Below are 71,807 nucleotides of genomic sequence, written 5' to 3'. Positions count from 1 at the left end.
TCAGCTTCCAGCAGTTATTGTTGCATCCATTAAAAAAAAGTGTAGGCAAAAGTCTTTTAAAAGTGCAGAAACTAATTTCTTCTTCAGATTCAAACAGCAATTTTAGAACTACATGACCCATTTTTTGTGCTTTCTATTACATCTCCCTATTTTTTCCCTCACACACAAGATTTTAAAAGCTAAAGTCTTAGCCCCAGAGGAGCATCCCACATAGCACAAGCACATGAAAACAAGAGATGGGTGATGCTCGGTGTTTTGTAGCTTCCTAAATGGGCCTAGAAACATTTACAGCCTTAGCTAATCACATTACATTTGCTTAATTAATGCGAAGAGCCTATGCTCTCAAGCTGACAGGCTTTGATAGATGAATACAGCTGCTTTCAGCAGCATGTGTGACTGCTTAATGGGAAGAGGGTGGGGGGCAGCAGGGGGGGCAAAGCGATGCAATAACTGCTCTGTGTGCAAACTATTGGTGCTTACTCTGCGCCTGAGATGGAGAGGTAGCTCCAGTCCCCGTTTGGGTTAGCTGTACCTGAGACCCCCATCCCTGCCTGAGGAGGCAGCCCATGCCCTGGCACAGCCCAGACCCATCAGCATGTCCTGGGTCACCAGTCCTGAGGCTGCTCCCACCCAATTTGCTGTTTCAGGCAGCTTGGGACAACCTTACTGTGAGAAAGAGATGTCTGTAAATGACAGCTGGAGGGTGGGGAGAACATCAGTGACTGCCTAAGCAGAGAAAGAGAAATCCTGCTCTAGGTGGCACAGGAAATCACCTGCCTTTTCCAGAACTTCTCCTGTATTAAATCAGAAAACCAGCCTTGTCTCCTGAATTATCTACCCCGTTCCTGTCCAAGTGACTCCTCGTGTGCTTGCGTTGCAGTACACGAGCCTGAAACACATGATTTTAAGCAGCTGCCAGGCCAACTGCTCAGATGATAATTGAGCCAGTTGTACACACTTTTGTACATCATACCCCATTGCATCCAACTCTTACTCACCCTGTTGCCAACTGCTTCTTGTCTATTTTCTCCAGGAAACAGACTTTATCAGTGTAATTTGCAGAAAACCCTCCCAGTCCCAGCTGGAAAGTAACATTCTCTCCCACCTCCCTTCCACCACTTTCTTCAGGGCTCTAAGTTGCTCAGCAGGGCCAATTAGGAATTCAAACCAGGTAGAAAGTGAATATAGAGTAGTGATAAGAGTCAGTGGCATGATTGATGATGCTTATACATATGCTTCTGGCTTGAAAAGCAGTGTCTGGGTTGATTCCAGGAGTTGGGTCTAATTTCAAAAGGATTTTCTGACAGAAAAAAAAAAGGGTTAGCAGCACATGCTACAGAAAGCAACTTCCACAGATTATTCCATTCCTAAAATATCAACCAATTACTAAGAGCAAAGCATGAGAGAACTAACAAGAGCTTTTACTCATACTGATCCTCCTGCACATTTACAGAAATAGGGCTGAGACTGTTTTTTTCCTGTGGGTTTCCCAGCATTCAGAGTTGAAGTGGTCTAAGGTTTTAAATTTACTTTGTTACATATGTTAGGAATAAAGGCTTAAAATTTTGAAAACCTGAATAGCTATTAATCACAGTAAAAAAGCAAACACCGAATTTCCCACTGGATTTAAATGAATCTGTGCAATTTTTGGAGACAACAAGAGATTTTTGTACATCAGCCTCTGATTTTTACTGACATTTGCTTGCAGTGCCTGTGGGTCTGTGTTTGTGCACAGCTTTGACATAGTTAAACCAAAAAACCCTCATTCCCTGCCTGTCCTTCCTCATCAGTCAATGGCTCTTCAGTAGTGTCCTGGCACATCCCCTTCTGCCAGCCATGGCAGGAAGGGAACAGAAATCCTATGGAAAGATGTTGACCCAGATTTACCCTGGAAGCTGCCAAGCCCAGCAGCAACAGAAAATGAATGCTAGGTGAACGTCGGGGAAGTGTGGGGACCTGCCAGCTCCTCAGTGGCACAGGCAGTGAGCTAGTGGGTATCTGGGAACGTGCCAGGCAGGCTGCTGGGCATCCGGACATCCTGGGAAAGGCAGAGGGACACTGTGTTCCATGAGCAGCAAGCCCAGCGCATTGGGATGCATCAGCCTCCTTCTGTATGTGCAGAGGCTATTGAGAGCAATCTAGTTTGGGGTGCTTTGAGACGTGCTTCTGGACCCAAAGGAGTGGCTAGGGTTGTACAGGCTGTGGAGCACTGGGAGAGCCCCAGAGGGCCAGTGCACAGGCATTGGAAAAGTGGTTCAAGATGGACAAGGGAGCTGGAGGTCTCCACTGCTACCTGGTGCTGTGGTGTGTATTTGCACAGCCCAAGCTGAGGCATTTTGGATTACGGTCTCCAGAGCCCCTGCACATTCCCTGGAGAATGAATGGTAGACTTTCCTGCAGCATGATCTGCAGCAGAGCCTGCGTTACAAGGGAGAGGAGCTCATCTCACCCAGCAACTGCAGAGGGAGCCGTGGTAGTTTAGACTCTTCCCTTGCACCCCTAAGCCAAACACAGAGTTAAATGCTGTGACCAGCATTTCTGTCCAAGAGGGAAAAGCCATAGTGTTGATGTGTTTAAGCAGATATCTGGATGGGACAGGACATCCTTTGTCCTAGATATAAGACCTGTAACCCTCACTAGACTGTATCCTTGTGCTCCAACAAGGACCACTTCCCTCTGGGTCACACCAGGCAGGACTGCTGTCCCTGACCTTGTTCTAGCTCTTGCCAGAAGGGTAAAACGTGGTTTTCATATAGTGAGGTGTCTGAATCATCCTGGGATCTGACTGGCACTTATTACCCTCATTCTGTGTGTGCTGCAACTGGTCCATGGCTCAGATGTGGGAGTTTCATCCTGCTGAGAAATGTTAACCACAGTAAGACATCCCACCTCCCTAAAGGTGTTTGCTCCTTTGGTGACCTCTACTTTGCTTTTTAAATGGGACTATCCTTAGCATCAGTAGACCTCTTCAAGTAGGTTTAGAGTTTTCAGGGTGCTGCCTGTTCTTTTATTTTGTAGTCACTGAGCCACAGTCAGATGGATAATCATCAATGCTTCATTTAAGGCATTGTTGCATGTGGCAATTCATTAAAAAGCCCCAGGGAACAAGAATGAGGTTTTTATTTTAAAAGCTCTAATCTCTGGGACATGCACAATGTTCTCTCCCAACCCAGATTTGTCACAGTCGCTGCTATGAAGTGCCATTCTCTGCTGTAAGCCATCTTCAATGTATTGTCATTATAATTCACTACAGATTTTTTTTCTTCAAGTGACACTCAAGGAGGATTGGAGGATGACAGCACATGGCAGAGTAAATATAGTCAGGGAAACATAGGAAGAGCTGACTTTTCCCAGAGAGGCTGTGGCTGTCAGGCAGGAGTTTCTTTTTGTGTCTGAAATGGGATTAAGCCAAAAGGCTCATGGGTTTACTGCCGTTCGTGCTCTGGTTCTTTGTAAAAACAAGTAAAACTCTGTCTATTTTCAATACACTAGATTAAGATCTGAGCTCACATTTTGCAGGGTTTGGGCATCAGAGCAAGTCCCTGGCAGGGCCTGGTGTGCACAAATGGATTTGAGAGGCTGGGGAGAGCTGCCCTGGGCTTTCTGGTGTGGTTATCAATGACTACTTTGGCCCTTTCCAGGCTGCTGCATTGTATGAAGAGGAGGAGTCTCCAAATATGGTTTTGGGGTTTAAACAATCTCCCTCTGCCTCTTACATTTCAGGCAAGAAGCATTAAATTCTTCTGTGTAATTACTGCCTGCCCTCCATGTGAAAGGCCCCTCTAACTCATCCAGCTGACTGAGACCCCTCCTGCCTTCAGAAGGAGCCCCTGCTCTGGTGCCACCTCACAGGCACAGCCCTGAGCAGAACTGCAGTTTAGATACAACATTCAGAAGGCTTCAGCAAGGAAGAAACATTACATGCCAGTAAGTCTTAAACAAATGGAGGATCTGGCAAAACTACAACAGAATACTCCAAAGTACTCCAGAAATGTGATGCAATGAAGAAAGGCTCTTATACTCACCATGATGGATAACATGGATAGAAGATGGAAAGGTAACAGCTGGAGGAGTAAAAGGAACAGCTAAGAGAAAGGCTGACCAGGAGAAGGAAAGTATGAAAGGAAAATTATCTGAGTGCTGATTTGTGGAGGCTCTTCTCTGCTTGAAAGTACCCTGCAGCAGCAATGCCAAGCAGTTTTTGTGTAATGCATGCATTGCACAAGTGCATGAGCACTCTGGATTATGTTATAATGGCCTTCCCTAAGTCTCTTAAGGGTAGCTGGGTGTATATTTAACTGTAAAGATTTTATGAGGATAGCAGGTCGGGTGGACTATAGCCCCTGTGCAAACCAAGCTTCTTGCTGTACTCAGCAGATACTACTTGTCCTGACATTGCTGTGGTCTTTGACATTAAATACATCTCTGTTCAGTTTTGGATGGCACAAATACAGAAAACTCTTGTTATAGGCTCCTCTGCATGTCACTGTCATATGTGTGTGGTCTGGTATTACTGGCCCAGTGAAGACAGGCTCCCTGAGTGAGCAGGGCACTGTGCAAAGCAAACAGAAAGGTGATTCTTGAAGCACAAGAAATAACAAGATTCAGAGTACAGGCAAATAATAATAGCAAAACCCTCTTCTGTTTAAGAAAACTTACACCCCTAAATAGACAAATGATAAATTTACCTGCATAAGTGTCTGCCTGGTTTTCAGGAAAATGTTGCCGGATGAAGACAAGAATAAATCTTGTAGCAGAATTGAATGTTTTATGGAGAGATCATTTCTTAATTGAAATTGTCCAGAAAGAAGAATGGCCATGAGTTAAGGTGTAATTGTGGGGCCACATACCTTTTGTATGAATAAAGAAGCTGGTCACAGCTTTTCTGTCAAAATGATTACTGACTTGAAAATTATTGGTGAAGTTGGCATTTTTTGTGGTGTGTGTCTCCTAATACATAAGCATTCTCCATTTCTGTTGCTAGAAGCCTAAACCAGTCTTAGACACTTATTTCCCTTATGATGTCTAACTGAATCATATCTGATTTATATTTTGTGCTGCTTGTTGAAAAGTCAGTATTTTTTCTGCATTTCTCTCCATTGCTCTTGCCTGCCCACTGCTTATGAAGGGAGAAGCTGAGAAATAAAGGAGCTACAGAATGGAGCCTCCCAGTACCTCTGAATGGACAATGTGCTTTAGCAGTGACTGAGGGCTCCTTTGAAACCAACAATAAAAGCATCTTTTCTGTCGAGGAGCACAAGGCTCACAGAGGCAAGAGACTTTAATGACACCATTATCTTTCAGGCAATTAGGACTCACTGGCACAATCCAGCACTGGTAGAGGCACTGTTTTGATTGGACTGCAATGGCTCAGTGAAATGTAGACTGCTGAGACTTAGCAACACCATAAATCGCTTTTAATCTCAAACCACCATGGATCAAAATGTACTAACTCAGGCATAATCAGAATTCACATGCATATTTTCTCTTTTAAAAACATATGCCTGGGAACAGAGGCCTCCCCTCCTCCTGTCAGCTCCCCACACACGGGAGCTGTGTGATGCTGATCCTCGCGCTCCGCTCGCCGCAGAGACGGGTCTGAGCCTGCCAGCTGTGGGCATGTTTGTTGTCCCTTGTGGATTATATTTTAATGACATACCCTAAGCCTCTTAAACTTGAACAAATGTGCATTTAACTGTCTGTGCATTTGTGCCAGTTTATAAGGTAGAGGGTCAGCCAGCTTATCCCCCAGCTTCTCTGTGACGGCACTGTCCAAGAATTTTAATGGAGCTTTCAAAAGCCTCCCGTTATGCAAGGTGCCTTAATGGAGGGTCCTCCTGCCTCTGAAAGTTCCCTCTTGTTGCTAGACACAATGAAAGGCAAGCCATAATCTCTGTGGAGAGTGCCCAGATTTTTTCCTGTCGCTGTGTGTAGCTGGGATGCAAAGCACAGCTTGCTCCGCTCCCCTGCCACAACCAGGGGGATTCATTTCATTAGTTTGGAAAGCTATTTTAGAGCAAAGGGAGGTTATGTAGGTCATCAATTCATCCCTGCTGCCTTGAAAAAAGAATTCATTATGAAATTTCACTTTAATTAATGCAATGCACCAGCTTGTAATAGTATTTCATCAGGACATCTGGTAAAAGCACATTAGCTACAGTTTAATGTTAAGACATAATTGAACAGAACTCCTCTTGGAGCTTGGCTTTTGCAATATGTTTTACTTCTGCTTCTCCTGCAAGCTGCCAAATAAAGGAATTGTGGGGCTCCCTCATCAGAGGGTGATGGATCCTGACCCAAAGCCTGTTTGACATAACAGAAAGGCTCCAGTTAACATTTGCAGGCTCTGAAATGTGTCCCTGAGGAACAGACCCAGTATCCATCCTGTATTTACATTCCAGATACTGCTGGTACCTCCACTGATCTATAATCCCAAATTATATAAAGTAACAGCCTTGGTGTTTTGTTCCAGTTCTTTTTGAAAGGCTGTGATCAAATGGGCTTTATAAACCATTTTCTATTGGCTTAACTTAGAACCTTTTCCTGTTCTAATTATATGTCTGCATAATTGTTTGTTTTAATACTTATTTGATTATCTGCTCAAATTAGTGTCAGTGCAGCAGCTTTCCAAATGCCGCATTAAATATTCACATCCAAATGGGATTTCTTTCTGCCCTTTGTTTTGCAGTGATCTGGGCTATAAATGTGAACTCTCAAAAGATTACAGTTATTTAGTAAGTACTAGGTCATGATTATTTAAATCTAACTAACAGGCTAAAGAGTACTTGGAAGATTATTATATTTTGAAAAAGTTTGTGAAGTGTTTGAAATCTGTTTGATTTGAGGCTGCTGTCTCCACTTCTCCTTTTCTTTTTATGGGTAAGTGTTTGAATAGCCAATAACAGTAATAAAAAACATCCGCCACCAGCACAAGTGCACACACTGTAGTTTCTCTGTTACACTCTCCCCCTTCAGCATTTTTTAACCATTGTCTGGGACAGTTTTACTCCCAGCCCTCACTGACAAGGGACACAAAGACTAAGATGTTAGGGAAGCTTTCTTTGTCTGCTGTTTAGTTGCTCTTTGGGTTATTTTCTGCACCAATAGGCAAGAGAGGGAGGCAGGACTGATCTGGAAAAGCTTAATGTGCCCTTACTAAAGATCCCAGTGCATTCCCAGTGGTGCTGAGCACTCCTGCTGCCAGCACCTGCACTGCACACCCATGAAGGGGTCCTGGGCTGCATCGACTTCCCTGCTCATGCCAGATGCCACCCATGTGTGTGTGTTTGCTGCTGAACATTTTTGCAAGGGGCAGGTGACTGACAGAGCCTGGGCTGGGACAAGGCCAGTCCACCTGGCAGGTAAGGTCATCTCTCATCACAGATGCTCTCCTGAGGTTTAGTCTATATATAAACCACTTAATTCTGATACCACCTGAAAACATAGACAAATTGTTCCTGCTCTCAGCTGGTCAATGCAGATAATTCATTTCTTGTAAAGCCAAATTGCCCCAAAGAGATGCTAAGATCCCCTTAATGATGGAGGCACACAGCAGACACAGGCCCAGGCCCACACAATCAAATTCAAGGCACTTACCTCTCTCCAGGGAGCAGGAGCAGCTCTGTCCCACCTTTTCAGAGCCTGTGGTAAAAGGCTGTTGCAGACAAGAGGCAGCTGGGCAGCAACAAAATGTTGTGCTGTGCCTAGACTGACTTTCCAGGGATTTTTCAGTGCTACAAGTCCCATACTAGTCACAGTAAGAGGAAATCCAACTTGGAGTATTGGTAGACCTGACTAAGCCTGCAGTTTGGTATTAGTTGGCAATAAAACATAAACAAATAGGCAGCAGCCTTGAGCATTGGTCAGGCTGGTGCTAACTCCTGTCTCAAGAAGCAGAGGTAGTTTTTTCCACACAGACATCAGTGCCATTATTTACATGGCCAGGTCTGGTGGCTCTCTGGTTTCTGGGAGGGACAGTCACTGGCATTAGGTAGTGCCATTTCTTTGTTGTTGTCTTAGGACAACATTACCACAGGACCTGTCATTTTAAAATTAAGCACTAGCCTCCAACCCTTGGAAACCTAAACCAGCAACTTATCTGTGGGCTCACACAGCTTCCACGTGGTGCTCACAGGTTTGATTTCCTCAGGCAGCCCATCCCTGATCCAGTCACTGGTATTGAGGGCTTCATGGGACAAGCAGGAGTCAAACTTTTGTTCTCTAAGAACAACAAAAGCAGTCATAAAAATAAGTCCAAAGGCATTTTACAAAGGGTATTTTTTTCCCTAAATAAAGTAGAACTTGTGACCTTTTCCATTCTTAGTTTATCTCTATGATGTGATAAGATGAATCCTAAATTAGGAAGGAAATAGATTGCTTAGGGGGAAAAATCATTTGAAAATACTGAGAAAATGCCACTTATGAAAGCAGCCTATATCTAGTACGTATTTACAGATTTTTATTTTCAAGAGCTGAAGCTCTTGAGATAGCTGGCCTTAGACCTCTTCTTTTTGCACTTAATATTTATCTTCAGCTAAGTTATGTTAATTATAGTTTCACAGCTTGAAGCAAACTGGTCACAAGTCCCAGCAGTATTTGAAGTTTGGGCATCTCACTAGTCCCTGTTCTTTGTCTACATTTCAGATGTCTCTGCTCTTGTTTCTTCAGCCTATGGAATGGGATCTGCTGCTTCTAAGAGTCCTGGCTGCAAGAGGTTGGATTGTTTCTTGAATGCTTTAAGATCCTGAAGTGAAAAATCATTAGTTCTCTACTTCTTTCATTAGTTCTACTTCTCTATTCTCTATTCTTTTATCATAGCAGGTGTCACGTGAATTTTCCCAGAACAATTTTTATGTGCTAAAGTAAAGCCAACAAAAACCTAGTTGAGTGCCACCTTTGCCTTTAAGTGTTTTATGCTGATGATGTGACTGCTTTGCTTTCCCTGTCTCCTGCAGAACCTCCTCTTCCCCACAAAGCACCTTCTGCCAAAGGCTGCCCAGGCACCCCCAGCACCACTCCTACCCTGCTGCCCAAAGGGTGCTGGGGGAGACAAAGAGACTTCACCAAGCCAAGCAAGGAAACCATGGGAACAAATCTTTGTGACCAGCTCTGTGGGAAACTCCATGCCAGAAACCAGCACAAGCTTTTCTGAAAGTTTGGAGACTGGGATGAGACGAGGCAAGGCAGGAAGCTCCCAGGGGAGGGTGAGTAGCACCCTGTCCCCAGCTCACATCATTGTGCTTTGTTCGACCTCAACAATTGTGTGAGCAAAGCCCAGAGCATCAGCCTTAACTTTGAATTTCCTGCTTGCTGTCGGCTCCGTCCCAGGGACTGTTGTTTGAAACACAGCTCTTATTATGGAGCTGGCAGAAAAGAGCTCCCTGCTTTGTGGGGACATGGGCTATTGAGCTGCAGAGAGGCATGCCCAGTATCTGCCTGGGTCTGGCCTGGCTGGGCCTGATCTGTGCAGTGAGAGGAGCTGCTGTCACAGCAGCCACATGATAACCACCTCTGTGTGTGGCAGCCCAAGGAGCAGCTCGTGACTCGTTCAGCTGGGCTGACTTCTCAGCAGAGATTGCCTTAATCACAAGCTGTACAATGTCTCTTGCCCAGATTTGCAGAGGATTTGGCTTTACGGAACAGGGTCCTGTTTCACAAAGCTCCTTCCTTCACCTCTTACTCCTGCTCTCTTATTGACCAAATCCAGGATGTTGCCTGAGCCCCTCTCTTGGGCTCCGGGATCTGACCACATGCCCAGTGCAAGCTCTCAGACAATGCTGTACATCTCCTGGTCTGCATGAGAGGGACCTGGGAGGAGGGATGGAAACCAGAGGAGCAGTAATGTTTGTGGCAAGTCAGACTGCTGTGTTTGGCTTGGCATGATGTTGCTGATCCCCCAGGATTTGGCAAAGGGATCCCCGAATTCAAAAGAATTAAAAAGCTGTCCCAGAACTGTCAGGATTATGGATTTTGGCTGTCTCTCCACACTCAGCACTGCTGAACATCCCCCTCCTGTCATTAGCAGTAACCCCTGCACTCAACCCACCTGGCAGGTCCCACTGCTGGGTGTGAGCCTTCCTTCCCTTTCCCTCCCTTTGGCACAGCAGGGACACAGTGCCTACATGTTCCTCCTGCCTCAGGAAGTCTTGACCTGCCTGATCTGCTGGCCATTCATGAGTGACTTCTTGGAGCTGGAGAGAAGCAGCAGTGATTTACCACAGTGGTGGGAAACCCCCTCAGACCAGAGCCTACCTCTGTGCTGTAACTCCTCCTGCCTCCCCATCATGGGATCCAGCACATGCAGGCATCTCTCTCCCTGGTCTCCTGCTGCAAGCAAGTCCTGTGTCATCCCAGAAACCATCTGTGAGATCATCTATGAAATATTTCTTTCCCTTGCATGCAAGAGAAAAGGAAGCAAAAGGCCTGCATAATATTGATGGAATCCCTGATAGCCAAATATTGAATTATTTACAGCCTAATTGTGCAACTGATACTCATGAGATTGCCTAGGCTGCAAAATGCAATTCATACATTTCACAAAATTGGTGACTTCTACTTCAGACTTTGTCTAGATGCATCATCACCTAAAACACAGGTGACATCACTTTGCAGGTGAAGAACTAGGGTGTCCACAGACTCCTGAAATATCCACTGACTCACAGCACCTTCTGGCTGCCCAAGGTACACATGTGGAGCCATTTGAGGTGCTCAGGTGAATCCTTGCCTGGCTGGTGGCTGCTGCTCCAGAAAGGCCCAGATTTCCCATAGGTCTTGTGTTACAGCTGAAACTCACAGGTAAATGCCCTGGATAGCCCAGGCACCTTCAGATGGCATTAAATACATAAATGCAGAACACTCAATTGAGCCTGTGTGACTGCTGGAGACCTCTCAGCACAGGAAGCAGTGACCAAGAACAGCAACACTTCCCATGCCACAGCATCCTTCCTCTCCTTTTCACTGTGACTGCTGTGCACTGTAATGCAGTCCTTAATAAATGCACTGAAGCTCCTCCTTCCTGCCCAGCCTGCAGCAGATAGAGAAGGCTGGCCACTGACCCCAGCTCACAGAAAGATTTCCAGACAGCCCTTCTGTCCATTCCAAGGTACACAGGTTGATGTGGCAGTTGTCACAGGCCTTGGCTATTTCCCTAATGCCAAACTTCTCTCAAGCCCTCTCTCCCTCATTAATAAATATCTGAACTCTGACATCTGGAGTAGACCATAAGTTGTGTCTCCTAAAGTATTTTCTGTGTTGCCCATTATATTTTACTCTTAGCAGAGCTTTGAGGGGAATCACCTTCTTCTCAAGCACTTCAGCAGCATTTAAGGAGCATCCCTTAAAATCACTGGAGCTGAACAAGCCTCTGGGCAGTCCATTTTGGCCTGAGGATGGAAACAAGCTAATACAAAAAAATCTGACCCAGCATTACAATGCTGTCCTCTCTGTGCCCAATAATGCTCATTTCCTCTCCAGACGAGACACACCATGTATGTCTAAATCCCTCAGCCTGTCCTAATTTGCAAATTCTAGTACAGCTGTAGGTTAAAAGAGCCAGCCAAAATTAATTATTGCAGATTAAGGAACCGAGCAACAAATGGCAATAGCCTCTTGTTAAACTGAAACATCTGATCCAAACCAAGCAATTTCAGCCCCTTCTTAAATACTTGCTTCTCTTGTTCACGATCTCCAGTGTTTTGCTGCTGAGCACCATCATCTGAACATTGTTGATTTATATGTACCCAGGCTATCACAGTGACAGCCCTGGCGTTGGCTGAGGCAGCCAAGACAGCAGGTTTGTAGGTGGCCACCACCTGCAGGCCTCCTCAGCTGTGGGGTGGTGGTGTTTGGTTTTGCTGTTATCAGGCTTTTGTGCCATTTAGAGTTGGCAGGCAGAGAGGGACAATTAAACTCTGCCCATGCCAAAGGAATATGTATTTATTTCAACCAGGTACTTCTCCTTTTCTTCCTTCCCGACCCCCTTTTGAGAGACATGAGGTCAACAGACAAACAGGTGACTTGCCTTGTACAATAAACGTCCTGCACCTCAGAAATTGGTAAGAAAACAAAGCCAGGGGCTGCTTTATAGGCAGGACCAGAGAGAGGAAACAGCAACATGATTTACCTGATGGCAGTGGTACAGATGCTATGGGATCCCAGGTCAGGGAGGTGATGACACCTTTGCAAAGCCAAAACTTAGGTGGCTTAATACTTTTGGTTTGTTGTTCTACAATTATTCAGTGTCTAAAATAGAAAAAGGAGGTTATTCAGCTATTAAATACCAATAAATCTGTAAGGTTTTACTTCTCTTTTTGTTTGAAACTGTGTGTTGAAAGCAAGGTCAGGTCTAACATCAGATGATGTTAGGTCACTTGGACCATCAGCTCTTTGGCAATGAGACCCACGTGTGCCCTTACAGGATCCTTCTCCAGACTGCCCCTGACCACAACAAAAATGTCCCTATCCACTGGATGCTCCATAGAAAAATATAAGCCACCCACAGCACAGTTGTTGTGTGACCAACTGGTGTCTCCCTACCAAGTCTGTACATGCTGTGCTCTCTATTTCCCAACAGCCCTGAATATGACAGGGTGGGTTAGGTGGCAGAAGGCTTTGTATACCTTGCTATTTTCAGCACCCTGGAATTGTCAGAGATGCAATCCCTGCTGGAAAACACTCCTTGCTACAAACAAGCTGATGAATGCACAAGAAAACAGCCATGCTTTCCCCACTGGCCACTACTCCATATTGTGTTGTTAATCTGCTCCTTTCCCCTCCTCCTCCTCTCCATTATTCTGCAATAGCTGTTGGTTGCTAAAGGAATTGAAGAAACAATTAAGAAGCTTTAGAAAAAGCAGATAATTTCTCACATGCAGTGCTGAGTACACAGCAGATGTGACTCAAGAGACACACATGCTGTTTTCAGGCAAGCATTCCCAAGGGTTTAGATAAAAATAATAAGGATGGGGTGTTTCAGCAGAAATCAAGTTATTTTTAAGTGGAAGGGCTCTAGGGGGCATTAAAAGAGTTCCCTGAAATTGCCATCATCTTCTTCTGTGTGGGATCCCATAGCATTAGTAGTGTATAATTAAAACTATTAAGCCAGCAGTCAGGCTAGACAGGGATTCTGGTGGGGAAGTGGTTACAGGGGTGATGGTGAAATGGGGTGGTTGCAAAGATCAGACAATTTCTGATTTATTGGAGGTTTTCAAAGCAGAGCAAATGAAATGCCTACAGGGAGATCTTCTTCCAGAAGGCAGAGGCAAGTCTCAAGGACCAGAATTTAAAGTGGATGGCTTCAGTTGCTGCAGTTCTGTTCAGCCAGCACTGGGAGAAATGCTGCCATGGTCGGGAGCCACATCTCAGCTGACACAGCACGTTGCTACTTCACTGAAGTGTATGGCCCACATCCAACCTAAGAGTCTGTGAGAGACACTTCTTTCCAATATCCCTCTGCTTAATCCATCCCCACCATCTGTCACCACACCAAAGGGGACAGAGGCAGCAGAGTCAGCATTACCCCAAGCAGCTTGCTGAGCCAGCCACAGGCCTTTGCCATCTTCTGGCTGTGATGAAGACTGGACAAATTAAGGACATGTTTCCATTATCCTCATTCACCAGAAAAATAATCAGCAGCCAACTCACTTCTAAAAAGTGGCCTGGCAAAGGGTGAAGAAATGAAATCTGGTGGCAAATAGACAAGTATGGACAACTAAGTTTGTGATGATCGTCATCTTGGATGGGTATCTTCAGTATCCAATACCAGGATTTTCTGTGCTCAGACACATAAATCTCACGCATTCATACTCTGCCAATATTTTAAATCATGCCCACAAAGCATATTTGAATAGGATTCAAGCTGATGAAAAGCAAGTTGCTACTTTTAAACAGATTTGGTGACCACGTGAATGGAGCCAATGGATTCAATCCAGCACATGACATACCATTAAAGACAAATTTGCTATTGCAGTTCTTACTGCCAGGAAAGGTGTGAAAGAACACGTGGCCCCTCCAGGATGTGCACAGCCATATTTCTGGTGCTACAGATGGCAGTCTGAATGCTCGCAGGGTTTTCGCCTTGTCTTTTCATAAGGCATATTTAGTCCTTGCTGTTTTCAGGGAGACATTTTAGATACAGTCAGCTTATGAAGAGACCCATCCCACTTGAATCATTTTAAAAACACCTCTTCCTTTCAAGTCACCAACTTGGCGAAGGAGGGAGAAGAAGAAACATTGAGCCAAACTCCATAAACATATTTTGTTTCCTGTGTGTGTGAGATGAGCCTGGGAAAAGGAAAACAATTAATCTACCCACGAGTGGCTTTGCAGGGAAAGGTTAAGGAATAATAGAGTGATTTAGATCACACCACTTTACATGCATTTATGAAGGAGAAATTCAACACCCAAATAACAAATTCAGTTTAGATTTTACTTCCTTTCTCCCTTCCCCTCCACCCCCCTCCCCCAAAAATGAAATACTCTTCCATTTGTAAATTACTTTAATTTAAATACTTTTAGATTAATAAAATGCCTTAAGTTTGACATGTCCAAAGTTACAAAACAGAAACAAAACCTCTTGACAAAGGGTAAGAAAAAAAATATATAATCCAAGCCCAAACCTCCTTTCCTAAACTGGAGTTTATGGTCTGTGAGCTGGCAACCCTCCAGAGTCTGACACAATGTCTGGAGCACCCAGAGCAGCTGGAATTAATTTTCTTCCTCCAAATCCATGCACTTTCATATGAAGCTGTGTTTTGGCACTGCTGCCCAAGAGAGAGTCCAGTGCAAAAAATCTAAGCCTGGCCGTTGTTTCTTTGCAACCCAACACTTGCTGAGCAAACAACAAAAAGGAAAAAGAGGACAAAAAAAAATTAAGAGAAAGAAAAACCCTTTCCCTTCCCCCACATACACAGACAACTGTACCAAACAGGGGGGCTATTCAATGCTGTTCAGAAAAAGGTCACAAAGAGAAATGTTTGCAGATAAAGCCAACACTTTTTTTTAACTTCTGCCTTGTTTTTTGTTTTGTTTTTATAAACATTATGGAGGCCCCTGGAAGGTGCTGGGGATGTTTGAGAGTTGAGGTCCTGCTGATCCCTTCTGCCTCCCATTGGCACAGCTCCCACGCTGGCCCTGATGTGCAGCCCCTCTCCAGGGTCCGGCCCCTCTGAGCGCCCGCTCCGGGTCTGAGCTGCCACAGGGAGCCCACGGGGCCCTGAGGGCATCAGCATCGGGCTGCAGCTCCTCACCCGGGCTGCTGGGGGGTCAGGAGGGGAGGAGGGAGGCATCCAAGGCACTCCCAGGGTGTCCTGTCACAAAATCACACACTGGAGTTTGTGGGAGCCCGTAGCTCTGTCCCCTCGCCATTTGGTCTTTTTCTTCTTCTTCTGGCTTTTCTCTGGGATCTGTTGCCTGTTTTGAGAGACAGAGAAGAAAGCAGGCAGGTGAGACAAAAGGCTGGGCTGGATCCAGAGCCCTGGGCAGCCTGTAGAGCAGCATCTTGGTGTGCATGTGCATATTTGCATACGTGTCTCCATATACCCTTCCAGCACTGCATGGCTTTTCATGCCACACTGCTGGGCCTGGACTGCATTCTTCAGGAAGGAGGAAAGAAGCCATTAAGGGTAATGGCAGGGATGCATGTCCTGCCAGGGCACTATGCCTCCAGCTGCCCATGGTGAACTGCTGCCTCCTCCCCTGCCATGGGGGCTGCTCTGGGAAACAGGGATGCTCCAAGAGATGTAATGTCATCCATTACACTGCTGACACTCCATAGGGAAGAGGATGAGAGAGATACAGAGAGCACAGAGAAATACACTCTTCTGCCTTTCAGCTGGCAGTGCCCTTAGCCAGCTGCACTGATGCAGACTTGGTGATGGAGGGGAGCTAAAAAATAATAAACCAAGAACTGCATTTGCTGCTGAAGGGGCTCTGGCTTCCTCTGATGTTGTGAAGAGCACTGGTACACAGAGAATGAGCTGACCCCAGACAGATGTCCCTGGCTGTCTGAAGTCACAGCCACCAGGAACACACAGCTGAGAGCTCTCCTGCAGCGTGCCCTGGAGCTGTGAGCAGCCCCTGAAGCATTCTGTTCAGGGCTTCTCCCTGTCCAGGAAGGTGAGGCACTGCCCAAATGCCTGTTTGCAGCTGCACCCAGCTGCAGCAGCTACTCTGCCAGCCCAGCAGTGCAAATCCAATGAAGGCTCTGTAGCTCAAACACCTGACAGGCAGCCTGTAGATGTAGATTTCAGTGCAAGATAAAACATACAGACACCAGCAGCTTCCATAGATTCAAACCTGAGAGTCTGAACAGTTCAAAAGCAGCCTCTTTGTCATGTAATATACCAGGCATTAAAGCAAGTAATCCAGACCAGGATGAGACATCACTGGGGCATAAATCACTATGACTTTAGCTGATGTTTCTCTTACAGCCTCAGCTTCCAAATTCTTGCAGCCACCTGAAAAACTCAGCCTTGACTAGTAAGACTTCTTCCCAGTGAATATGAAGGCTGGAGGTATGAAAACCATAAAACTTAAAAGCTCAAAACTACAAAGATGCAATTCAGAAAATTCTTTAAATCTGGATAAACACTAAGTGACCACAAGCTGTTCATACTCTTCTGGATCTGTTTTAGAGATCCAGAAACCACACCCTGGGCCTGCTCAAGGCTTCTGCTGTGACAGTTCCTGTGTGTGCACGGCTGCAGCATAAAAGGGGTATCAGGAAATTTAAAACATCTCTTGAGTGGACTCAATCACCCCACTCCTTTCTGGATTACTTCCAGACAACAGCTTCTTGCATGAAGCTAAATAAACTGGGAATCAGCCAAGAGCAAGGAGCACCAACAGTGCAACCCTGAACAAGCATCCTCAACCTGAGAGCTCACAGGGGCTCTGAGGAAGCCCTTCATTTGCAAAGCACACTGTCAATGACAGTTATCAGGGAGCTGAAATTTACATTTTATTTGAAAAAGCTTACTTGAAAACCAGAAAAACAATACTTGATGGGTGATGCTACCCATGACTGTGGACAGTTTGTAACGTCCAAAAACCAAGCAAAGCTGCTTTGTGGCCAATGTCCAGCCAGATCACACAGCATCTTCCTGCTCTCTGACTTAACCCGAGTTCCAGCTCTTGTGAACATTGCTGGTGCCCTTGACATCACAGGCTGGCAAGGACTGACATTAGCTACTCAGGAAACTGAGGTGTACCACTTATTTTTGAGGTTATGGAGTGCATTTTCAGGGCTTGAAATTAGTAATGCCTCATTACAATACTCCTTTCAGCCTGCTTGGAGCTGTGTTACGTGGAGAAAGCAAACAAAGCCTTTCCATCTTATTTTGGCTGTTTTCCTTTCCTGCAGAGCAGAGTAGATGGTGGTAAGAGCTTGCTGCAACACAAAAGTCATATCCAGCCAGCTAATACTGAGTTAGAGAACAGTTGGGAAAGAGCTTGGGACACTTCCAACTCAGTTCTCCAAAGACTTTCTGCCCTCTGCTTTTGAGACATGTGGGAAGAGTGGGCAGTACCATCTGGTTTTGATGGAGGCTGGCTTGAGGCTCTGCTAGGATATTCACAAGTACAGATATGCTGTGAATAAATGCCTTGTGGTTTAATTGCCGGGCGAGGCACTTTGACTGCGCGGCAGGGAGGATTTCAGCTCAGCGCCCTCCCAAAACATGAAAAATGAGGGCCCAGAAAATCTGGCAGACAACTAGTGCCAGAAAAACAAATCTTCTCAGAGAGAACTGAGGTTATCAGCGAGATGCTGGGATGTGTGTGCAGCTCTTTTCCTGCAGGGGAGCCGGGCTCTGAGAAGGCAGTCCCTCCCTGCTGGCAGCCGGAGCAGGGGTTCGCCCGGAGAGCACGTTTGCCAAAACGAGCAAAGGCAGCTCATGCCAGAACTGAGAACAAACCTCTGCAGTCTGAGGAAACCTGGGGCTTAGCCATTAGGTCATGCAGTTTCTCATACAAAATGGCTTAATTTTTTCCATTTAGTGAGCAGAAAATGTTAGAAGTCACCTACAGCATTAGAATTTTGTAGAATTTTTTGCTGGTCCTTTTTAACTTCTAGCAAGCCAAGACCCTGAGAGGACAAAACTATGAAAACCCAAATTACTGGTCCAGAGCTTTCAATGCCAGCCTTTTAGAGCTGATCATTATAGTAGGTTTTGCACTGTTCATTGAACAAAAAATTTTCATTTCAGCTATTTCTTACTGGGCATGGTACTGATGTCCTGCATGGGTAGCTAAGTGCTAGTAACAGACCTAAGCAGATACAGGACAAGGAAGTTAATAAACACCAGAAATATCCCACCCCCAAGAAAACCTGGCTCCTGACTCTCTGAGCCATGACTCCTGCATGTCCCATCCATGGGCAGTAAGGAAGGCAGGAGTTTGCAGCTTACCTTATTACCCTCACGAGATCATGGAAGGCCTTGTCCACATTCAGAGGTGGGTCCTTGGCACTGGTTTCTATATAAGGAATCTGGAGGAGAGAAGTGTATCATGAAAGAGATCAGTGATAATACCAGTTTCAAAATGAAAAGCCTGAAGGCTGGAGAAACGGGCTGCTAATACCACGGAAATACAGGTAAACAAAATGTTGCCATGACACTGCTATCAACACCCTCACGCTTGCAGCAAGGTCAGCAACTGCTTACAAAAGGTCTGGAATAAGCACCAGGCTAAACAGCTGCTATTGAGGTCTGGGTGTGGGGGAGAATAATCCCAGACTTCATGTTGTCAGATGTTCTCTCCCCCTGAGCTGTGCTCACAGACATGAAAATAGCCGAAGGTTGTTGAAAGACCAGCACTTGCCAAAAATTCTTGCTTGCCACATTTTATTGGACTACTGCATGAATATTTCATGACTACAATTCCCCTTCAGTGTAAAATGATCTTCCCCTTCAAAGTCTGACAGCCAGATGGGGCCTCCTAGAGTGCTTGTCCAGCACACTGGCAGATTTATAAAACTGCCTCTGATAAGGTATTTTCATGCATGGCCTTTTCCAAGGCATGTGTATACAGATGGATACAACATGCTGTGCTGCAGTTTAGGTGTCCTGGCTCTGACAGAAACCAGATTCCGTGGGGAGGGGGAGTGAACCTGCCCTGCCAAACTCCCATTGAGGATTGCTTAGAAACCACCACACACTTGTCCTTTAGGCACAGCAAGCTGCCAAGAGGTCTCAGGCTTGTTTGCCTTTAACATTTCCTTCAGTTCCACCTCCCAAGGGAGTTGCTGTCTCCCTCTGGGTGTTCAGGGCTGCTGGCATTTCGAGGTGATTAGTGGAGCAGCATGTGATCTGCACCCATCTAAGACCAATTTCTCAGGCTAAACTAACAGCATGAATAATGTAGAGCTGAGATGGTGGGCCAGATTTATATAGGCTTAACAACCCTGTTAACTTCATTATCTTTAACAAGCTCAGGCACCTGGATATACCTTCTAATGCCTGACTCTGCCTTTTCACTCCAGGGAAGTGAACTTTCTTCTCTCATCCTGAACACTTCTCAGCACTTTCAGACACCTTGTACAGAAGTCTCGGTGATGGCCACAGCTCTCCTAGAGCCTGGTGCACAGCAGAGGTTCTGGTTTCAGTGATGAATTGGCCCTACTGGAAGGAAACTGCAGAACTGCTACTTTGTAGTAGTCAAAACTATTTACAAATGTTTCATTGTAAGCTTTAATGCAGCTCCTAATGAGCACAGCTTTCGATTCTGAATGCCTGTAATAGGACTTTCAATAAGCCATTAAATAATCCTGCAAACTTACGTTATGTTTTGTTGCCATTTCTCTCCCCTGTTCTCTTGTAATTTTCCGTAAGTGCATTAGATCAACTTTGTTTGCCACCAAAATCATTGGAAAAGACTCCCTGGAAAAAATCAAAACCACCACCCAATTATTACCACACTACAACAAAAATTATGAGCATAAATTTCACTTTTTGATGCTGACATAACCTAACATATTCAGCTGCAGACATACCACATATGTGTAAAGAAATAAAAAGAAAACCCCCAGGCTGTGCTATACATATGCTCATATTGTAAAAATTTACTTGACAAGTTGCATGCATGCATACATTCCTTGTTATTTGTAGGGACTTCAGGAACTTATTGTCACAATTTCTGCAATGCCTGATGATAACTAAGCCTGAAGATCCAACTAGGTGAAGAAAGATCTAGAGAATTAGCCAGAAAATCAACTGAGACATAAAGACAGATCTTGGACAGGAGACTGGGACTCTTTTGTATTAGTTAAGGCATCTCAGTAACTGCATATCTTGGCAAGATACTGAGGGATGATGGAAGAATTGGAGTAATTTCATTCCTGGTCATCTACTGAGAGCAACTGTGGGGGAAGAAACATGGACTCTGGGAGCTGGTGCTTAGAGGGGCATCAAATGGTGGATCAAATGAGTGGGAGCAGAGATGCCCATCAGCTGTTACCCCAAGACAAACTGGGCTTGGCAGTGGTAGATGGAAGGAGGCTGGAAGGAACCAAAGAGATTTGTTAAGCTTCCAGTGCTATTACCTACCATCTCCTGTTTCTAATCCCAGAAAAAAATACCAGACCCATCTCTCTCTGTAATAATACTCAATATTTCCCTAACTACCAGGCATGTAAGTGCCTGCCTTCAGCTACCACCTGAGAAGAGATCCATTTATCCACAGCATGTCCTGTGCAAGGCTCTCCCCCTCTCCCCCAGCAGAAAGCTCCACTGTTCCAGTAATAAACAGAACCAAGGTTGGGAGCCATGGGAGGTGTTGGCAGCGCCACACTCTCTCCTCTGGGTTCATGAAGCAGAGCAATCAGTTGCTGCAGGGCCTCTTGGCCACTGCTGGGAGGGAGGAGGTCCCTTCTGACCACTGACACTTACTGCAATATTGCTGTCTTCTATTTAAGTCCTCCTAAATGATCCCAGTGTTCTCTGCTGTAACAGAGCTGATTTTACTGGGGTAAGGAGCAGCTGGCCATACTAATTTCTGTATAAAACACTTCCCTGGTAACTCTGGATTTTTAAACAGCGTTTCTGGGTCATTTTTCATCGAGATGATAAGAGCTCCATCTTCTCTCTGGCATGTTGCCCCATTGCTCTGGCTGGAAAAATACCGTACTGCACTCTGCATTTTAAATGAGTCTTAGAGTTATTCATTCTGATAATGTGACTGTGATTTAATGTTAATACCTGAGCATTGATATATCTTGATTCTGATCCTTCTGGAGCAAAATATTTGCTTGTCTGGATTATTTGATTGCTTTTTGGCTTGCAGCACATTGATTAGAAAGGGATTACTTTTGGATGGTATCTCATTTTCCTTGTTTACATCAGGCATAAAACTCTATGGGGACTTTGTTCCCTATTGTAAACTGCACAACTGCTAGTTGGACAAAGCTGCTACAGTTGAAAATTTTACTATAATGAAAGTTGCGGAAAGAAAATGGGAGGAAGGCTTTGAACAGCCCTGTTAACACAGCAGCCTGCAATTCTTTTGGATTTTAAGTTGCCAAAACCGCCTGCCAGACTGAAAACCAGGGCGATGCTCTGCTCCCAGCTCCCTGTGGGTTTAGCAGGAGGGTTTTTACTCACGTTGCTCCCACTGCTGTGATTTTCTGCCCCAGCTCAGGTTTGGGTGAAGCATTAATACGCTCCTCACGCTCGGAGTGGCGCTGAGCAGGGAGCACAAACAACCTCGCCAGCCCGTTTCACTTCCTGCCTCTCACACGCTGCTGCAGAACTGCACAGCGTGTATGGAGGGCAAAAGTTTCAGTCCAGAGCAAACAGTGAACACCACATCTTATTTTCACAAGTTAAATTAGATAAAATCAGCATCAGATTGGGGCAGGTTACAGGAAATTCTGTCCCGTCTCCTTCAGCTTTTAGAACAGATTTACTTTGCCCCAAGCTAAGCCAGCAGTGCTGAGGCTGCTGTGATTTGGGAGGCTGACTGAGGGACTGACATTCTTCTTCATTTCAATGAAATCAAAGGGTGGTTTCTCCTTTACTTTTCACTCTTGTGGGTTACACTTTGGATGCTTTACTGGAAGAGCTGTCAGCTGTGAACCTCACATGATAGGAGTCCACCCTTCCTGTGGGGAAGTTATTCAGAGCTGTGAAAGGAAGCCAGCAACGAGGCCCAAACCCTCTGGTGACTTTTCTTGATGACTTCCATAATTAAAAGTCATTATGAACGGAAGAACTAAGTGATTCAAAGCTGCAGACATATAAGGGCTCAATTCACACCCCACCCAGTGAGAATGGATCCATTGCCTCTTGAACCAGGATGGGAAGAGGGAGTTATCTTGTAGATAAAGCAGCAGCTTCCCCTCACTGTGCCAGGACACATTTATTTACCATGATTAAATTCCCAGTGGTACCTTCTCCCCTGCACATGCAAGGAGGAGAGAGGTGACCTCTCCCCAGGCACAGACAGATGTTTTATTCCGTGAAAATGCAGAGCACAGTGCATTAGCTACATTGCATCCCTGGTAAGAAATACAGTTCCTTCCAGCACAAACTTTTTCCCCTTCAAGACACTTGCTCACACCCCCAAATAATGCACACCTAATGAAGGTGTGTTTGGCATGAGCCAGGGACAGGAAGATGGCACCAGGACACACAAAATAATTAGGGCTGAAATGCTTGCTGACTCCCTGCTGGTGATCCCAAAGTGCCTGCACTGTGCACAGAGCAATATTCCTCCTCTTCAGAGCTGAGCTGGTTACCTTCAAAGATGTCTGATCTCTCTTTCTCACACTGCTCTGCCAGAAGTTTCTCCCTTCCAGACATTTTTTTCACTCCATTGTAACACCACTGACCCTTTCCACACTGAAAGTGCTTCACGCTTATCAGAAGTAAACCACTTCTTATTCACCACACTGAGGCCCACAAATGCCACCTAAGGATTTGTCTCAGGACATGCAGAAGGCAGAAGCTGGGGTCAGGTTGCAGCCATGCCCCAGGATGGTGGGGGCCCCTGTGGCACCCACCTGTCCTTGACTCTGAGGATCAGCTGGTGGAACCGGTCCACGTGCTCGAAGCTGGCCTTGTCTGTCACCGAGTAGACGATGAGGAAACCGTCTCCAGTCCTCATGTACTGCTCCCGCATTGCACTGAACTCCTCCTGGCCTGCAGTATCCAGAACTAGGACAGAACAGATAAAGGTTTTTAATTATTGTTGGGGACCTGTAGCTGCTGGCACCACTATGTGTCCTGTGGCCTTTCTGCCTCTGCTGGGCTTCCTCAAAGACTGCAAAGATGTGATGAAATCAAGTTGGATTGACAAGGGGGTTTCTGTCCCAGACCTCACTCATCCTTGTATGCCTAAGCTGAGAGGAGGGGAAGATGACTATGTGGATTTCATTTTCCTTTTCCAGTACCAAATACAGATCACTGAATTTGGAGAGTTGCTCCTCTGGCAAGATACAGCTCAAAGTATTTCACAGCCCTCCCAACTTTTCCCTTTCCCAGAAAAGAAAACCCAAGACTGGAAGGTTAGCTAAAAGCCAGTTTAAACGTCAGGGATAACCTACTAAATGCATGGTGAAGCAGAGCTGGGAGACAACCCAAAGTAAAGGCTACAAGCATTTTCCTTTTGTCAACACCTGGATATTGTTTCTAGACCATTTTGTCCTTTCAGAGTGAGCCTTGGAGAACTCCCCTTAAACATTTAGTCTCAAATGGTGTGCTGATACTAAAGAGGTAACTTAAACAGATGGAAAAGCTTTAAGTACCTTGCACATCCAATACAGTGATCATATTTCTGTGAATAAATCCATGCTCAAATCCCCTAAAACACCTCAGTTGTGACAGCCACTCAGATGCTGTTCCCCTCTAGATTAAACTTAATGGAATCATAACTCACTGGTTCTCCATGGATCTGTCTTGCAGGGCATCCCATCACTTGTGGAACAACTACCCCAGCCTTCTGGGTAAACACCACACACACACATCAGTGCTAGTTCCTGAGCCCCAGCTTTGTGCACAGCCAGGAGTTTGTCTGGCAGGAGGAGGGTACCAGAGGAGTTCATCAGTTTAGGCTACGCCAGTACCAACATGGGGTGCACTCAGAGTGCAGCAGCTGCTCAGAAGTACTAATCCTAATACATCATTGCACCCCAGAGGCAAACATGGGACCTTCATGCTGACTGGGAGCATTTTCACATCCCAGTCAACTGGGCTGGGTGGGAAGACTGTTTTGCCTCTGCTGTACAGCCATGGTGTAAACATCTGCTGCCCACAAGTGATGGGGAAAGCCCAGGGTAGCTATGGATGGAGACAGTGGCAGGAGCATACTGCTGACAGAGCAGCAGGGCTTGATACAGGCTTGTCTGGTCTGAACCACTCCACAGACCCAGCAAGGTGTTCCCTACAGGGGAAGTGCTGAGGCTGCCCCAGTTTCCAGATGGGACCATGATAAAGACCACTTTGCTGCATCAGCACAGGTGGACACGCTGCATGTCACAGCACACCTCAGGAGCCAGCCACACACCTCCACTGCATGTCTGGAGGAGAGACAGCTACACTGGAAGACCTGGAGACCTTCCTTGGTGCTGGCAGGCCCTTTAAAGCCTTCAGCCTCATTTGTTCTCCTGCCTTAACTGGTGTTGAAAGTCTGTTTTCATGAACTCTTAAGGTAAAAAGAGCTTCCAGGCTCTTGCAAAGACCCTGAGATTTAAGCTTATTTGCCAAGATTGTTGGAAAGTCACCTGAGTCTCTTCATAGCCTTTTATCCTGCTCCTCCCCTCTAAATCTAGGAAACAAGGGTCTCAGCTCAAAGGCATTTCAGCTATTCTTATGGACTGTACAAAAAAAAGGAAAAAAAAAAGGAAACAGAAAACCCAAAGAGATTGCATGTGCTGGTAAATTTCTATGCCCTGGGCAGAACTGGTACCATGGAATAAGGCCAGGGCTCTGGAACTGGGACAGAAGAGGAAATTAATCTCTCCTACCTGCCCAACCTGTACAGAGAGGCTGGGCTGCCCTCATCTGACTCCTGCAGCAGCTAGACACGGTGTCAGGGCAGGGCTGAGCACACAAACCCAACTTGTGGGAGAGTGGGAGAGCTCCCTGCTGAGAGCTGAGCCCTCCTGCCCTCCCTCCCCCTGAGACAGGGCAGGTGCCCCAGCACAAGCTGTGGGCAGGAAGGTGGAGATGGATGTGCTGTATCCTGCATGGTAATTTGCTTAGGGACTTCCCCTTGTTCTGGCACATTTGCCAACTTCTCATGAAACACATAAGAAGCATCCAGCTGTGCCTTTGCACCCATCAACTCATCCCCAGCTGCTGCCCCTCCAAAGCTCTGCACCCCTGGGAGAGGGGGCACCCCTGGTGGGGGCTGTGGGGATACCCCAGTGCACGGGGCTCTCCTACCTTGCCTGGATCTTGGCCATCATACTAAACACAGGCAGAGCTGCTGTGTCAGCAGCTGCTATTTAAAGGGAATTCACTTGCAGCATTGATAAAAAGGTGAGCAAGTCCAGGCAGCATTTAAAATGGCAATCTGAAAGTGTAAGTAAAAGACACATAGCAGTGAAGGTTAAGGTTATTAATACAAAGTTAAGCATTGTGTAGATGGCCAGAGAAAGACCTTGTCTCAACATTAAATGTGCTCTTCATCAAGGCAAACCCCCAGCCTTACACTTCTGTGCTTTGTGAATTGTAAACAACAGAGGAGAGGGATCTGGATCCTTTGTAGGCAGGGAAGGACCCCATCCAGAAAAGCATCAGCACCAAAAAAGGGCCAGATGTAAGTGGCTTTGCTTGTGGTATCTTGTGGCATAAAAGCTTCAAGATAACTCCTACCTATATAAATGGGAAGGAGCAAGGAGAAACTTGGGAAGGGGTAGCTCAGAAGTGATTTTCTTCCCAAAGGGATGAGAAGATTTGGCATATTAGCCAGCATTTACCTTCTTTTAAAATTGCTGTTTCTACAGACAGGAGACCAGAAGACAGAAAGAACCATGAGTAGAGAACTGTGAGCTGGTACACTTTGAACCACCAGTTGCCCCACTGGCAGCACATAAATGCCAGCATGGAAACAAGGACCAAAGCACAGTGGGTTTCTCCTACCTCATTCTTCCAAGGACTGAAATCAGACTCATAGGCTGCACATAGTCAGGGACTTCCAACAGAAAACTTTGTGAATTTCTCACAAATTTGACCAAAGAAGCAAGGAGGAGCAATTATGAAAGCATTTGGGTAAGCTGAAGGAGAGAGAAGCCAAGGATGATGTATGATGTAGGAACAGACATCCAAAGAGGGCAAAGCCATTTAGAGCTATCATGAGACCAGCTGGAGACTAAACTAAGAGCAATTAGGCTGTGAGAGCCCAGCAGGGAGGTCTCCTGCTCTGCAGGTAAGAGGTTGCTGAGTGAAGAGATGGCCTTTTCGACTTTCCAGGGGATGTGACCCCCAGCTGCTGTGATGAACTCCTTGCTAATTGAATCCTGCCCCTTTAGAGCTCTCCATACCATTTTTCTGTGAATCCTGATGGGTTATGCAAGAGTGCAGCTGCCTAGAGAGCACTTCTGAGCAGGCACGGGAGCCCAGGAATATACAGGAATTTGTGGTCCAAAATAGAAGCCCTTGGTGCTTCAAGGTGTACATGTGGCAATGTCGCTGCAACTGACAGTGCTCCAAGTGGCCATCCAGAGACAAAGGCACTTGGTGAACCTAAACCAAGGGTGGAGACACACTGTGAACTCTAAGCCAGCAATAGAATTGCTTTTTCTGGAGCCTAGGCTGGATTCAGTTCAAACACAGCATTCCCAGCCTTTGAGGAGCTCAGATTTGGTTGTGCAGGTGAGCTCTTCTCTTTCCATATCTAGGCAAAATGTCCCCCTACATCTTTACCTTGCCAGGCAGCTGGGTGTATAGGTCACCTCAAGGGAGTTTCTCCACTGTCCGTGGCATCTAGAGGGGATAAAGATGAACTGACAAGCATGTAAACACATTTTCTGTCCTTCAGCCTTTGGGTTTCACTGCCCTGCAGCTTGGTACATAAGCTCATGGGAAAATTTAGCTTGAATTGCCAAGTCAAACTAACAAGCCTCAGGCTGAGGAAAGCCACCTCCAGAGTCTCTGTCTTCCATCAGCAGCACCATGGGAGAGGACACTCCTATCAGCCACTGCCTTCAGCTGAGGAACTGGCATTCTGGGCACTGCACGGATGGGGTACTGGGGTCACAGCTCCTATTCTGTGTCCCCACACCCCAAGTCACCTTGAAAAGGTATGAGGTGTCCTTGCCATGTGCAAAGCAAGGCAGATGCTTCACTCTGTCACTCTGATGCTTCTGCTCCTTCTCAGACACAGCCGTGCTGCCCCTGGCATGACAGCTTTCCTCAGCAAAAAACACATGATAGGAAAACACTGGGGCTTTTATAAGCCCTTCTTCTGTGCCCTAGCTAAATACACAGATGTTATAACATGGAAAACCCAAGTACTTGAATTCTTGCCCTTCCTTTAAGCAAAAAGAAGACAGGCTTCCACATCAATAAACAGAAAAAAGATGCATGCCCTTAAAGGAGCCCTTTCTCTAACAAAGGGCAAGTATTCAAAGCCTTGTGTTTTCCATGTTGCAACATCAAAATTTTCCTGGCAGGAAAAAAATCCAACCCAAGACAAAACCCCCTCTTTCATTGTTGCAAAATCCCAGCAATTAAACGAGGGCAAATACTGGATACACAAATAAAATAATGGAAGTACAAATTTAACTTGAATTTTAATGCTCTCAGTGATGCTACTCTAAATTAACAAAAAAAGAGAAGAAAGCAAGCCACAAACCAACCCTGCTGCCTGCAAATCTGAAGTGACCTTTGATCTCCCTCTGGCCTCATGGCTGAGTTGATCTCAAGCTTCCCAGAAGAAAAGCAGGGACTTCCAACAGAAAACTTCCTGTGTGCCCAGGGATGACCAGCAGCAAAAACCCTCCACAAAAAGGGATGCAAGGGATAGACAGGTGGGAAGGGCAGACAGAGTGTGGGGGAAGGAATGGAGCCTGGTGTGAGTGCACAGGGTTGCACACCAGGCTGTGCAGGTCCAGCCCAGCACAAGGGCACCCCAGGACTGGGAGGAGGTCTTGGGAAGAGAACTGGAAGGGAAACTGAACCTCAGGAGCAGAGAGACAACTTCTAGGCTGTATGAGTTTTGTCAAAATCATACCAGGGAAAGGAAAGGGAAGAGAAGGGAGACCACAGCTTCCTTTCACCAACACAATTCCTTGTTTGGCTTGTGCCAATTGGCACAGCACTACTGACAGCTAAGAGTTCAGCCTAATTCCCAACAAGACCAAGCCATGTGCCTGTGGTCATGTCTTCATCTCCCTTTGCTTGCCACCTTTTTATCTCTGTGTGATGTATGAGCCATAAGGAATTCTGAACCATAGGGAACTTTTTGCCATATTAAGGTATTCCACTTTTGGCTTCATGCCCAGATTAATAATTCCAGACTGGCATTTGGCAGCCACACCAAAAGAAATCCTCTGCTACTTGCTAAATTAGCCTGCACACAGAAAGGAGTGTGCAAAATTAATCACAGCAATGCAACTGGAGCAAGAGCTAATCAAAGCAGATTAATCCTGGCCCCCACTTAATTCTGACCTCATGTCTCTACAGCACCTATGTGCATTTCACTGAACACAGCACTGTGCTGATTTCAGCACTACCAGCAGAGAATAAACCAAGATGACATATGCAGAGAAAATTGGAGGTTGGTCCTAAAGCCTCATTAGAGTGGCAGCAACCAAAAAATGGGCTAGCCACAAATTGCCTGTGCATCTTTGATTCAGGTTAAGTGCCCTCTTCCACTCTACAACACTTCCAAACACTGCATTGATGGTCTTCTAAAGCTGGCATAAGGTCAACAACAAAGTGGATTTGTGTAGTGTGGAACATGAACACAACAAACACAGGCCCCACAATCTTCTGGGAGGCAGGGAACTATCACAGACAACTCCTGGTGAGAAAAAAAAAGACATGCCCAAGCCAAAGAACAAACAGGTAAAGGAAGATTTTGAATGTAGCTTTTGCTCCAAGATTTAAAACAGAACCCTATTCCATTTCAGTCTACTTTCACAGAGAGATTTCAGCTAAAGAAAAAAATGCAAGTCAAATATTTCATCATGCAGGCAGTTAGTGTATAAATTGAATAAATGTGGGTGAAGGTCTTCATGGAGGGAAGCCAAATGCTTTATGCAAGCTGGCTAGCAGAAGGGTTTTTTTACAGCATAATGCTGATGCAGTTACAAAATGCTTGAGATGCTTTGTACAGAACTGCTCAGGCAACAGCCTGGAAAAGGGTGGGCTGTTTCCCTTTTTTTTAAAGTTGTTGGATGTCTATGTAAGTCTTTTTTTTTTTTTTAAATAATAACTGTTTCTGACAATTTCAAAATTTATAGAGCCCCTCATGCTATATCCTTATTTGGTTGTTCATGTTCCAAAACTAGTTCCTATTTTGGGGGTGGGCAGCTGCTTCTGCCCACCAAGCACTGCACGAAACCTCAGCTTGTAAAGGCTTTGGTCATGAAGAACAACTGGAAAGTCTAGGATTTATCATGATGCATCCTGACCCTACCTATCATGTTTGTCCCTAATTTTATCCCATAAGTAATTCATGCAGCCACAGCAGAGCAGCTGTCCCAGGATATGGTGACCTCGGAGAATGGCCCAGATCCAAAGCCTGTGACAGAGAGCTGAGGCAAATGACACAAGTGTTAGTCAGTCCTGGTGCCCTGTTTCTTTTGGGCAGATGGAGAAGGGTCACATCCTTTTTCAGGCAAGAATATTGTCTTTCTTCCAAAATTGTGATTGTTCAAAATCTCAAGTGGTAAGAAAGAGAAGCAGCTGCAGTTTCACTTCTCTGCCTGTGAAGCATCTGTGGGCACACAAGCCCTGGAAGTCAGGGATTCCCAAAATGCCACTCAAGGTCACAGCTGATTCTGTTCAGCCCAAGTACAGCCATCAAGCCCATCTGAGCAAAAGAAATGCTTTTTCATTAAAACAAAGGGTTAAGTTTCTGCTCCTTGGAAAACAGTTTCTTTCATCACTCCCACTCAGATCAGGTTCAGTTAGGTTTTTTGTTGAAGTTCTGTTTTTTTGTTTTGTATAAACAACAATTCCAAGTATTCAGTAAAAGATGCCTTTTCTACTTTTCAATAATTTGCAAAACCAAGGCTGTTTCAGCCAAACCAACAGGCACAGCAGCTGGTATATATATATATAATGTTAGAAAATGGGGCATACCAGTGAAGATAAAGGTCACACATTTTAGAGGACTGGATTCTGGACTCAAAATAATGAATTTAATTTACAGCAGGACTGGATTTTTCTTTTATACAGGACTGACATTTTAAAAATAAAGGTACATGTATACATTATGAGATGATAAATTAGGAGCAGATATCTCTAATGCAGATGACAAGAAGAGACATTTCAGCACCAATTTCACAAGTACTGCCTCATATCAACTGTTAACATATTCAAATGAACAAATGTTGGCAAGATTAACTTGTTTTGTTGTTTGCAGGTTTTGTTTTTTTAATACTGAATAAAAGTTGTTCTTTTAAGGACTTTTTGGCCATTTGTACTCACTAAATTATATGTGATAAATACTAAAGAGTGCAACCAAGATCTCAGGTTTCCAGACCAAGCTAACAGTCTTCACAGCAAACCCCACCAGCACCATATTCCACCACTCATGACAATCCCCCAGCTTTCTGTCCCCACACACCAGTGACACTTATGCAGAGACACCAAAGATCTTGAGTACCTTTGTGACAAGAGGGTGGAGGTAGAACTTGGCACAAGTGAGGCTAAATATAGTTCAGTTATGTTAGTGGCCACATACATGAACTTGGGTAATTAAGGCAGAAAATACTTGATTTTATGTACTACCTAGTTATTCTATAAAGGAAAACAAAACTTACAACATTTAAGAGCAAGACTCCCTTTGTAGCTGTGGTTAGTCTGCCTCATGCAGCATAAATGAAAAAGCTGCAGCTTTAGGTAATACAGGTCTTTCTCCTCCCCTGCTAATCAAGGTGGTGGATTTGGGGAGTTTTTTGGGCTCTTTTTTTTTCATTTTGCCTTTTTTTTTTTTTTTTCCTATGCGTTTCACTGTTTTTTTTTTTTTTTTAAAGAGGCAGTTTTCTTCAAAGAACTGAAAACTTGGTTACAACAGATCTTCAGGCTGTTACCCTACCCATATTGAAATGGGACAGGTAATTAAACATGAAAACATCAACCTGAATGACTGAGTTTAAGAGCTGTAAAAATTCTTCACTGTCAGGGGACAACAGTTTTGATTAAATATTCCTTCTGGTTATAACCACTCACTCAGTTACCCACTCACAGTTATTTCCCAGGGGATAAGTTCAGCCTCAATGAAGTATCATTAGCAATAGCCACCTGGCAGGGCTGTAATTCACTGGCTGCAGAAGCCTACTCCAAACGTCAATGAGGATCTGTAGGTTTTCACAGGCCTGCAAGAAACACTTCTGTGCAGAACTGGAACCAAAGCAACTGGAAGCAGAAGCTTTGCTGGAGACCAGCTGCAGACCATGCACTGCAGCTCCAGATTCTGCCAGCCCACAGCAGAGCAGGAGGGACAGAGACACAACATGCTGTGGGAGACTGAGGTCTATTTGCAATTGTGCTCAGCTAGAAGGGAAAGGGGATCATGAGAGTAGCTTGCTTACCATCAAGAATTGCCCACTGTCCATCTATTTCCGTGTGCTTCAGGTAGGAGTCTTCAATAGTTGGGTCGTAGTCTGGCACAAAAATCTTCTGGAAAAACTGAATAGTGAGAGCACTCTTGCCCACACCACCATCTCCAACAACCACCAGCTTGTACGTGGGCAGGTTTTCGCTGGGAACGGCGCTTGTAGCCATGCTGCCAGTGTGCTGCACCTGCTGGAGAGAGAGATCATCTCCAATCACTCAGCAGCAACAACAGGAGGGAAATATGCACTAGGCAGCTTTTACCTGCTGCCTAAGAAGTGAGAATGAAGGCAGCTCTGACATCCAAAATCCTTTTGGAAAGGAGCAGCAGCACCAACCCTTCCCAACAGCTCTACTGCAACTCACACCCAGCGCTTACAAGTGCAGACATCTCCCCCACTGTGCCTTGTTTGTCTGCAGGCATTGCTAATTGTCACCAAATGCACATGCAACACCTATGCCATTGAACACCTTTCCTACAGGGGCTGGGTCGTGCACAGAAATGACAAAAATCACCCTGGCTCAGTGCACTTATCAAGCTCCTAACAGTTTCCTGTTTCCAGTGACCAAATCCCATCGATAAGTCAGAGTTGTGCTATTTCTCACTGCTTAACCCAAGGTATAGCAACCATTAAACGGTGTGTTACGTCCTAGGGCCAGATCTGCAGGCAGAGCTGCTGGTGATGGATGAAACTGGAGGTAAAGGTCCAAGCCTGGCTCTGCCAGCAGACAAAAATGCACTTAGCTGCTTTCTTCTCTCTCACTTTCAAGTTTGAGAAATAAAACCAAGAAGGCAGCAGGCCAGGAATAACAGGTGGTTTTTGTTTTGCCTTTTTTTCAAACCCTCAACCCTGCTGTGGCAGGAAGGCTGGTGCCTGTGGCTGTGACACAGCCTAGAGAGCAGCTTCCCAGCAGCATGGTCACACTGCTTCCCTCACCTCAGAGCTACCTCCTGCAAGAAAAATGAAAAAAATTCCCTGGCTGAAACTGGGCAACAGCACAGGTTTGTGGAGAAGGGAGAAGAGGCAGCCGTTGCTGACTGGCCCATTTCAACACTCAGCAGCAGAAACTGCTCATTTAAGGAGAAGGCAAACAGGAGGTTCTGTGCATGTAAGTGCCCTCCACCCACCCTTGGGCAGCAGTGATACTGACTCAGATCTCAGAGGAAACAGGTGGCCGTCTCCCAGATCTGAATGACCGTTGCATTTTCTGGGAGGTCTTTCACACACTTAAATAAAAAAAAAAAAATGCATCATAATGATAAGGCTGAAGACAAGGCAGTTGATTTTACTGGTATTGGTTTTCTTGAAAATACTGTTCAGTGCAGCAGCAGCTGTGGTGACACTTTCTGCAGGCACCTGCTCCCAGACATTCTGGTTTTGCTGGTGCCCTTTGGGCTGCAGGCACTGGCTGGGGTCAGCACTGAGGCAGGACCAAGACTGTTCTGAGGGGACCTCCATAAACTGTTGGCTCCCAACCTGTATCCCCACCAACCGACACAAGCTTTTGGAGGCTATTCCAATAACCCCAGGGATTTCTTTTTCATTAAAAAGACAACTTTTTCATTCTCAGAAACCACCAAGCAAGTCTGATGTGCTCTGTGCCACAGAAGCTGACTGTATTCTTGTGAAAACACAAAAACATAATCCTCTAATCTAGTTTTCGATTTCTTTAGTCCCTTTCTCCATAATCATTACTTCAGTTTAACCCAAAATATTGAATCTTAAAAGCACTTTTGATCTGGTGATCAAAAGTGTTCTTTCTGTACACTGGAGACCCCATACCACCTCTAAAAAGAAAAGCCCATAAGGAGACAGAGGATGAGGTTTCTGAGTCTAAGAACAGCAAAGGCCTCTTGTTCAAATTAAGACCAGCCAACGTTTTCAGAGCAAGAACCATGATCAAGTTTGCTTGTTTCTAAACCACCTTTGGAGGAAATTATTGAGAAAAGCAAGCATTTCCACTGCAAGCAACATCTGCTGGATGGGGAGAAGACCAAACGAGCTGAGGTTTCAAACAGTCTCACTGCATTTCCTCACAACAACGCCAAGGAAGTTTCTTAGCCCTATTTTTGAGTAAGCCACTTTCTCATATTTATGAGACCACACATCAATACACAGCAGGCTGGGCTACTGAAAAACCAATGAATTTCAACTAAATGTCTTATTTTTGCTTGAAATACGAAGTTTTATTTTTGTGTAATCCTTCTGGGGTCAGATGATCCTCACAGGCTTTTTGAGACCTAGACCCTGGCTAAAGCTCTGCCTCTCCTTCCAACACAGTTAATGACAATTTTTTGCTTTGCCCATGGCCAAGATTTCACCCCATCCTTCTTTACACAGCAGAGCAGCTCCAGCCAGGCAGAATGAAAGACTGATTGTTACTGACATGGCAGGGGACAGTCTGTGGATGTGAAAAACATACTCCGCTTTTGGACGATTTTTGACCTCCTCAAAACCACAAGCTGCTGCTTGGCAACAAGCACTACATTTTTACTGACATTTTGTGCCAGCCCTTTAACCCGCTCCTAAGAAGCCTCAAGCTTATCTTGCATGAAATGCTCCCCAAAGTGCTAGGATAATGTTTAGCCCATTGTACAAACTGTGTCTCTGCCCAGCATGCTTATCGGCTGAATCAGGGCATTTGCTTCCCGTTGTTTCCAGAAGTTTGGTCATGCTGTGTGTCTGAACCACCAGACTGACTCTTACATAGCCTGGGGAAAACAGCAAGAACTGAACTGAAAAAAAAAACAACTGGGGAACAAAAAAGTCAAGAACTGTAGGCTGGCCTGTTGAGCACAATTCCTTTATTTTAGGTGATGCTAGAACAACAGATGAAAACTTCAGAGTGTCAAAAGGCAGCAAGTTTAGATGTTTCTGCAGGACTGTTTCTGCTGCTCATGGAAACACTCCTCTTTCTACTGAGATGGCAGGTCCCATGCTCCAGCCATGCACGCACATAAAGAAAACCTTCAGAAACTCAGGCACTTCTATCCCTCTGCCCCTCCATCTGCCCTGATAACCAAAGCACGAAGACAACTCATGCCTTGACAAGATTATGAACTTAACCAGCTCATGATTCAAACCTTTAAAACAACATATATCATTTCCTGGAAAAGACTAAACACTCCCAAAGGTGCACAGAGCTACAGGCAAGTGCAAAAGACTTGGGCTAATTTTTATGTGTTTTTGGCAAGAGTACTGACACAGTCCTCCTCAGATGGGAACAAGAATAAGCGTGTTTGCTGTAGATCTGACTGAGAAAAGTGAAGCACAAATGTTTTTATCTATTGTCTGAATACAAAGCAGCATGTGGTAATACACTAATAAGGTCTGATGATAATCATCTTACAATTTATATAGTTGTTTATTTTGAGGGAGCCAAGAGAGGGATCCATACCCTACGCTGGCAAATGCTGTCAGGGCTCTGGTTTAGTCACTGGAAGGAGGCTGATTTATACAGCCATTTATACAACCATCTTCACACACACTGGCAAGACTGGTGGCCCGACAGCGCAAGCCAGTAATGCTGAGACAGTCAGAAGTGTGGCTGCTTCTGGGGTAGGTGGATGGGAAGAAAAAAGAAACATTGGTCCAAGGGTGTCACTGAAACTGAGCCTCCTCAGCAAAAAGTATTTTCTTTTAGGAGGCAGAATAAACTGTATAAAACCCCATTTACCTGTCTGGACATGGAGGTGGAGTGGAAGGGCTGAGCTACCCCCTTGGAGCAGCCAAGTAACATAAAAACACCAAATTCATTTTAGTTTGTATGACTGGCCCACAAAATGGAGGTAGTGTATCTAATCCCCACTCTCATTACAGAACTTGCCCTGAATGCAAGTGGGTCCAAGCACAGCTTCTGAGCACAATTGTGGCCACATAAGACAATAATAAAAAATAAAATGGACTCCAGATAGTTGATCTTCAATGTGCTGGCACCCCTTTCCCTGGTTTCTGCTCTGCTGTCCTGAAGGCTGAGCTCCCAGGGTGAGGCCTTTACAGAAGGTCATCAAGCTCAGAACCAAGCCCTGGATTTGTAGGGCAGGTTAGTGCAATTAAAGACACCAGCTCCCTCACTGAGAAGGCCAGCATGACAGTGATTTACAGTCTCCATGGCAACATGCAACATAAATTGCTTAATTGTGTTATGAAACCTCCAAGAAAAGCTACAGCAGGGCCTGTGTGGGAACTACCAAGCTCCCTCCTCCTCTGCTACAGCTCTCCAAAGCAGACAACTTCAGGGAGCTGATGTCCACTTCAGCAACAGGCCATGATTTAGCACACATTAATGTATGGGCACGGATGCTGATGATTCCATCAGCCCATGGCCAAGGAAATTTTCCTATCATCAGCTTGTTTTGGTCCATGGCTCCTCACCAATGGCCTGACAGAGCTCTGCATACCTGAGGAGGCCAATCTCACCTGAGGAAGACTATCAGCCACCCAGGCTGCCAACTCCTCCTACGGTTGCAATTAAGAACTCTTCCTCTGCCCATAGCTCACTCGATTACACCCTTTTACCCAGCCACTTTGTAAGCATTAGCAGCTCCACACAGTGCCTGCAGGGCTGAAACTCTGCAAAATCTGAACACTTCCCTCTCTGTTCCTCCTGCAGACTGCTGGCTGCAGCCACACAACCACCACGACACACCCAGAGACGCCAGCCAGGTACCAAAATAGTTCAGCCTGATGTGTTGCAGGCAATCCCTTGGGCTGGGAACTACTAAGAATCCTTGAAAGACAGGACATGCCCTTTTAGGAGGCTGCTACTTCCCTTGAGTCATGCTGATCAGGACTGAATGAACTTCAGGAATTTCTCCCTCAAGTAGGCATGACCATGTCCCAAACCATCAAGAGCCCAAGGACTTGTAGGTGTATGAAAGAAACCTGCCAATTACTATTAAATAAACATGAGTAACTCCTAGCCAAGTTTTCTCCAGTCTGTCAGATTTCCTTCCCAGTCAATGCCTCTGAAAGGACACACTGAACAAAAGCTGGACTGTGTTCCAGTCTTCTGTGGGAAGTCAGCATGGAACAGATCTGTCATGTGGGAAGCCAGAGTTGGATGCCCTTTGTAGCTCTGGCATTAGGTTTTTCAAAACACAAATGAAATTTCAAGTCTGAGGTTTTCTAAGAAGGCAGATTCTAACAGGTGCTCCCAACTTCCATCAGCTTCCGGATCTGATGGAGCCCAGCACCTGGTAAGACCTGCACAGGAAATTACAGGCATTTCCTTTTGGAGTAGTGATCAAAGCAATATCAGATTGCTACTAAAAGGGAGGGGGAAAAAAAAAAAAAAAAAAAAAAAAAAAAAAAGCCTTGAACCAACTGTCGTTTAAAAATAAAATCCTTTACCAAGCAATGAAGAGCTGCAATTGGCTGGGCTTTGAATGTGGGGGGAGGTAACTGTGGGTCCTGGAAGTGGCCTCATCAATTCTCCTCCTGTGCAAAAAGATGCTGTACCCCAAGTGTTATGTTCCCTGAACTGCTCACTGGCTTCCTGTGCCAGCCAGACCTTTTCTCCCTTTCAACCCAAAATTGCATCACCTCCCCCAGCACACAGATGCTGCTCAGATTTACTGTAAGAGAAAGAAAATGCACCGGGGGAGTAATGAAGCACTTGAGATTCACACAAAAGGCAGCTAAAGACAGGAGCTGCCTGATGAATACTTGGTAGTTATTTCAGGAAACACAGAATTATAGCCTGAACAAATAATAATAATAAAAAGCCACATCACTGGAAGTGGCTTAGGTAGTAGGCAGCCCCCCACCTTCCCCCCCTGCGAATCCCTAAGTGATGTCAGGAGGAGTCCTTGCTGTAGAACTGAGCAGCAGCTTTCCCTGCCCAGCCTGGATTCAGGGACTCACTTGCTTTTACTGGGAAGCACGTGCTTGTCAGTGTCCCAATCTGTATGTAAAGTGCAGCACAGCATGAGTCAATCACACTGACAAATGTCATCCAAAACCAACTCTGCTTCCCTCTCCCAACTCCTCCTCCACCTCCCACAACAACTCCATTAATCTTCAGCCTGTTTCCCTCGGTGACGTAGTGCCCTTTTCAAAATACGTAAAAAGAGTTCTGTCACTGACAAACCAACAGTCAGGTGCAGATGCCAGATTTATTTTATTATTATTATTATTATTATTAAAAGCAATACTTCAGTCAGATTTGGATCATTGGTAGTTACAGCTCTGCCACTACCAGTTCTGTAGGAGAATCCAGTTATGTGACCAGAAAGCAGCTACACAAGATCCATTCTTTTTTCTCTAAGATCTCAAATAAAACTGTATTGTTTCCAGTTCAGGGGTGTCCACTGGAGGCTGATCCAAGCCTTTTGCCAAGGTATGAAATGAGAGCATCCTACTCAGTAACTGGGGCTTGGCTCAGCTACTCTTACCTCCATTACTTCTTGTGTGCTTAAATCCACCATCCCTTTCCTTACTCATTTATTTCCAAAACTCTCAGGAGACACCAGGGGATGACAGATTCCTGTATTACTATTGCAAATTCTTTGCTAGTGAGGCCAGGAAGGCCTCTCCTATGTTATCATGGAACCACTGAAGCTGACCTAAACATACTGTAGCAAAAAAGCAAATTGCCAAGATGTTCCCCTGCCCTGCCCAGGCAGAGATAACACAGCAAGAACAAATTTAGTGGAGGAAGCAGCTTCGAATTCCAATAGCTGCCCTTCCTGCTCACACAATCCCTGGAAATGGGCAGCTTCCCTCCTAAACATCCCAGCCTGCTGACACACCAATAGAAAAGACCCCAAATTCACTGCCCTGGATGGTTTGCTGCTCTTAATACTGCCCAGTGAGGTTTTTGAAGCAATAGCCCAGTGCTTTAGCAATGTCCTGTTTGCAGCCCAGATGTTCTGCTGCCTGCATGTGGCCCTGGACACTGGCAATGCAACCAGATGTGCATGGCACAGCCCTCCTGGCCTCAACCAGCATCACTTTGGGCAGGTGGAAGTGGTCCAGGCAACAAGTTCCTGTGCTGCATCATGGAGCTGTGAGGGGACCCTAAGCAGCACCAAGGACTGCCCAGCATGGACCTCCTCACTGCTCCACCCTGCCTTTCCCACATCAGTCCCAAAGCCCCTGCCAAAACAAGGAGTGCATCCACCCCTCAGCCCAGCTCCTTGAAGGGTCACTGCCCTGCAGCCTCATGGGCACCGTGCTGTCCACACATGGCTGCTCCAAGGCACAGACTTCATGGCACCTATGGATGCTTTGGAGATGATTAATGGATAGAAAGGCCACCTCATTCCAGTCACCCTTCTGCAAATCAATCAATGCATTTGGCTCCACATTTATCTTCCAGTCAGGCTCAATTCAGTATTTAATGCTTTTACATCTCGAGTGTTGCTACCGGATGTCTTTCAGGATGTAAATGGCTTTTTAAAGACTCCCTTTCCTCCTGGCAAACACACTTTGCATCTCTTAGACAGCTGCAAAGAGATGAAGGCTGTGAAGTTCCCTGGTAATAGCATTTCCACTAGGGGATGGGTGAATCCTACCTAGTCCAAGAGACAGATGAAGGAAGGTGAGGAGCAGGGATCTCCAGGCTTTTTACAAAATCTGTCCTTTGCCTACAAGTCTGTTCCAGAACTTGACTCATGTCTATGTCCTTCCTAGGCAAAAAGACTATTGTACATAACATATGGAAAAAAGACACACTGCCTGTTCACTTTGCATCACAAGGTTCCCAGAAATTATCTGTGAGCTGTGGGGCAGCACTGATATTTCTTCAATAGTTCTACACCCCAAGGCACAGGGCAGGCTTGAAAGGCTCTCTATAGATTTTCCCAGGGTCTTGGATCAAGGACAGTCCCCCTGGTTCCCCACAACACATTCAATACTCACAAGTACAGAATAACAGAGAGTATGCTGGTCTGTAATGCTGGAGATTTAGTAGAGCTTCACCAGCATGGACTTGAGAAGAGGAACAGCTGCCTCCCAAATTTACCCAAATAGGCACATGGCCTATTTTACTTAGAATCTAATGACGCTAAATCCCAGAACTGTGTGGAAGGCTATTCCAGGCATTTCCCAGGTCCATGTCATTACTCTGTCACTTGGAAGACTCCAAGATCTCATCACTGGGCCAGGACCCATAACAGTAATTTTTTCCAGGCTCGTTACAGTGTCTGCCAAGAGCATAAGCCTCTTATTTACGAACAGCCTGCTGGGGAGGTGACTCCATACTTGGCAAATCCAACTGCTTCTCTCAAAGAGGAGGGTGGGCAGAACTCAGGGCTGGGTACAGGGATGAGGAGTGGGATGAGGGGTGGATGCACAGGCCCCTCCTCTGCCTCACACACGGTGATGCAGGGTTTTGCAAAGCCACAGCATTCCACTGAACCTGCCTGAGGACAGGGTGCATGTACTGCCAGCATCCCAGCCATGTGCCAGGTCAGCCCTGCTGCCTCTTCTCAGCCCCTCTCTTTGGAAAACCCCTTGGCTGTCCCTGTTCAGCTCTTTCCCTGCTTTCTCCTGTGCCAGCCTGGACAAGCCATCCTGGTGGCAAACAGACACCTTGACACTCAAACCAGTGGGCAACTGGCCAAACCACCCCTGAGGAACAGAGTTCACCCTTGCATGACTCAAGTACACTCTCCTATCAAGGGCCTTCACCCTGCCAGCACTGGAGAGAAGCATCCCATGAGAATAGCCCTCAGAAGAGAGGTACCAGGGCCCCAGCTGGTGCTCTCAGTACCTGCACTTTGTTGTTGAATGCCCAAGTTACATCTCTGGTGTCGAGACTGGATGAATGCATAAAGCAGCAGCTGAAAATCAACACATCTTTGAAAGCACCCTGTAAGTCATCTGACCCAATTTTACACCCCCTGTGGCCACCCATCACCCCCCAGTTTCAGCAGAGATCTGCATCAGGATACCCTAATTCTGGTTCCTTCTACACTCAGCCTAAATTCTCTGCCTTGACTCTTAAGTCATTCAACTTGCAGCCATGTGGGAGGGTATACATGTACAGTCATTAACACTTCCATTATGCCCCGTGGTTTGGCAGGTGGTGCTGCATTATGGATTTAAACAGCACCAGCAAGTGAATCTACAACACTTCACTGGATTAGCATGTGATGGGAAATCATACCTCAAAAGTGTTCTGCATTCTCATGAAGCAGCTCTGATGAACAAGGCAACAGCAGGGCTCCAGCCACCACTACACTGTGCAATCACATCAGAAATTCACCCACAACTTCAGGGAAAGATAAACCCCCTCAAAACTCAATTACCATTGCATGGAGAGAAAAAAAAAAAAAAAGAAAAAAAAAAAAAAAAGAAAGAAGAAAGGAACAGCAGATTCTCTTGCCAGTTAAAGGAAAAAAGAGGCACACCCTCTTCTGCCACAAAGCATCTTTCACACGCACCAAACAATAACATCTGCTTTTGCCCTATAAGTTTTCACATGGGAGAAGCATACCACACTTGGTTATACTCATTGCAGCAGTCAGCTTTCAAGGTACTCAGTGCTCCACACCCAACATGATGCCTCCTTCTGTCTTATTATCAGGCTGACACTGACAGATTTGCAGAAATTGCACAGTCAGATTCCCTGAGGGGATGCTGTCCTAGAGGAATGAGAAGATGTGCTGGGCTACAGAGCAATACAGGCAGGCAGTGAACACACCTCTGAGTCTTTGCAACAGGGCCAGTAAGGACCTTGGATGGGACAAGAGGATAAAGCATCAGTTAAACACTGGTATCACCACACTGCCTGTCATTTTCTGGGGCTGGACCACACTCACCTTTCCCTCACTGTGAGTGGTACTACACTGCCACCGGACACTGCAGCTGTAGCTGAGTGGTACAGCGCTCCTAGCAGTGTACAGAACTTTGCTTTGCCTGAGCAGTGGGAAGGGTCACTTCACAGCTAAGGCCAAGCATGAACCAAATACAGCAAAGCAACCAGACAAAGTTTCTGCATCTAGGTAAGGTAAATCAAGAGCTACCTTGAAACAAGAATCCCTGGTCCTTCATTAACTCTTCCAAATCATTGCTTTGGTTCAGTTACTCTGCTCTCCTTCTCCTGCTTGAAACAGAAGAATCTGAGCAAGGAAACATGTTCAATCTCCTGAAGACCTTGGCTGAGAAATTCCAAAGAAATGTTTAGGTTCTGCCATAAGACCCATTTATAATTTCCATCCACCACACAGCTCTGAAGTACAGCTACCCTGCTGCAAAGTTGTAACCAAGTCAAGACACCAGGGTCTCTTCTCAAGCCAATAGGATGCAGCATTATGTTGCTCTAGCCTTAGGGTAGATCTCATATGCCATTCCTATGCATGTGCAGTGCCATTATTTTTAAACACCAAGCAAAGAGATTATGGATTAGCCTTAGTCTTGGCAATCCATGTAAATCTCTGATTTGCATCATATTTTACATACCAGACTCACAGAAACAGCAAAAAATTTGGATTTGGCCCTTCCTTCTTTGTACCGCAAGGGACACAGACCCTAACACAGAGTTATCCTCTTATACTTCAGCACCTTCAATGACAATTCAGACTTCGAATTTTAAATAAAACACAGCTATAGATATTGGTTTTTTTATATCGACCTAGTGAGTGATAATATAACATGAGGTGATTTAATCTTGACACAGGTTTGCATATAAAAATATCTCTATTAAAATCACAGATAGAGACAGCATGGATGGCAGCCACTTGAAAAAAATAAAATAAATAAAGCCCCAAAGCATTAAGGCCTTGTAAGGGACAAGATTACTTTCATCCTGCCACAGCATGTTTCAATTTAACCACTGCATCTCTCAGCACTTTTCGTTCATATTCTTTTACCACACAGAGACACAAGTTTGGTATACGCCCAGCCTTAGGAAGGGGAAATGGTATTTTGGGTCACCAGTTCCACCCACCCATCCACTAAACGAGGCTTTTGAAGTGCACCATCCTAAATAGGAGCCAGAATACATTAGCCTGGGGTCAGGAGGGCTTGGAGAGCCTGAGGCTGGGAGACATTTCAGGAGTTTTTTGGGTCCAAGTGGCTTTGTCAGCAAGTCCCTTGCCTCCTGCTGCCCACGAGGACACCCTGCCCAGGGCTGCTGGCATGTCTGCCCCAACCATGGACCCTAGCAGGCATTTCCTCACCCTTTTTGTCATTGCCTTGAAGGTGGCAGGCCTCCAATCACTGCCTAAGTTCAGCAGCTCTTCAGTGCTCTGGCTGAGACAGCTCCTCTTTGTCCCTTCTCACCTCCCAGCTATGCCAGTTCATCTTTGTGAGTCTTCCCAAGCCCACATGAACTGTGGCTCCTGTTACTTTGCTCTATTCTCTTTTACTCCAAATCAGAGAGAGAGAGCTGCTCCCAGAGTTTTGTGCAGTAGAAGGATTTATTCTTATGCTGCACAAAACCAAACAGATGCTTCAACACAGGATATGCCCGAAAACACAATTTTTCTGCTTTGCTTCGACAGCCTAGCATTTATTTCCATATTCTTGTGAGGCTGGTATGTAAACAACAGAGAGTAATTTGCTGTGCTCAGGAGACCTTAAAATAAGAGTCCTATTTCTCTGTCCTCCTGGATCCAGTAAGTCATCCTCCTGAGGTTCAAAGAGTTTCTGGAACTCATAATTCAAAAATCCATGGAATAAAATCAGGGTTGCTGGAGATCTTTACCAACAGAAAAGTAGGTTGAAACTGTTCTGTTATTTAATAATTCAAATCCCAGTTGCCTAATTAAACAGGCTTGCTACATTGCAAAAAGAATAAGGAATTACATATTCTCTTAGCTAACTTGGCCGATTAACATGAAAGCCTTTTCATGCTCCACAGGCGTTTGGTCCAAGGAAAACTTTTGAAAACAGACTTAATACTCCACAAGTAAATCTAATGTAACAAAACCCTTGCTGCTCACAGGACTAGAGTGATGCAGCAGCTTGTCAGCATCCTTGTGCTTCCTGGAGCTATTTTGCAGGATGCACAGAAGAAGCAATGTCCAGCAGAGCATCTCAACAGAGCATTCAGTACCTCTTTGGGCCTGCCCAGAGCTCAAGAAAAGCAAATGGTCTGCACAGTTCCTCATGCCTGACATAGTCCCTGTTTGCAGATTAGATCTGAAAGCATCCACAGCATGTGGAGGAAACAGAAGTCTCTCTCAAAGCACTCTGCCCTTGAGCTACAGAATATTTTCTTAGAGACGTACTGCTGCAAGTACTTATTCAAGTCCACCTTGTCCTCCAGCTGATCACAACCTCTGGATGCTCAAATTCCAAGCTATGATCCTTCCCCAGCTACCACCAAGGTCTCTTCAGGTGAAGTGCACAGAGTGGGCTCAGGCGATACCTGCCTTGTTGTCCAAGGGCAGCTGCGTCAGATGCAGGCAGGTACCTTAACAACGAGATCATGCACTATTCTGAGAGCTACAACAGCAGTGTTTGACCTTGCACTGCTGCACAAAAACAATTCACAACAGCTGAGGGTTTTTCCAGAGCACTGGGGCATGTCTCCTCCTGTTCCAAGGTTAGTTAGGGATTCTTGTCCCTATGAAACACCAGCAGCCACAAACCAGCCTCAGTCTGCAACTGCAGTCAGCAGCAAGCACTGCTGAGCCAAAGGGATTCCTTCACTGATCTCCCTGCTCCCAGTTCATCACCCTGCAGCACAAGCTCTGTGGATGCCCTTAGGTCTCTTTCTGGGATTGAGTGCTTGGGTATTGAATAACATCTTCCAAAGAGTCCTGATTTACAGACATGTGTTCCCCACCCAGCAAGTGCTGCACTTAGGCTGGTGACACCAATACTTCCATAGCAAGTATTACACAAGACATCAGCTACATATTTTCTGAAGATCACAATCTCTACTAAACTGCCAGCTGTCTATGCAGACCACTCAAGAGCTATCTGGGTATGCTAAGGACAGATGACAGACCCGATAATAGTGTCTCAATGTGACCAAGAGATTAAATTCCATCTGCATCCTGTTACTTTTGTCATTTCGTACCCCTTCAGAGTGAGCGTTTCAACAGCCAACTGGTAAAGAACTTGTATCACATGATCACAAGTTTACAGGAAAAGAATCCTTTAAATGCTTTCTTGAAGTCACCAGGTACCTGAAGACATGCTACAGTGGTGTTTTAGTTGTTCTTTAAGTGGGAAGGCCAGTTCAAGAAAAAAGTGGCTGTGATTCCCACTACACTGATGTCCATTAACATCCTTTTAATCTGAAATGGGTGGGTGTTTGTTCCAGCTATTGCCTATCATCTGTTGCTCACCATGAGGCTTAGTGCTTCCAGCAGTGCAAAGAGCAGATTCCTATTCAAAAGCCTTTCAACCCCTCTTATATTTGCAAGATGAACAAGTATTTGTTTCCATAAGCCAGAGCATCACTTGCACTGGAAAACAAAAGAGGTTGCAATAGTGCACCAGTCAAAACTATATCCAAGGAAGATTAAGCACATTCACTTTCATACTGATATGACCAATTCTTAAAAAAACCAAAAAAAATCATAAGAAAACAAAATTTAAAAGTCCAATAAAGCTGAAGATTTCTCTTTAATAATTATTTTTTGCTCACTTCGAAACCTTCTCCTTCCAATAAGTGGATTACACAGAGGATCTGCAGAGCCTCTTGCTGTTGCCAAATCTGCATTTTTTGGACACATGGCGCTGTCAGGGTTTGTTCACAGAGTCCCTCTCCATACTCCATTGCTGGCTCACCCACCACTGAAATCCTGCTCCCAGTCCTTCCCATAGCTGTGACAGGAGCTGAGGCATGCTGGCAAGCAGATGCCTGGAAAGCTGAACCCACTGGCGCTCTCAATCACATCGCAATTTCATTAAAGAACTTTTAAATAAAACAAACTCCAACATTTGCACTTCATAATTAAGTGGAAGCCAACTGAATTAGTGTCAAGGCATGCCATAAGTGAAAGCATCCGAACTCTGGCATCCCTGTGACCCTAGCCAGCTCTGAAAGGAAAGCTCCAGCAGCTTGTACCACAGCAGACCCTGACACTACACCTCCTTGGGAGTGCAGGAGAAGCTGAGACATGCCAGGCTCTGCCTGCTCCCACTCAGGGCACAGGTATCCATACCTATGGCGCTGCAGGCATGGCCTGGGAGGCACAGCAACATTCCTGCCCTGGCAGTGAGCCAGGAGTGACTTCCCAGTGGCAGAGTAATAACCACTGGGAGCAAGTCAAGCTCCTGCCCGAGCCCAGGGAAGCCGGCAGCACGGAGCGCTCCCGGGTTTCCCAAAAGGAATATTTCACTGTAACCCACACACAGTACATGACATGGGCCCCGAGCAAGGCGCTGCATGACTTACAGCTGACTTCAGCAGGCTTTAGTTTGATCCATAAATCCTCTAGACACTTCACAAGAATGTTGCTCAACTCCCACTGCCTTCAGCCTCACAAGAGGTAGACATAAATACTTAGCATTAGCATAGCTCCCCATGAGTCATTTTTTCTCCTTTTTAAATATAGCATCCTATAAATGTGGATACATTCTGAGCAATAAAACTCACATTGTTACTGTTCATCATGCAACCATAACAAGAAATTCCTCCTGCTAGCTTTGGACAACTTCCTCCACCAAACTCCAAGCACTGGTGACCCTCGCATGGCTGAGATGGAGCAGTGGAAGCTCTGCTCCATCAGGGAACCCAGGCAGCACAGGGACTCAGCACTGTGGCAGCAGATGTGGAGCTGGGCAGGAAGTTCCATCATCAACCCAGCCACTCATATCAACTTTATGAAGAGGAGCAGAGCTGCTCTGGACACAGGAAGAGCAGGGATTTGCCAGAGAGGAACACAGTTTCAGTAGCCGAGGAGCAGCTGTGCCAGCCTTGGGGAAGCCACTCACTGAAGAAGTGGTGGTGGAGGCATCTCTAGCTGGGGGATGCTCCCCACTCCTCACCTTCCCCAGACACACATCACCTCCCTCCGTCACCAGGCTTGAGCTTTCTTCCTTAGAAAACACAAACCCATGTTGTGTAGCCAAGCAAATGCCACAAGCTGCATCAGAAGCACCAAGGAAGAATCAGATGGGAAAAGCATGGACCAGAGCTTGTTGATTTTCATGAGAATCAAGACTGAGCACCCTCCAGTCTGTCCTGCTGCAGACTTTCTTGTGTGATCAATCCCTCATGCTGTATTTAGCTTTACTGAATACTTCAGTTCCCTAGCTGTACAAATGAGATGAATAGCAGGTCCCTATCTCACAGGTATACTACAAAATAAATAGATTTTGCATTACAAGTGTTACAGGAATGCTTTAAAACTTGCACAAGTATCAAGACTAATCCATCACTGCTCATAAAGAACCCTAGGACTGATAGCAAATTAAAATCTTACCTGCACAAACATCAGAGTACGCAAGACTGTTTTCTTAGTTTATCTGCTTCTGCTGATAACCATGTTTGCCCCAGTGCTCGAACTGCTCTAGTCACAAGCTGTTTGAGTTAAGTGCACCAAATCCTGGCTAGAGAAATACATGCTTTGCTCTGTCTACAACAACAGCTGAGACATCATTCATCCTCTCGTGTCCTAAAGGCATAGCTGAAAATGCATGCCCATATCCATCCTGCTGTCAGGTGACTGAAAAGTACACTTTTACCTCTTGGACCTCTCTAGTAAGATTACCCAGGAGAATTTATTTACCACAGTATTTTTCTAATTGTGTCTCCAACACTCTTATTTAATATCTGAAATAAGTGGAGTGGAAGAGCCACCACTCTCATCCTAGAAACTGTCATTTTAAAGACAAGATAAACAGAAGCCTTTGCTTAAAACTTCCAGGAGTATGTGTAGCTTAAAAAGCTAATTGCTTTTTAAAATAATGACTAAGACTCTGAGGAATCTAACTCCCAAAGTCACACAGGTAGTTTTGAATATGTTACCCTTTCAGAGTAATTATGCCATCAAAGTTCCAGTCAAGAGCTGATGAGCGTTACTAATATATGCTGATGAGAGAGCCTGAAAGACCTTCTTGGTTTATTTACACTTCAGTAAATCAGAAAGCACACCAAGATTTATTTTCACATACAAGAGTAACAGACCTGACCACAGGGATATTTAAGGAGGTTAACCCACAGCCCAGGGAGCAGGTTTACTGTAAACTGGCTGCAAGCTGATGCTGTTGTACTTGTTTTCACTGGAGATGATAGAAACTTGGAGCAGCTGTTTGGACTTCAGTGGACTAGCGCCAGTCACGACATAAAACAGTGGTCTGGCCCATTACCTGAATCATTACAAGTCACCATTCACATGCAAAATAGTCCCCAGGCAGTCCTCAGTGACATTTATCTCTAGACCAAGAACTAGGCAGATGCAGTCAAGAGCTGGGATGAAGAAAGAATAAACCATTTTTACCAGCTTGCATAAAGGTATATTTTTTGGTACAACATTCTTTGCAGAAGCAGACCTTCTCAAAGAGAAGGCAAGGCAAGCATTGTGTTATTTGGGAGAAGGTGAAAGAGTGCAGGAACTTTTTAACTTGATCTATAGTAGAAGAAAGTACAAGAAAGTACTTAAAGATTTTACTCTTGAGCCCATCAATGTCAAACAAATTTCAAGGTTACCAAAATTTAGCCAAAAATTAATATGTAAATTGTACAAGCACTGAACATTTCTGCTGGTCAGTTCTGGCCAGAAGAGAAGTAGCAGGAAGGGGAATCCCATCCAAGACTGTCTCAGATACTTAGATGCCTTCTGAAGTATCTCAGCTATATTTATGCTCCCAACACATCCACAAAGAAATAACTTCTACTTCCCCATTTTAGAAAGAAAACTGGACTTAGTGAAAGGCAGGTTCATTGGTCCTTGTAAGAGTTGCTGACCTTAGCCTACCTACCTTTGGCCAGGTCACAGAGAAAATACTTGGGGACAGTTTCCCATCCCTTCACCTAGCTCCAGGTGTTGGGCTGGTGTCTCAGATGGAACCTTTGTGCCTGTGCAGCACAAAGCACCACTCACTGGAAAAGCAGTGTCTGAGGCAGTAAAATTGCAGGAGAGGTCAGTAATAAGTACTATAAGTAGAGAAAATTACTCAAAAATATTGTTAGCCTCCCTCAACCCTGTCCCTACCCCTTCCCTCAATCGTTATTTCAGAAGACATATTTTTGTATAGTTATTTCATTATCTAATGGCAAACTGGCTGCCTGCTCTATCTCTATGAAGATTTCCATATATATTACTCCTCCACTGACATTTTCTCACACATACACATGCACAGATCAGCAATTGCTCCACTACATTCTCAAACAGAGAATAAAAGAGCCATAAATCTCAAAAAAACCAAGTATGCCAAAAAATTCAGCATCTGAAGTTACAGCTGCTCAGCTAGCTCAGAAAGAGCTAGTCTTGGCTTATTGCAGATATTTTTGAAGTGAACAGTGTTGCTCTAGATTTACTTTGGATACAGACACTCAGGATGTGACCCACTGGAGCACTGGAACTTTGTTTCCCCACAGAGAAAAATACAGCCAGTGACATTCAAGTAGAACAGGAAGGCTATTCTTCCCTCCCCACTAAGCATCTTCTCTCAAGCACCCCTGTAAGCAACAACAGGAGAAAGAAGCAACAGCTCCACCAAGGAGTGGGCTCATGTTCCTCCCATCTGCCAGTCCCACGCTCATTCTGTTTTCACTTGGACTAAATCCTCCCAAGCCTTCTGCTTTATACCTCTTAAATCTGGGTGCTTCATACAACAAAAATAATGTCATCCATCTTTGCAAGGTTACTTTCAAGGCACATTTCCATATCTTTTAACACCATTCTCTTCCTCCGCCCTACCTTGGAAGCTGGAAAATTAATTCCCTATTTTTTACATTGAATCTGTCCCCTGAATCCTGATTGACTTATTGATGACAGTCAAAGCTTATGCAAACACCTCCACCATGCAAAAACAGACCCCTCTTCATTCCTGTGGGTTCATGTTAATGTTCTCCACCTCCAGAGTCTGAAGTACTCCCTGCATTGAGAGCTGCCCATTTCTATGCTGAGGTGCAATCCCCCCTAACTCCCCCTGTGCACATAAGAGAGGTAAAGGGATGAGTGGTCATGGAGGAGTTACAATGCTGAGGCAAAAGCAGCTCCACAAAGTGTAGGGACACTGACTGAAGGCCCTGCATGGCTCCAAAGGCTGAGCAAGTCTGAAGCAAGGAGCCATCAGAAGTGACAGCTTAGCTGAAGCAGTGACAAACAAATAAACCAGGCAAAACCAAATTATTAAGAGTGGCCAAGCTGAAGTCTGGAGCCTAAAACTTTTACAGGGCATACTGATTCATCCTAATGAACTGACTCACCTGGAGCCAGTAGGGATGCCAGGCTTGGCAGCTGTGGGTAGAAGCTCTTGGCTTGAATCCAGCTACAAAAAGGACTTCACACCCAAGGAAGGAAGATAAAAATGAAAGGGCAGAATTGAATAAAGCTTAACAGTTTTCCTCAAGGAGTCTTCTAGAATTAAGAGAAGGGAGTGGAGCACCTGCTCAAATGTTGTCAGCCCAGAAACACCACTAGGAGCACATGGAGCAGCTAATGGGCCAGAGGGGACTTGGGTACAGGACACTGCAGTTAAAGAGGAGCCTAAGAAACCCCAGCACAATGACAACAATAATGAATCATCACACTCATTTTTCCTATATCCACCTGCCTTACATTGCCTTTGTCAATTACAACACCAGCTCGTGTGCAGGACTCCTCCTCCTCCCATTCCCCAAATGCCATTTTTCCACCAGATCCCAAAAAAAGAAGGGTGGTGAGAAGGAAGAAAGTCGTCTCTAATCACCTTCTGATACAATGTTATTCCTCCCTAGTGCTAGCCTCAGTCCCAGGTCAAGAAAAGAACACCCAATGCAACACATACCAAAAAGTTCTCCCCAAAGACGACAAGTTTAGTTTCTGCAATTCTTAGCATTCTCTGCAAAAAATTTGGAGCTTGTGAAAATACCCACCAAAAACTTCAATAAATAGAACTGCCTCTCAGATAATTTCTGAAAAGAGGTGCTGGGCCAGCTCTGACCCAGCTGCTCTGCTTCAGGAGAGATGTTGGAGGGGTGTTTGGCCCTCTGCAATCTGGGTATACACTCTTATCATATTGGATATCTCCTGGAATGGAGGAGCAAAATCAAAGAAAGACAAATTGATGCAGAACTACAATATTCTAATAATAATAAGCTATTCATACCTATTTTCTACATATGTTATTATTTTTAAGGAGATACTGTCAGCTTGGTATTTTCAGCTCAAATATCCAGAAAGAAATCTTAGCTCTCTTAGGCAGTCTGAAGCTCTACTACAGAGAGTTTTTCTTTAAAGCTGTTACTTCGTGCAATTTCCTTGCCACACCCCTTGTTCTTTCTCTTATCTTTCTCCTAGCCTTTCTTAAATTAACAGACCCTGTTTTTGCAAATCCATTTTAATAGATTCAGAGCAAGAGACAAGTACCTTTCATAAAGAAAAGTAACAGTTTTAGGTATTTGAAATTCATCTCTCTTATGCAAAAAGAGCCTGAGCTAACCAGGTAATTTCAGAGTGAAATCTCAGAAAGCACATCTATAGCTGATACAACTATAAAGTTGATTCACTTTTCTTAATATCAACTCTTGTATGAACAACAGTTTCCAGGTAAGACGTACATAAACATTTCCAGTCAATAGCATTCTTTTAAGCCTGCTGACAAAATCCGAACTTAGATGATTTAAGCTACCTGAGGACTTGGTGGCTTAGATTTTTGTATTTCCGTGGCATTACTGGAGATCAGTGCCAGCTGACAGTGCTGAAGGGCTGCAGTTCCCTGTGCTGGGAGAAAGCCTCATGCCGGGGTCAAGGCTCCCCTGTGAGCTTTGCTCTTCCAAGAAAAGCCCTGTCTGCACTTGGACCTGCTGGTGTGAAGTCCCAATTTGTTGCACGACAAGGAGAGTCACTGGAGCAGAGGAGTGCAGGATGCTTGAGAGTGATCCACTCGAGGTCTAACACTTAACTTGCTCCTCAGCTTGCAGCCAGCGTGGCTTTATCTTAGTTTCCCTCTGTCTAGGAAGCGGGGCTTTATACGTTGTTTCTAGGGCTCTTGAACCATTGATTAGAGTAAATAAACAAACAAAAAACCTACAAATTTTCTTTCTAATCCTCAGCAATCCCAACCACAAGTCTTAAAAATCCTTGTCCTATCTGTGGTTCAGTTTGTTTTCTTAAAGCAGAAAGTATAAAAACAAAGTAAAAGTAAAGTAAAACCAGGAAAAAAACCAAAACCAACCAAACCTAAACCCGTACCTCCTCCTTTCTCTGTAATTGAAGATAGCATCTCTGCCCTTCTAAAAGTTATGGAAGCTTATACAAACTACTCAGTGATCCAAGAGCAATTTTAATGTAAGGTAAGAATCCTCGGCATACACAGATCACATCCAAACACACCCGGGGTAGGAAAGTAAAATAATACCGTGACTCTGAATCTGTGGCGGGGGGAACAACCCCTGACACAAGCTTACTTACAAAGATCTTCCATTACACCACGTAACTCAGAGCGAGCCCTCTCCCCAGCGCTCGCCCCGGAGCGGGCACGGACCGCACGGCGCTCCGACCATAGCGCCATACATTCCCTTTCCCCGGCTCTCGGCGGGGCATGGACCCCGAGCCTCCCGCAGCCCGCCCGCCGCACGGAGCTCCCCCGTACCGCCCGTACCGTCCGTCCCTCGCCCGGCGTCCGGCGCTGCCGCCAGCGGCGGCTCCGCGGCGACGGTCGGCGACAGCGCTTTGCTCCCGACACCGAGCTGCGGCCAGGGAAAGCGGCGGTGCCCGGGGCGCGCTGCTCCCGACGGCGGGGCTCATGCCAGCGTGGGGCGCCGCATTTCAGCGGGAATCGCTGTGGGGAGAGGAAAGAGGCAGAGGGGGAAGCCCCGCCGCGGTTACCGCCGGGTGTCACGGCGGTCCCGCCCCTCCCGCGGGCTTGTCACGCGTGGAGCGCCGAAAGTGCGCGGCGCTGTCCCGCGGAGGACGGGCAGAACGCACCCGGGTTATTGTTAGTTTGGCCGTGGCCCCCCGCCCCGCTCACAGAACGGAGCGGCGCCGCTCCGAGCCCACTCCCCGCCCGCTCACCCGGGCTGTGGGGCCGCGCCCTCAGCGCCCGCCCTGAGGCGGCCCGGCAGCGCTCTGGCCCCGGCGGCCGCGGCAGCGCAGCCCGCGCCCGCCATCCCTTATATCGCCGCGGCGGCTGCTATAAATAGCCCGGCCCCGCCGCCGGGGGCCGGGCCGGGCGCCGCCGAGGGGGATTCGCGGCGGTGCGGGGACCCGCCGTCACCTGCGGCTCGGCGGCTCGGCCGCGATGGCCGCTCGGGCCGCGCGTGGGGGCCGCTGTCCGGCGGGCGCGGCGGCGGCGCGGCTCCCGGGGGCCCGGGCCCGCCGACCCCCGGCGCGGCAATGGGCCCGTCCGCCGCCGCCGCGCGTTAAGGTGGAGCGGAGCGGGGCGGCAGCGGCGGCGGCACCTTAAACCGCTCGGGCCGCTCTCCCCGCCCGGCGCCCCGGGCCCCACGGGGCTGTGGCTGACGGGGAGCGGACCGACCCTCCGGCCGCCGGGCTTGTGCAGCCGCCAGCGGAGGAGGAGGAGGGGGAGAGTAAAGAGCCGGTTCTGTCTGACGGACGGGGCAGCAGCCGGAGGGCACGGACTGCCACAAGCGCTGTTCACGCCGCATGAACGCGACACACACCGAGCCTTTGAGAACCAGCTACTGTGCGCACACAACTCCCCTTCTCCCCCTCCCCCACATATATATATATATATATATATATCTGTAGCTATATTCATACTTAATACGAGGAAGCTTCATCAACTTTAATCCCAATAAGAGAATTCGTGTTTAGTACACCAGAGCTCATCCTATATAGCACTCGGGGGACACATAGGCAGTGGTTACTTTTCTTACCTCGCATGTGTGCCCTTGGCTGGCACTGGAAGGCAGAACCAAAGCAGCTCGGACTTTGCCACCTCAGACCTTGCACCTGACACCAGAAAAAGCTCTGCTCCCGCACCTACACACTTAGTGACACATGCTGCCCTCACAGAGGATGCTAGGGAAGGATGTGTGACAATAATCCATAGCAGGAAGGATGTGTCCTACCACAGGAGCACCTTGGGCGCAACCCTGGGTGGTGCTGAGGTACAGACCAAGTGCCCACAGCATCTCAGAGGGTACATTTAGTCACCTGCAGATTTACTATGCTAGGTCAGGGCTTACCTCCCTGGTGGTGTGCCAAGCAGAGGTACAGGAACTCAAAATGGTTCTTAAACCCAAGTGAAAAATCCCAGCTCTCCTCCTGTGCTGAATTAGCATTCTGTTCACTCCAGTAGTCCCCAGAAAGATCTACCCAAGGAGTCTGGCACAGCGCTGTGGCATGCACAGAACAAGACAGCCTCTGTGCTATCTTTCCCACGTGTTAGAGGCAGAGAGAAGTGTACTGCCATTTTACAAACAAGATATGTGAGTATCTCAAAACCTGCATTGGTCCAGCAGCATGGAAGAGGTGAGCGGGAGCAGACCAGGAGAACCCCACAGGTTTCCAAACCAAACCGTGGGACAGATTTGTTTTGTTCACATGAATTGACAGCTGGGTTTGTAAGATTTGCATTCATCAAAAGGAGTCACATGTTTACACCTGAATTTGATGTGAAACAGCTTCTCTGTTGGTTACAGATTTTCCCTCTAGGACAAAACAGTCTCCTCATCTTCCCAGTGCAGTGATGGAGGTGACTGGCTACGAGGAATCTGGTTTTTGCTATCAGCACATCTTGCCACCAGGGAGGGCAGAACTGGCAAAGCTGCACACAGCAGGTCATTTATACACCCTCAGAGGTGTGGAAATGCTGTCACTAAATGCTGGGGACACAGCAGTCCTGGGACTGATAGGCCAAAGTCTTCAGGTTTAGATCTTTAAATCAGAGCATCCAGCTTTCTATTTGGGCATCTTAAACAAATCACCCTTCAGAGCTGCACACTTTTGCTTCTGTGGAAGTGGCTACATTTGCCAACCAAGCCCGATATTCAGACACCTAAACCTGAAAATCTCTGATGCATTTCAAAGTCAGTAACACTTGACAGGAAAAGCCTGTGGCCTGGCTCCTGTATGTCAGGTATCTGTATGTCAGGTTGTTGCTCAGCTCTCAGTAGCCTTCCTACCATAAGAAATACTAAAATTATGGATGGAGGAAAGCCAAAAAGGCCTCTTTCAATGCCATCCAGTATCTGGAGCAGCGTTAAATTTCTTGTGTGCGTATTAGTTAACAACATTGCTAAAGGGGAATTGCTGCTGTGGTTGAGCGCTTATACAATACAACTCCTTTTTAAGTGCATTTTTGTATCCTGCTGAGTCACCCCAAGGAGCCCTCAAACAAAGCATCATGTTCAGTTTGACAGCAGAGGCAGTGGCATCAAGAGCCTCCCCTTGACCAGCCCTCCCTGGGGGGATATGAGTGCAGGATGGGTGACACTTCAAACCTTGGAACGAAATAGAAAGCTAAAAGAAAAGAGTGCCTGAAAATTTCAGCCAACGTTTCCCCCATACAGATTTCAGCACATGACATTTCCAGTCTGTTTCAGCTTCAGTGACTAGATTAAAGTGACCATGCAACCTCTGAACTCCTCAAGTCAGATTATACTTCGGGCTAGCTCTCGCTAAATCAGAGGATGCATTATGTATGTAGCATAGTATTTCACTATTAGGTCTAGAAGAATGTGGCTGTTTATTATCCTATATTAAAGCTGAGTGGGTTAGTGCAGCATGATCCTCTTGGCTTGTTTTGTTGGCAGCTGCCTTTTGGGCTGCTGGGGACACTTCCCTTGCCCAGGCTCTGCAGCAGGAGGTTGCAAACACAAGGGTTTGCACAGCACCACAGCAAGACAGAGACTATTTGCACAAAATTAAAAAAAAAAAAAAATTAAAAAAAAAAAGGAAAAAAGTTTTCCTTTCAGGAACAGTGCAATGCGTAAGATTTTTGTCAGTACAAGTTCCTGCTGGTGCCATACAGCCAGGGATAAGAGGTCACTTCAGGGAAGTCAGGGGATGGAGATGGGGTTTGAGGGGATGCAGTGGCACTCCCAAGAACTAACCCAAGGTGCTGCTGGCATCACTGTCTGGAGGACAGGCAGGTTGTGCTGGAGCAGGGAGCTGTACCTGCCTGCACCTTGCGGAGATGAAAGCACCATCCTGCACCAGATTGGATCAGAGCAGAGCCCTGTGGGCTTGACCCTTGGTGTTGAGTTTGGAGAAGAGCACAGAGACCACAGCCTGAGCTCTGTCAGGATGAACAATATTGCTCTGCTTCTATGGACTAGGAACAATGAAGCCATAACAACTGAGATTGATTTCACCAGATTTCCCTGGTGCTTGGCACACACCATGGTGAAGCTGCTTATCAGTAGAGGACATCTAGTGATATTCCCATGCAACTACATAAACTACATCAACTGATAGAATTTCTCATGTGACTTCCTCAGAGTCAGCATGGCTGGAGATGGGACATGGAGTGGCTGTGACAGCTGCAGGAGTGCTGGGACAGGCTGAACATGAGCACCCTCTATAAATGAGTCACAAAGAAAAAACCTCCTGAGAGGCTTAGGGAATATACAGTGAGGGCACAGGTAGGAAGCTCAGGGGAGCTGGTGCAGGGGTGCTGCAGGGGTGCTGCATCTTTTAAGGAGACATTACAGGGGGGTGCAGAGCTTTTATTTCTACAGCAAAGACCATGTAAACTGGGATACAGAGATTAAAATCGGCCGTTTTCTTTCAGGAGTCTTTGCTCTTATCTCAATTTGCCTTTCATGTGACTCATCCTGAGCACATGCTGCAAACATCAGCCTCAAGATCAAGATTTTTTTTCTCTACTACAAGAAATCAGCCCTTTCTCCATGCCCTTTTACAGCCTGCTGCTCTTTGTTCTAGGAAGGATACAAAGGATACTTCCCTCCTCCAGGTTATTTATAACAGGGGATTCTCTAGAAATGTTTTTCCAGACATACTCCAGGCCTAGGATCAGGAATTTGGCTGTGAAACAAAGAGACTGCCAATTTGGTTTCTAAAAAAGCAAGGATTGGCAGAGCTTTATAAAAGAACACACTTCCCTAAGGAAATAGACTCATTTTATCTGACACTTCCTTTGAATGGAATAATTCCCATTAAGATCACCATTAATTTAGGAGTAAGGGCTTCACATCTTGTCCTTACTTCCGTGTCAGATGCACTCAGTTTACAAGTGTTGAGGAAAGGTGAGACTTTTATTACTCCTAATAAAACACAAGGAAAGTTTCTGCTGGCCAGATTAGGTCCTTGGAAATAGCTGTGCAAAGCTACAATACCTACTCAAAATGCAAAGGGTGATGTTGAAAGGCGTCAGTGACACGGGTGAAAGAACAGAGGAAAAGACTGCATTAGCACCTGCAACAACTGTTGATTTTGTGCCCTTCATGCATTTGTGTTATTTATCAATGGCCTATATTTAGCAATCATAAGACCAGAGTGTGGAGCAGCCCCAGGTCTTTGCTCTGCTCTCCAGAAGGCAGCTGGTGGCTAGCAGAGACTGGCACAGCTCTGAGAGATCCACAGTAGCTACTCATACAAGGCAGGAGTAATTTCTGCAGCACACTGAGTCATTGTAGGAAGGAGACTGAATCTTACCCAATTTCCGAAAGAAGAAGAGCTCTAAGCTCTCTTGTGATGAAACAAACGCTGGCAGAGCACATGTTGTTATGTGGCAGGCAGGGAGGCCACTTGAGACACATTCAGGAGGTCTTCATATGAGCAGCAGTGAAGGACACTTCAGAGGCTGAAAGCTGCTGGTGTTGAGCAGCGAAGGCATAGTGCAGCTGCTTCAGTACCAGAGAGCCACAAATTAATGTGAGATGTGAGTTTCAAGGCAGAGGAGATGAGGAAATCAATGACCCAGACAGAAGAAGAGATAGTGCCAGATGAAGCCCGATGACGACATTTGCAGGCAATTTGTTCACGGTGCTGGGTGAGCTGCTCGGGGAGAGATGGAACAGATTAGAGATGACTGCATATACTTTGCCCGAGAGCAAGACTGTGAGATTCACAGTAGCAAGGCCTTGGTGGCTGTGCTGCATCCATGCAGAAATATTAATAACTGCTTCTCTTAACTATCAGAGCATTAGCTCCAGCTGATTTTACTTTTGTGCATGTAGAAAAGCAATTACTTTTCCTCTTGGGGATTTCATCTGAGGGTTGTACAATGTTGGACAATTATGTGTTCACTCACAAATACAGTTTCGTGAAAAATGCAGGCTCTCATGGACACATGTCAATTATAACTCCAGCAAAATTTAGCTATGAAATGTTCTAAGGAATGTAGTAAATTCCATTTTACTGGGAGAAAAGTGACACGGGAGTCTTATGTTGCACTGGCAGTTCCAGGGCATTAACCTGCAGAAATCTGACCTTGAACAGGAAGAAAAACTAGCTAATATGTCTAATGAATAGATTTGATTGTTGCTCAGGTTTCTGGCTGGACATTCACCACACATCAGGAGCTCAGGAACAGAGTTAAGCTCAGGGGAAAGACAAATGGTCATGCAGACTGGCTGTGTGCCGCAAGGCATGAAGACAGGGCATGGCAAGTGGAAAGTGAGGTAACTTTCAGCAGTTTCCACTTTAATGGTCTCAGTTGCACACATAGAAGTGAGTTTACCTTCTGGGACTGCTTGAGCTTGGGGCAGGTCTGTTCATCACCACATCTGAAATGCAGCAGTGTGGTGTGCTCTGGAACACACTGTGTCCTGGCCCGTGACTCCAAGTACAAAGCAGGGAACACACATATAAGTGTTTGAGACATGTTGTACTCGGAGAGCTGAAACATCTGCAATTGGTCGTGGCTCTGTCCTGCTGCTCTCTAGAACCTCCCTACAAGTTATCTTTTATTCCTAAGCTCATTTCAGTCATCCAGTGATCTTATGCATCTTTTGGGCTGCTTCCCTATGGTTAAAACATAGGACAGAGGATCCCCCAAGAGAAGACACAAGACAGGCTTAGCAAGGAGACTGAGAAAGACAAGAAAGAAAGATTTCCCAGATCTCTGTCCTTGCACCTGGAGCTTATTTCTGCTTGTGCTGCAGGCAGACCATAACTGTATGCACAAGTGCTGTGTGTGGGTGACTCCCTGCCCACGTGCTCTGGAATTGCTCTCTCTAATCTGCCCTGCCAGTTACTGAGGGCAATACCTTAATAAAGCAGTTGAACTTGTAGTGGCTGTCAAACCTACACTGGGACAGGGAGCCTGCTCTTGTCCCTGCTCGCTTGTATACAGAGCAGAGTGCTGTAAACAGAGCTATAAATACTCCTGTGCCCACTGAATGCTCGAGGTCAGAGCAGATCAGCATAGCAATTCCTTCTGGCTTTGAAAATAAGCTATGAATCAATGCATTCATTGCAGGCTGAGTGTCCCTGGAATGAGGCTGATAGTGCTGCTCTAAAACATTGGCATTCTGGGCAAGAGCACAGCAGAGAAAAAAATACATGGTATTGAACCATGCAAAGGGCACTAAAATCTACCTTTGGCAAGAAGTAATTCATCAGGACATTTGGATGCCAAATCTGGAAATAGCTGGTGGCTCAAGGAAATATTTACAGCTCTCTGAACGACAGTGATTTTTATTTATAAATTATATGTTTGTAACCCTTTGAATGGCATTCAGGTTACATTTTGGATCTCCCTGCTGTATCTCAGCCTCCATGCTCTTCACATGAAACTCACTTTATCAGCTTGTAGTTGAGGGAGCAGGACAGGTGAGAAGATGGGAATTGACATGGAGGTGGAAAGCCAAACCTCAGCCCTAGGCACATCAGTTACCACCCTGCAAGCCCAGAGAACATACTCAGGAAGGCAGGACACATCCTGCTCAATATTGCCAAGAGCAAAACCTAATGCTCTTCAAAGTCCTTCAAGCTCAAACTCCTTACATTGGGAAAAGGTTTAAATCCAGAACCCAGCTTTAGATTAATCCAGCTTGAGCCAAGCATGTGAATGAAGGTCCAGCCTCACTACATCCTTTATGGGAAATCCCTGTAGTTACAGCTAGAAGTGATGCACCCTCTGAATCCACCTTGGATGTCTCCTGCAAGGGAGGCAGTTCTCTGATTTCTGAAAGACATTTTTATGTAGAAAGAACAACCACATTAAAAAATCTTCAGTAAATTCTTGATGCTACTGGCCCAAAGACTACAGTCACCGTGAGAGCTGGTGAAAGGTCTGGAGCACAAGTCCTATGAGAAGCATTTGAGGGAGCTGGGGGTGTTTAGCCTGGAGAAAAGGAGGCTTGGGGGTGACCTTATTGCCCTCTATAACTCCCTGAAGAGAGCTTGTAGCAAGGGGAGGGTCAGTCTGTTCTCCCAGGCAGCCAAGGACAGGATGGGAGAAAATGCCCTCAAGTTGTACCAAGGAAGGCTAAGATTGGATGTTAGAAAAAAATTATTCACTGTTAGGGTGGTCAGGCCTTGGTCAGGCTGCCCATGAAGTGGTGGAGTCATCAGCCCTGGAAGTGTTTAAAAGAGGTTTAGATGTGGCATTTAGGAACGTGGTTTAGTGGTGGCCTTGGCAGTGCTGGGTTAATGGCTGGACTTGATGATCTTAGAGAGCTTTTCCAATGTAAACCCTTCTATGATTTTTGTGGAAAAACATTTCAGAGAGACTCTCCCTTGAATTCTCTTTCTGATTAATATTATTCTTCTCCCCCTCCTTGCCAGCTTAACAAACATTTCTGTGTCTAAATGGCGTTTTTGGTCCACTGCCTGTTGCAATCAAAAGATCCTTCTTATTGACTTCTGGGACAGTCAGGCCCAGCTATTAGTGAAACATAAAAGCATTGGAACCCCACACTACTGGGACTGTGTGTGTAAATGGCATTACTTGCCTCCTCCTGTGGTTTTTCATGAGATCAGGACACAAAGCCTTGTCTTTTGGGAGCCCTCTTTCCTTCAGAAGCCTGTTTGCCTTTCTATCTCATAATGACAGTGAGAAATCCTTAAGGGTTTTCTAACTCCCATTTCCCAGCAGAGAGCCCCAGCAGGCAAAGGCTTTGTCAGGCAGCATATTAATGAAACAGAAAACATGACCTGAATTTTTATAGCTTGTACTTAGCAGGTCATTTACTTGTCATGAAAAGGGACATTTTGCATTGGTTGCCAATAATAGCTTCAGAAAAGGAGCACTTAGCTCTCATGTTTAATTCCCATGAGGATGAAGGGTGAGAGGAAGAGCCCCCCAGCTGCTCCCTTACCCCCACCCCACGCTGGGATATTCAAACTATGCTGAGCACTCCTCTCAAATTCTGCTGCAGGAGCAGGGGTCTTATGCGACTCTGGTGGGGATACCCACACACAGATCTGTGTCCCAGATCTCATCCTGAAAGGATTCCTTATCCTCACATCCCATGCAGCAGCAGCAGCAGCAGCAGCAGCAGCCCAGCTGAGCAGCTCCTTGCAGAGCTGAGCTTGCCGATTTCCTGTCAGCCCAGCATGGTTCTGGCTGGTCAAGTTATCTCTTCCAATCAGGGCTGGGTCACTACACCCAGGCAAAAAATTTGATGCAAAAGTGGGGTAATTTTCACAAGCTGTGGGGTGATTTTCACAAGCTGGAGGGTCAGGCTTTTCTCATTGTGCAAGGGGAACAGTGAGGCATGCAAATTCCCTCAGAGATAAGGAAGATGTTCTTAAATGGGCTCTGAATCCAAACTAGCATATATATCAGCTACAAGATACATGAACTGGGCACAAGAACATTCTAGACCTATACCAAACTTGAATCATTAGCTGAACTGTTGATAAATGCCATAATTCTCTTCAGAAGGGACAAAAAGGCTCATTTCTCTCTTCTCCCCTCCCAGGACAGAGGAAATGGCCTCAAATTGCAACAGGGAGAGTTTAGATTGGATATTAGGAAAAATTTCTTCCCTGGAGGGATTGTTAAGCATTGGAACAGGCTGCCCAAGGAAGTGGTTGAATCACTGTCCCTGGAGGCATTTAAAAGATGTGTAGATGTGGCACTTGGGGACATGGTTTAGTGGTGGCCTTGGTAGTCCTGGGTTAATGGTTTGACTCAATGATCTTAAAGCTCTTTTTCAATCTAAACAATTCTATGAGGACATAAGCTTCAAATAATAAAAAGGGTTGGCATGGATCTCCTCACAAAGCCTTTGAACTCCTTTGGGAACAGCAGCAATGTCCAAGAGCTGACACTTTCTCAGTGATTTCACATACTGCATTTTGAGCTGTGCAATATTCTTTGTGTGTCATGGAGAAATCTTAAATCTGAGGCCAAAAATCTTTGTGGGTCCCACTCTTTAAATGGGGAAAACTTCAGACTTCCATAGAAAGCTCTAGGGACCTGGAAATATTTGTAGCTTTGCTCTCCGCTGAGTATCTCAGTGCTTTGTCTCAGCCTTGCCCTGCTTGATGCCCTCATTGCCATAAGCCTCTTCAGCACTTCCTTGATGTCTTCAATCAGCTGAGTTCCTTCCAAAGAAGTATACTAAAGATCAATGAAGGAAAAGAAACCAACACCATAATATTGTTTCCATATCTGTAATGATTCCCTATGTGTATATCCAACAGCTTCTCCCCATCCTTAGACCCCTTTCTTTCTCACTAGAGTGTGAACATTTGTGTGTTGTACAAGAGGACAGGACTCCTAGGCAGGGTCACAGACTCCTGGAAAGGCTTGTTGGGAGGGACTTGTGGAGGTCTGCAGTCCAACCTCCTGCTCAGACTGGAAGTTACTGCCGCAGCAGACCAGCAGTGTGGGTTTGAGCCTGCACACAACAGTGGTGTGTTCATTTCCTGCACTCTTGTGTACGTGAGCTATGTGACTGTTGGTAAATGGCAACAGAATTGGGTCAGGATATTGCTCTGTTCATTCCTTCTGTTCCTAAGCTTACTTCAAAGTCCTGCTGTCATCTATACCATTAATAAACTAAGATAATTTTCTGGAGGGCAATAAAGCTAAAGGCCAGTGGTCTCATGCCCTAATCAATTAGCAGCACTAATCACTGATTAGTGGTTTATCACTGATTATTGAATAGCCCTTCACTCTGAAAGAGCCAGGTGTCAGGAAACCATCCTTGCCAACAGGTGGACCCTGTCCTCGAGAGCTGAAGCAGACCCAGCCTTGGTGAGGACACATGGCTGCACGAGGCAGGAGCCAGAAGTACTGACACTGCTCTAACTCATGTAGTTCCACACACTCCATCACGTATTTATGTGTCCAAGGAACAAACCCACAAATCTGTCAGATTGTTCTGATTGATTCCTTTCACAATGAGCCATCAGACTGCCAAATGTGCCCCTGTGCAGGGCAGGGTCTCTAAGAGCCTGGTGTCCAACCCTGTTCACCAGGCAGGATCACTGAATTACTGAATGCACTTGGTACAGAAGATTTAATAAGGGCACGAAAAAGCTACTGAGAAACAGAGATCGTGACCATGCTTCTGCTAAGCCAGTGTAATTTTAAAATAAAAATCTCTAAAGAAAAAATTTGAAGGGATTTTTAAACAAGGCTAGCATGGCACATCAGATTAATTACAGGACAGAGGGCATTTCAGATATTGATCTGGGTCTGGAAAGGATTTAATAAAATTGGATAGGAGTTACTAGCACAAGATTGAGATATTCATCTGGTTCATAACTTTGCTGAAGTCAGGGTGCTTAGACTAGGCAGAAGTGCAAATCTTTGAAATCCCCAAGCAGAAACTACCATGCGCTTTACAAACATCAGTATAACAAGCCTCACTGGGAAATGGGAAAACACTGAGGGGCTCTTTGCCCCACTGTTTTACAGGCAATTGATGGAAAACCTTCAAGCAGAGCAAATTTGAGGAGACAACCTTGCAGCTCAGTGAATGTGGCAGAATTAGATCCGGTCGCAAACAAACTGAAACTCCTTACTCAAAGAAGGACTGTGTTGGAATGGAAAGTCACTAAAATTGCCATAATGGTTGGTACAAGTCCACTCTTTCAGTGCTTCCTCAAGAGGAGTTGAGTTTGGAACAGCTTCAAAGGCAGAATAATGATTTCAGCCTGAAGTGACACTGCTTGCCCAGCACCCATGCCCCACATGGACACCTCATGGGGATGCTGCTGGGATTGTGCTGCTCTTCAGACTTCTGCTTGCTGCCAAGTTTTAATAAAAATTAACTATTTATTTTCAGAAATAAATTAATGATCTGTTGCCTGGGTGAAGAAGGACTAAGCCCTTCACACCCCCATCCCCTCACTCACCAGGACTGGGTGGTGTTTTTGGAAGGCCAGACATTTCCACAGATATCTCTTTGCAAGAGGCAAAGCTGATGTCAGGCTTTCAGTGGAGGATGAAGGCCACCAATGCTTGAAGAGCCTCTGCTTGAATATGGTTGGGTGGGCACAAGCAAAGCTGCTTGCAGTGCTGAGGCTCCACCTCACCCTCAGTATATTGCCACTCCAAAGTCCCTTTGTCCAAAGGATTCTGTTGCTTACACAGGTCTTTATATCTGACAATATAATCTTTTGAATTCTGCAACAGTCCAAGTTCCAAAGGAATAACCCAAACAGTTTGAACACATGGGGGTGGTTTGCACTGACAAGAGGTTAATTTGATCTAAAGAGATGTTCCATCATCCTGCAGTAATTCAGATTGCATGCTAATTCCATCCCTGGCTGCTTCTCTGTTACAAATATGTCACCAAAATTTCCAGTATTCCGTATCAACCACATACCTTTAGAAAATAGAAACTGTCAGTTCATTTCAAAACCAGCTGTCAAGTAATGTCAGTTTTTACTCAGATATCAGCCAAGATCCACATCCGTGAGATTAGGAATAAAAGGTTCTGAAGTGGGCTACTAGCTGGGAACAATCTGTTCTCCCTCAGCTGTGCAAAGATCATGAACAGTTAAATAACTTGAGTGCCTGAGCACTGTTTCTAAAGAAGAGAGGAGGAGTCCAAGTGCCATGACTTGAGACACTTAAGGAATCATCATAAAAATATATGAGGACAATTCAGTGACTTGCAGAAAGAAAATAAATTCCAGGAGACAAAGGCAGAAGTACCATGGATTGTGAAAAGTGGGCATTCATGTCAGATTTTCCTTTCTTCTACCACTGGTAGATGGCATGAGCAATCAAGTGCATTAATTATTGCCTAGAACTAGAGTAGAAAATATAAAATTTAAGAGAAAATGGTGTGGTTGTGTGATACTATGTGGTTACTGAGTTTTAAAATGCTGTAGTTAAAAGGAGAACCTCTGAGGAAAATGGGAAGTGACACAGCAGACTGAAAACAAAATACTTGGACGAGTGCAGACTCAGACACAGAATAAAGGGATTTAAGGGACTGACATATCATGTGCACTTAAGTGATCAGAAAAAAGCTACAAATAAAAGTAAGCATTCCTTCATAACTTTTCTTTGGGAGTAAGGACAGAAAAGAAGCCTGACTCTCAATTGCACTGGGGGGGGGGGGGGAACCCATCTGATTGTGTTTCCCTCTTAAGAAATTAGGCTAACAAGAGATTTAGATTTGAAAGGAAGAAAGACAATCCTCTTTACTTTCAGATTAAATACCTAACAATGCCACTTCTACCCATAGTGCTTAAAATCTAAGGAAGTGCTCAAATGTACACTAAATCAGAGGAGTTAGGTCCTAGAGGATGAGACTGCACAGGCCTGGTGAACACCAGCAGTCAGGCTCCCCCTCCTCCTCCAAATCTCTCTCCTCCCACTTGCCTTTTCAGCTTTGATGTGAAATCACCATTTTTAGGATATGTTCTTGGAAGCTGACAATCTGATTTTTTGGGGAAATCCTCCTTCCATGATAAGCTGTTTCCATGGGGATTAAATATTTCATTTTCACTTTTGTGCTGGGAGCTTCTATAGAAGATTTACTTGCCAGTTTTCATGCTGCTAAAAAGATAAGGAAAATATCACCATGACAGAGGTCAATCTTTACTCGCTCTATGTAGAAGATATGGCTGGGGTAAAGTATGGCATATCAAAGCTGCTTGATTCTGTATGAAAAATTCAAACATTTTCTCATTATGGAATAATTTCAATACATAAATGAATGAGAAATATCTGAATAGATCAATCTGAATAGGAATAGGTTCAAGTTTCCCAGTCCCTATTAGCATTCCAGAAGAGCCAGTAGAAAAAACAGCCCCCTAAACCAAATAAATCAGTCTGGGAAGTAATCTGTGAAAACAGATACTAATAACACACCTAACCAGGGATTTGTCATTTGCTTTTTGTTGTAGCTATGATGACTAGCCCCAACCTGAATTCTGCAAATATGCAAGATCCCCAGTGAGGCCACCAAGCGTTAACCAGGGCAGGGGGAGTGAATCCCATCAGTTGCACCTTTGATATCTGGTGTCGCTCCAGCTGTGCCTGGGAAGGCTGAAGAGCCTGGGCCTTATCCTTTTACAGTGACAGAAAGCCCCTGACTTGTATATAACTTTGCAGTGGGACTTTACTGTTAAAAAGTACATCTTTGATGCAGTTTTTCCTCTGCTTACTAGAATACAAGATCACTGATAAAAGCAATGTGTCCCATAGACTACTTAGTCATATCTCCTGACTGCAAACCAGATTTTTGTCTGGTTCCATATCTGCTTATTTGCTCAAGCCTGAATTGAGAGTAAATTCTTATCTCTTGGGCATTTCCTTCACATGTTTCCTAACCTGGTCATTGAGGACAGTTGAGAGGTCTGTGGGGTAAAGTCTCCTTTGCTGTTGTCTGCTCAGATGGGCCATCTGAGAAGTCTGATTAGCATCCTGCTCTTAGAGCAGTGTCCTGTTGGGAAGAATGAATCCAAACAGTTCAACAGCAGAGACAGAGCAGACACAAGCCAGCACAGTAAGAGCAGGGAACTGAGTCCTGGAGCAGAACAGTTTTGGTGAAAGTGATGCCCAAATGTGTCCTTCTTCAAGGGAACTCTGCAATGCAAGTGCTGTTCCATTTGCAATATCTGGATGGGCCCTACTTAAAAATTATTATGTAGGACTCCATCAGACTATAATCATAATCTGAAGGATTTGTCATCATCCTGGAGCTGATCAAACAGTGGTCAGAAAAGTTTGGGTTCTTTCCTCCAGAAGTACCATTTTCTGTTGAGAAAGCGTGTGTGTCTGTGTGCGTGTGTATGTGTTTGGGGGGGAACCCTTAAACCAGGTTTAATCAAGAATTCTCCTGCTTTCACTGGATACCTCAAGTGCTTTTAACCTCAACATTTTCCAGAGGTAAAAATCCACAAAAGTTGATGACAACAACATCTAAAGAGATTCCCGGGCTTTCTTCCCTCTTTCACATTAAGAATGGGAAAATATTGAAAGGTGCTTTCCAGAGAGCTGTGATGGTGAGTAACACACACGGAGTATGGGACTTGAACAGAGAGAAGACTTGTTATCTTATCCCCTCCCTGTATCTGCCTCTCTGGAAGCACAGAGATGTTTGCCCACCTTTCTGCAGCCAGATCACACCAGCTCTAAGGAAGTCAGTCAGATGCTGGGGTTGGACACTGAAGAGTAAATAAGCACTGCATGAGCTAATTGCAGTGTTGAGGAGAAGGGAAGGGAAGATCCTGGCTTCCAGCTGTTTTGTTGTGTGTTGTCTCATTCATTTAGTGATTTATAATTTGCTGCTGGTGAAGCAAACCAGAGCTGCTGCCCATTGCTGCCACATGAAGAGCAGTGGGGAGAAGCTCCCTCTGTGGTCTGACTGTGACACAGACCTTCCCATTGCTGCTTCTTGGGTCATTGAAGCCATTCAATAACTAGCAAGAACATTTGCAACACACTGCTTAAAGGCTGAATTTGACACTGCCTTTCCTTTTAAAGAAACTTTAAAGCCACTTCTTTCTATTTAGCAAGTATTACCACTCTGAAGAACTTGGTTCTCAAATTCAGCTTGTAAAATTAATCTCACCATTTCCCCCAATCCCTGTTACCAGCTGGAGTAAAATATCCACACTGTTTTCTTGATTAAAAGATTGTTGCAATCAGCAATGAATGAACAACTGTTCATGAGGGTAAAATTGAAATGAACCCTGATGTGAGCACATGAGCTGTTACAAATTTTTCCATGCTGAGCTTTCAAAATAATTATAGTAACCCTGCATAATTTGGCCTAGTTTTTATTGTGTTCCACATCAAACTAAAACCAGTAACAGCTATTTTTAAAATAGCAGTAATTCCTTAAGTAGAACTTACCCAAATACAATCAGTTCCTGCAAGGAAAGTGCATTTTCTGTGAAGAAATACAGTGTGATTTTCAGCTGCACAGAAAATTGGCCCATGGATGCAGTTCTCTCTGGTGCCATGAATAAAAGGCTTTGCTGTCAGAGATTCACCTTGTTAAAGATAGTGGGTATTTCACACCTAATACATCAGTGACAGCCCAAACCTTTCAGTTGCTCTAGCTCTATATCTTGGAGAAAGAAATGCTTCTGTTTTTTCAGTTTTGTTCTTGATCTTGCAAAAAATCCCAGCTCTGCCATCCACCTCCCAAGAGCTTCAAGGTCGATCCTAACAATTCACAAGGAAAAGGATCAGGTTAAAGGCCTGTGTCCTGGTATTTGTCAGGACAAAGAAAAGGAATAAAAAATTATATAGCAAAGGAGAATTATGCTGGATTTAAATAGACATAAAATATTGCCAGATACAATTGGTCAAGGTAATGCTCCCCATTGGACAAAAGTCAGAAGCCCTAGAAAATAATTAAGAGACTTTGGACTGATGAGCATTGAGTTTGCGGAACAGGAATGGGAACTGAAGGAGATAATCCCCTTATTATGCCCCTAAACTATTGGTGGAATTACTGGGTGAAAGTCCAACTCCTGAATTGATGCCATGAATATTTACCATTAACAGGATGATTTTATCCCTCTGAAGTTTACCCTAGCAGCGATTGGCAATACTTGAACAACATGCTGCAAACTTAAGCTAGAAATGTTTCATAAAAGAAATAGGGCAAGATAGTTTTTATCATTGGAACAAATCCCCATTGGAAGGGCTGGATTGTCTCACATTTGTGCTTTTGTATGGAGAAAAGAGCTGAAAAAAACCCCACAGATTTTGACCTTAAAATAGGAGAACTTGCTAAAAGGAGGATAATATAAAATACAATGTTGTTCCTTCATGAAAGACTTCAGTTTCAAAATAAGCTTTTGTCTTCTACCAGCTACAGAATTGAAACTTTCAGGGCTCCAGACTCCCAAGTAGAGAAAGATTCCTTAAAGAATTATTATGACAAAGTCCAGGGCTGCTCAGCAATGTGGTTCAGTCCTCCCCTGTCCAAGCTGGTGGAAACGTTTGTAGCAGGTGCATTGTTCTGTGCACTCCTTGTTATCATAATATAAAAGCTGCAAAGACATTTCTTGAAGCTGAACAATAGCTATCATACTAAAGTTTTAAAATTAGTTATAAATTCTTTCATTACATTTACTAAAATAATTTCCATTATGAAGAAATCCATTTCAGGTTTGAGGAATTGGGCAAAGAAGAAGTGTGAAGAGATTCCCCTGCAATTCCACGTGTCCTGTGAGGTGATTGAAATACATGAGCTGGTCTGCACAGAACTTATTCTCCCTTGAGAACATCCAGGGAATGAGGTTTTATTAACAAGCTAGATGAACTTTAAAGGTAGTAATATGAGCTTAACAGAGAGAGCTGTGAAAGCTCAGTCAGGTTTTTCCTCCAGTCTGAAAAACACTCAGAGGTCTATGGGATGTTTCCCAGCTGGATTGTTTAGTTATCAGTGAACATGCAAGGAAAGAATTACCTTCAGCACGAAGCACAGACTGATGCTTTAGAGAACCAGGACTCAGAATGAGACCCGCACCTTCTGCCCAGTACCCGATTAGCAGACATGGTGTGAAAGCTTCACACTTGCTTATCCGCGGTGAGGCAGACATGTCTGGATCAGAGGGAATTCCCGGGGATTTTCAGCTCTGTGTCAGACCCTACAGGTCAGTCTGCCATACTCCACGGGCTTCCCGGAGCCAAGACAAGGCCCTGAATGTGGGTTGCAATATCTACACAGCGTGGGTCCCATCCTGAAGCCATTCAAACCTGAGAGGCATCAGGAGAGATGCGGCAACCTCAGGGTGCTCAGTCAGAGCCTGGGGAGGAATGAATTTTTCAGATTAATTCTTGTCGTAAAAAATGAGGGTAAACTCAGGTCTTCTTGCTTTTCAGCCTCTGTCCTTCCTGAAATGAGAGCCCTTTTTTTTTCCTGGTTGATCCAAAAGCAGGCGAGCGAGGACACGAAGTGGAGAATCCCGTAACAGCAGCTGGCAGCCGGCTCCTGGCACAGGGGAGCTCCCAGTGCCCGGACACCAGGGTAAAACCAGGGTTTCAGTGCTCACTGGAGCTGAGACCAAATAACAAAATATTCACACAGGTAGCGGTGGCACCCCTGGCCTCCAGATGTGCACACTGAGGTACTGCTCAAGTTCTGTACAGAATAAATGACACAGCCTGGTCCCTGTGCCAGGCAGTGGGAGCGTCACAACCCTTGTTATTCCACACTCCCAACTTGGGTAGTTTATTGTTTTGGTTTATTCAGTGTGACTCTGCTGGTTTTGGCTGAGATGGAGTTAATTTTTTTCATAGCGGCTGGTATGGGGCTATGGTTTTGATTTGTGCCGCCAGTAGTGTTGATAATTTAGGGATGTTTTCCTAGAACAGTAGAATCATGAAGGTTGGAAGAGATCATCAATTCCAACCATGAAGCCAGCTATCACTGTAACCTCTACACCACTAAACCTTATTTCCCAGCTGCAGATCCAGATGCCTCCTAAACACCTTTCCACACCTCTTGCTACTATTGAGCGGTGCTTACACAGAGCCAAGGAGCTTTTCTGCTCCCCACCCCACCACTGAGGAGGCTGGGGAGGGGGTACAAGAAGCTGGAAAGAGACACTGCTGGGACAGAGGACACCAGCTGGCCTCAGGGATCTCCTGTATGGCCACATGCTCAGCATAAAGCTGGGAGGAGAAGGAAAGGGAGTGTTCAGTGTGATGGTGTTTGTTTTCTTCAGTTGCTGTTACACTGGAGATAGCTGAATACCTACTTGACCATGGGAAGTAATGAATGATTTTTTTAGTTTGCTTGTGGAGTGTCATCGTTTATGAGTGGTGAAGATCACGATGCTGTTGCCAGGGGAAAAGTCTTTTTTTCGACGCTTTCTTGTGGTGGGACTATGAAAGTACCTTGGGACTTGCAACAGTCAGGGGGGAAAGATTGTTCCCTGGTAACTGGAGCAAAGGGATTTTGTAGAAGAATGTGCAGTAATTTACTTAGTTACTCTGAAAAAACCTACCTGACATCTATATTTGATACCAGAAAGCTGATGCCTGACAGTTTTTAAAGAACTGACAAAAGTATCTTAGATAACAATATATACATAATCTAATCTAATAACATAATCTATTTTCTTATCCCTGTTTTTTTGATTCCTTTGTTGCACCATCTGTTTTCACTACAAGCTGTAACAAATTCCTTGCAATCTTTCTGCCATAGAACAGAGATACCATAAGAGATAGAATAATAACAGTCTCAGACTAAACCAAAGGTTCTTCTCTCAGAGAAACAATTTTTCCCAAGGCTATTATCATGTTTGCAAACTCTGCTAACCATGTTGAAATTAGATTGCAAATGACATTCTTTCTGCAGAAAGAGATCCCTGTAGCACAAAGGGTATTTGCAACAATGCTACTAAAAATAAGAGCATGGTCTGACAGAGCATTCAATTATTCATGTGCTCACAAGTACAGGGCCAGCAGCCTCACAGAGCTGCATCAAACACATCTCCAATACTGCTTGCCTCTGTGTCCAGTGCAGTGTGTGCTCCTTCTGCTAAGAAAGGGCCCAAGATTTATTTAAAGAAAAGCAATGGAAGTACAAGGGGGAAGATCCTGTAAGAAAGCTGCCTCAGCTACCAGAGACTTCCTGGCTTGCTCCTGCAGGCCCTGAGGCTGCCACCACCATGCCAGTTCCTTCCGCTCAGGGAGGAGTCTCTTAGGAGACTCATGAAACATTTATTCTGCATCCATGCCATGCTGTGCACTTTTCTGTCCCAAGCTA

The 71,807-nt window shown here is 45.4% G+C and overlaps 1 protein-coding gene across 2 annotated transcripts; it reads right to left on the bottom strand.

Annotated features, from left to right (window-relative positions):
- Positions 1–14,477: 14,477 nt before the first annotated feature.
- MRAS (muscle RAS oncogene homolog) lies at positions 14,478–52,862 on the bottom strand. Of its 2 annotated transcripts, XM_054277790.1 has the most exons (7): positions 52,795–52,862; positions 52,382–52,561; positions 31,700–31,913; positions 22,994–23,147; positions 19,775–19,874; positions 18,405–18,484; positions 14,478–15,408 (listed from the first exon to the last, which is right to left on the bottom strand). In XM_054277790.1, the coding sequence occupies exons 3-7, from the start codon at positions 31,890–31,892 to the stop codon at positions 15,309–15,311; spliced, it is 627 nt and encodes a 208-aa protein (XP_054133765.1). In that variant the 5' UTR covers positions 31,893–31,913; positions 52,382–52,561; positions 52,795–52,862; the 3' UTR covers positions 14,478–15,308. The 2 variants fall into 2 exon arrangements, with proteins under 2 accessions (XP_054133765.1, XP_054133767.1); XM_054277792.1 differs by lacking the exon at positions 52,795–52,862 and having other exon boundaries at positions 31,700–31,910; positions 52,382–52,777.
- Positions 52,863–71,807: the final 18,945 nt, after the last annotated feature.

This window comes from Melozone crissalis, unplaced genomic scaffold (genome assembly GCF_028551555.1).
Source record: "Melozone crissalis strain CALT ecotype California unplaced genomic scaffold, PUWL_Pcris_2 ptg000023l_1, whole genome shotgun sequence".
In the NCBI taxonomy this organism is placed as follows: domain Eukaryota; kingdom Metazoa; phylum Chordata; class Aves; order Passeriformes; family Passerellidae; genus Melozone; species Melozone crissalis.
Note: the sequence above shows the minus strand (reverse complement) of the source record. Positions and strands in the feature narration are given on the sequence as shown.

Bases quoted from the DNA above. Each gene is read 5' to 3' on its own strand.
- MRAS (XM_054277790.1), bottom strand. From the start codon at position 31,892: ATGGCTACAAGCGCCGTTCCCAGCGAAAACCTGCCCACGTACAAGCTG. The intron at 19,875-22,993 runs GTGGGTGCCACA...GATTTTTTCCAG, and splicing joins ATCCTCAGAGTCAAGGACAG to GGAGTCTTTTCCAATGATTT. The intron at 15,409-18,404 runs GTAAGCTGCAAA...CTCTCAAAACAG, and splicing joins GATCTCGTGAGGGTAATAAG to GCAACAGATCCCAGAGAAAA.